This window comes from Hibiscus syriacus, unplaced genomic scaffold, assembly GCF_006381635.1.
Source record: "Hibiscus syriacus cultivar Baekdansim isolate YM2019G1 unplaced genomic scaffold, ASM638163v2 tig00111105_pilon, whole genome shotgun sequence".
NCBI classification, from domain to species: domain Eukaryota; kingdom Viridiplantae; phylum Streptophyta; class Magnoliopsida; order Malvales; family Malvaceae; genus Hibiscus; species Hibiscus syriacus.
Genome location: NW_024062987.1, coordinates 5,514,814 through 5,584,125, shown reverse-complemented (window position 1 = coordinate 5,584,125; position 69,312 = coordinate 5,514,814). Strand labels below are relative to the sequence as shown.

General features: G+C 34.3%; 4 protein-coding genes across 6 annotated transcripts; 1 reads left to right on the top strand and 3 right to left on the bottom strand.

The window, feature by feature from the left end:
- Positions 1–31,983: 31,983 nt before the first annotated feature.
- On the bottom strand, positions 31,984–53,137 carry LOC120154003 (acyl-CoA-binding domain-containing protein 4-like). 2 transcript variants are annotated; one of them, XM_039165862.1, is made up of 20 exons: positions 53,131–53,137; positions 43,470–43,475; positions 38,175–38,358; positions 37,790–37,860; positions 37,210–37,273; positions 37,035–37,106; positions 36,565–36,759; positions 36,395–36,472; positions 36,027–36,137; positions 35,807–35,873; positions 35,669–35,730; positions 35,111–35,250; positions 34,345–34,471; positions 34,148–34,262; positions 33,817–33,905; positions 33,339–33,422; positions 33,078–33,266; positions 32,647–32,802; positions 32,473–32,532; positions 31,984–32,306 (listed from the first exon to the last, which is right to left on the bottom strand). In XM_039165862.1, exons 3-20 carry the CDS (start codon positions 38,337–38,339, stop codon positions 32,121–32,123), a joined length of 2,031 nt encoding a protein of 676 aa, XP_039021793.1. In that variant the 5' UTR covers positions 38,340–38,358; positions 43,470–43,475; positions 53,131–53,137; the 3' UTR covers positions 31,984–32,120. The 2 variants fall into 2 exon arrangements, with proteins under 2 accessions (XP_039021793.1, XP_039021792.1); XM_039165861.1 differs by lacking the exons at positions 43,470–43,475; positions 53,131–53,137 and having other exon boundaries at positions 38,175–38,376.
- On the bottom strand, positions 38,717–43,444 carry LOC120154002. The gene is made up of 3 exons (XM_039165860.1): positions 43,330–43,444; positions 41,471–42,319; positions 38,717–41,288 (listed from the first exon to the last, which is right to left on the bottom strand). The coding sequence occupies exons 2-3, from the start codon at positions 42,317–42,319 to the stop codon at positions 39,195–39,197; spliced, it is 2,943 nt and encodes a 980-aa protein (XP_039021791.1). The 5' UTR covers positions 43,330–43,444; the 3' UTR covers positions 38,717–39,194.
- LOC120154004 (cullin-1-like) lies at positions 44,942–49,796 on the top strand. Of its 2 annotated transcripts, none has more exons than XM_039165863.1 (9): positions 44,942–45,014; positions 46,879–47,050; positions 47,166–47,265; positions 47,504–47,692; positions 47,804–47,851; positions 47,921–48,124; positions 48,223–48,299; positions 48,791–48,880; positions 49,504–49,796. In XM_039165863.1, the coding sequence occupies exons 2-7, from the start codon at positions 46,920–46,922 to the stop codon at positions 48,292–48,294; spliced, it is 744 nt and encodes a 247-aa protein (XP_039021794.1). In that variant the 5' UTR covers positions 44,942–45,014; positions 46,879–46,919; the 3' UTR covers positions 48,295–48,299; positions 48,791–48,880; positions 49,504–49,796. The 2 variants fall into 2 exon arrangements, with proteins under 2 accessions (XP_039021794.1, XP_039021795.1); XM_039165864.1 differs by having other exon boundaries at positions 44,966–45,014; positions 46,871–47,050.
- Positions 53,138–57,768: 4,631 nt separating the features above from the next.
- On the bottom strand, positions 57,769–61,548 carry LOC120153657 (probable linoleate 9S-lipoxygenase 5). The gene is made up of 8 exons (XM_039165566.1): positions 61,249–61,548; positions 60,565–60,857; positions 60,246–60,486; positions 59,827–60,168; positions 59,594–59,679; positions 59,108–59,520; positions 58,753–59,016; positions 57,769–58,677 (listed from the first exon to the last, which is right to left on the bottom strand). Exons 1-8 carry the CDS (start codon positions 61,454–61,456, stop codon positions 57,924–57,926), a joined length of 2,601 nt encoding a protein of 866 aa, XP_039021497.1. The 5' UTR covers positions 61,457–61,548; the 3' UTR covers positions 57,769–57,923.
- Positions 61,549–69,312: the final 7,764 nt, after the last annotated feature.

The window sequence follows — 69,312 nt, the reverse complement described above, 5'->3', positions numbered from 1 at the left end:
TTATGGAGTAGAAGTGAGTTTAAGTATGTATATGAAAGTTAGGAATATTAAAGGAGGTGAAAGATGAAGAATTAAGCGGAAAGAGAGTGAATTTGTGCTTAAAATGTAAATTCTGGGTTGTGTGCATCGATGCATCTTCAATGTGCGTCGATGCACTCTCAAATAAATGAACATCGAATACAATCAGTGCATCGATGCATAAGGAGTGCATTGATGCACCTGCTTAAAATACAAACATCGAATAGGATTTATGCACCGATGCATGAATAGTACATCGATGTTCCTGTCAAGGGATGCATCGATGCATGGTGTAGTGCATCGATGCATGCCTTTATTAAAAGATAAAAATAGCTTTCTTATTAGCCTAAAGATTGATAGTTTAGAATATATCAATTAGTATACTGATATGTATCAATGTATTAATATGTAGATTTAGAACGTGATCTCGTTCCGGAACAATTGAAGGATTAGAATCGAGTCAAGCAAGGCTAAGGTGAGTACATATTAGAAGTATGGTACAAGGGAATAAGACTTGTGATAAGTCTAATTCCTATATTGATTTTCATAGCACAATAGTTATGAACATGCATACATGATAATTATTATGATAAATGCATAAAGTATATATGTTCATATGATTTGATAAATGATATATGTGAAAAGACCTAAATGCACATGTGATATGATAAGTGATATGAGCTATGTTATCACAAGAGAAATGACATGAACACATGAAACATAAGAATAACTCCCATGGTATACGATATGAGAGCTATATGTATAGTTGGCATGCCAAGAGTCGAGGGTTCTACGTGGTCCTTCGGGACGTATATGTATCATTTGGAACATTTACAGTGTCTTTTGAGACAGATCTAATCCACTAAAATATGTATATGGTTCTTAAGGAGTGGTCCTTCGGGACAAATACAATCATAGGTCCTTCGAGACAAATTTTATAGCCCCTAGTGGGACCCATACGAGCTGTGGTGACAGCATAGTGCACAACCTCAATGTACTCGAATACCTTGAGTTCTCAAAAATGTACATGGGCCTATAAAAGTTTATCAAAGGTAATTACATTGTTATAGTTATATGTTATCATATTATTATTGTTTACATTGAATTGTATATGACAGGATTGAATGGATAGATTGCATGTTCATATTCATACTGAATGCATTATTGTTATATTTATATGTCTCAATAAGTCTATGACTTAGCGTGTAAGTGATTTACACGTAGGTACCAAGAATCAGGAAGAGTGGAAATAGGGTTGCAAGAACAGCAGCACTGCTAGAAGATCAAATCATAAGTAACAGATAAAGTATGTCTTTTGTCATGTATATGGTTGGCATGTAAGAAAAGTGTCTGTTACAAATGCTCTGATCAGTTTTGTCTTGTTTTGGTTAACTTGTGTAAAGTAACAATGTTATTTTAAGAAAGTTTTAAATTTCCTTGATTTTTCGTCAATAGTCGAAGTTTGAAAAGTCAATGTGACACATCGAACTCGTATCCGGGTCATGTACGGGTTGAGGGTGTTACAGATACACCTTGAACAATTTTTGGGATTTTACCCTTGATGCATCGGTACACATTGAATGTGCATCAATGCTCATAGCCCATAAATGTTATTTTAGCACGAAAATCTCTTCATAATCTTCTCAACACTTTATATTTCCCCTCTTTTTATATCCTTAACTTGCATACACCAACTTAAACTAATTAATACCCATTCAATACCTCTTAAACTTAAAAATCCAATCCTGCACATAGATTTCAAGAATCTCCCTCAATTTCCAACATGTTCTAAATTTAATTCTAACACTTCGTATGTCTTAATTAAGTCGATGACAAGTCAAATTCAACATCCGATTCCAAATATGAACCCTATTTCAAGATTTCATTCAAGAACTCCTAATCTTTAATTCTTCCTACACCCTTCATCTTGTTGTTTTAAAGTAAATTAAGCTTTTCTTAAGCTTAATTATCATCTAAGGATCAAAACCAGACTTAAATTTCAACTAACAATCAACTTATGAGAAATCTCACCTTTGCAATGAGTCTTCACGTTGGGAGAAAAGAAGAGAAAAAGAGAACTCTGTAAGCTTATGTATTTCTCTCTTCACTCCACGTGGAAACATATATAACCATAACAATTAAATTATTTCCCTTGTCAATGACTATTTTGTCATTCTATTCCTCATTCTTTCCAATTTGATCCTACACTACATTTTTCATATGTCCTTAATTGTTAAATTATTATACTTTAATCACCAAATTTTGAAACTTTGCAATTTAATCACTAACCCGGTATTGAGGATGTTACAAAATGCAAGCGCCTGAAAAGTTTAGTGACCATATTGCAAATGTACTAACGGCAGTGTAACAGCGTCAAACGACTGATCACGTTGGGACCATATTGCAAACAGACAAAATGTTGGAGGACTGCATTACAAATTTTAAAAGTTGAGAGACCTAAATGAAAGCTTTAGAAAAGTTCAGGGACTATTACTATACTTTACCCTAAAATCAATGTCAATTTTTAGATGAGATAAATTAGTTGATGATTTTTTAAAGAGAAAATAACTTCAGTGACCAAAAATGCCTTATAATATACGATTTTAACCAATTTTTTTGGATTTGTGAAAATAACCAACAAATTTTCAACTCGATCTCAAATTTGCAACGCGAACTCCAATTTCGCAACACAGGTTCCAAATTCGCAACTCAGTATTGAAATTCGCAACTTAAATTTCTTTTCCGACGCTAATTTCGAACTCACAATTCGCTACGCTAATCCCGAATTCACGACGCTAATCCCGAATTCGCGACGCGAATTTCTAATTCTCAACACTAATGCTGCTACGTACAGAGATTTCAAAAGTTATCCAAAAGCGATAAAGCAAAACATGGCAAAATAAAAATCATCAAAATTAGTTCTCTTAATATTTTTAAATTTAAAATAATAAAATTATATTTTAACCCTTTTTACTTACTGTTGGATTAAAGAGGAAAATCATATATATATTTTTAGCATAAAAGCATTACTCTGGCTCATGCTAGTTTATAGGAAAGAAAATGATGTCGGGTCTAAACCGGTTGTTAAGTGATATATTTATTGAGATAAAATAAAAATCATCAAAACTAGCATGAGCTAGAGTAATGCTTTTATGCTAAATATATATATATATGGTTTTCCTCTTTAATCTAACAGTAAGCAAAAAAGGTTAAAATATAATTTTATTATTTTAAATTTAAAAATATTAAGAGAATTAATTTTGATGATTTTTATTTTATCATGTTTTGCTTTATCGCTTTTGGATAATTTCTGAAATCTTTGTACGTAGCAGGATTCGTGTTGTGAATTAGAAATTCGCGTCGCGAATTGTGAATTCGGAATTAGCGTCGCGAATTTGGAATTAGCGCCATGAATAGGGAATTAGCGTCGCGAATTACAAATTCGCATTGCGGAAAAGAAATTCGAGTTGCGAATCTGGGAAATTTGCGTTGCGAAATTGGAGTTCGCATTGCGAATTTGTTGGTTATTTTCGCAAATCCAAAAAAAGTTGATTAAAATCGTATATTATAAGGCATTTTCGGTCACTGAAGTTATTTTCTCTTTTTTAAAAATTATTTATTAAAACATTAAATACAATAGATAATATAATTTATTATAAAAACTTAATATTATTATTTTAAAATAATATAATAATTTATTTATTATTACTAAAATATTATTTTTATAGTTTTATTAATAAAATATTAAGTTTATGAAATAAAAATATTATAAATTATATTCATTATTTATTAAAATAATAGTATTATATTTTAGAAAATATTAATTAATATATTTTACTATATTTATTAAAATATTATAGGATTATTATATTAATATTAAATACATAAATAATATTATTCGTTATTAATAATTTAATAATATTTTTTTTATTAAATTAATAAATGATATAAATTTTACAAAATAATTTATTATATATTATTAAAATTAAAAATATAATATCTTATATTATTATAATATAATTTTGAATATTATTATAATATAAAAAATATAATATTATAATATTAAAAATATTATATTATATTATTAAAAATATAAATAAATATATTTTAAATATTTTAATAATTAATATTTTGAATAAAATGATATGAAAATATTATATTAAAATCAAATTCATAAAATAAAATTATTTTGAGTATTTATTTTTGAAGTGAAAAATTCAGAAAATGACTTACGAAAAATCATACCATAATTTATTTTTCAGAAAATGCAAAGGAAATTTTGTTTACCATAAAAAAATGTTTTACGTTTACTAACAAGTTTTTCTCCAATTAAACACTCGAAATAAGGAAAACGTTTTTTGAAAAATGTTTTATGTGAAACAAACACTCTTAGTTACAAATTTTTGTTTTGGGGGAGAACATAAGAAGTTCCTTTACTTTTGAAAAAAATTAAGGTGATACTCGTATTATTTTTTCTTATTGTAGTTCTTTAACTCATAAAACAAACTTAAGATAGCCTTTTGACCAACAATTTTTGTTGTTTGACCGTTACGGTACTGGCGTGGCAATTCAGTGTGTTGATGTGGCAGTCTACATACCATGTTTGAGCTACCAATTTTGCACATCTGTCATGTTATTCGTCACGTTATCAACCACCGTGAATTGTCACGTCAACACCGTGGACCACCACATCAGCAGCGTAACGGTCAACAATAAAAAAACGTTGGACAAAGGATCATATTAGGTTTATTTTCTAAGTTTGAGGGTCACATTAAGGGAAAATAATGCAATGGTCAAATTGATTTTTTTAAAGTATATGGACCTTTAATGCCTTTTTACCTTAAAAATTAATTTAATTGATTTTCTAAAACTGTTAATAGTATTGAATTTTTTAATAATAATTAATTAAAGGGTAAAGTATAGTAATGGTCACTGAACATTTCTAAAGCTTGCATTTAGGTCCCCCAACTTTTAAAACTTGCAATACAGTCCCCCAACATTTATTCCGTTTGCAATATGGTCCCCCAACTTAAACCACCGTTACAAATTAGGGTAAATTATATAAAAGGTTATTGAACTTTTCAGACACTTGAATTTAGGTCTCCCAACTTTTAAAACTTGCAAAACAGTCCTCAATTTCATTCTAAACCTCAATTTCCAAAGTAATTCAATTTCATTCTAAACCCTAAATTCCAAAATAATTCAATTATGTCATATTTATTATTATTTAATTTCATCTTATTTCATGTGATACGTTTTTTTTATATAAATATAATAGTATAATTCTTATCTGTTGAAGAAATTTTTTAATTAAAAAAAGTAGTTAGGATATAGAAGAGGTTAAAAATAATTCGAATTTTAAATTTATAAAATGTTATTTTGACGTATAAATAAAAGTGTAAACTACTAGGTTGACAACTTAACTATCTAGCCCTTTTTAATTTTTTCATCGATCTTTTAAATTTATCAATCATACAACATAATTATTTAACTGTTTCAACTAAGCCACTAGTCGTTACCAATTGATACAAATGATGAAGTGGCAGTTAAAAGGAATTGACATTATTATACATTCAGTCTTTATCATTTATATAATCAATTTGGTCCTAAATTAAATAGAATTTGATAAATTAATCATTTAATTAGGATCTGACATGTGTTAGCACATGATCATGATACGTGTCATTGGTGACACATGTCACCACCTAATTATTTATATATGCTATCAATTTGGTCCTAAATTAAATAAAATTTAATAAATTAATCATTTAACCAGGATCTGACATGTGTTAACACATGATCATGATATATGTTATTGGTGACACATGTCACCACCTAATTAGAAGAAAATTAAGTCACAAAGAAGTAAAATTTGGGTCTTGGGCAAACTCAAACCTGAGTCACGCAAATGAAAGATACAGGGTGGAGCCACTAAGCTAACACCATCGTTTGTGTTAATAGATATACAATAATACATATACTAATAGTATGACCAATGCCAGAAAAAAAAGAATATAATGGAAAATGGAAATAATGAGATTTGAACTTCGGCAAAAAATTTGAAAGCAATAAATGATGGGAAAATATTATGTTTTTTTACAATAAAAAATATTATATTTGATAAATTGTTTGATAGATTTAATATATTTTTTAAATATTAGTTGATACAATATTTTAAAAGAATAAATTTAAGATTTATATATTTTTAAACTAAATTTAATAATTATATTTTTCATATTTATAATTCATGATTATATATATAATCTTAAGTTGAGTATTTCTAATATAATTAATAATTTTAATTTCTTATTAAAAATAAAATATTCAAAAAATATAAATGATTCATACATTAATATATGAATATATTTTTTATTTATACATCTAAATATAAATATACATTTATATAAATATATTTTTATTCGTATATTGAAATATTTTGATTAAAATATAAACATATTTTAAATACTAGTTTATACAAGAAAAATAAAATATATCAAAAATATAAATGATTCATACATTTAAATATAAATTGAATCATTTATATTTTCTATACATCTATATTTAATAAGAAAATAAAATTATTAGGGGACTGTTTTGTATGTTTTAAAAGTTGGGGACCTAAATTCAAGTGCCTGAAAAGTTCAATGACCGTTTATATAATTTACCCTAATTTTCTAACAGTGATTTAAGTTGGGGGACCATATTGCAAACGGAATAAATGTTGGGGGACTGTATTGCAAGTTTTAAAAGTTGGGGGACCTAAATGCAAGCTTCAGAAATGTTCAGTGACCATTATTATACTTTACCCTTAATTAAATCAAATAAATTTCAATTAATTTTTGAATTAATCAAAAATGGCATACGCTTTTTAGTTAGACTAATTTGTGTTTAATATAAGTGTTTTTTTCATTTATATTTAAATTTGATTATATTTTAAAAGTTTAATAGATCTATACTCATACATAGTCTATCCTTTCCTCTCCATTTCTTTTTTTCTTCTTTATAATTTATGTCAATTTCTATAGATCAAATCAACTTTTTTTTTTGATTTTGTTTAGAAGGTGGCGACACCGATTTTAATATTGATTGTCTACTGTTTGTTGTCTTTTCTCTTTGTTTTATAATTTTTTTAATAAGAATAATTATGTATTTGTGACATGTTTTATCTATGCCTTTATGTTATGTTTATCTCTGTCATTTGGTATTTTTCGATCGTTTGGTCGTCATTTTCAGTTTATCTTTTTTCTTAGTGTTGGATTTGATATCGCTGTGATTGATCAAGATGACACTTATTTGTTAGCATGCTAATATTCCCTGCTTTGGACCCTAAGATTGATTTGGATACTCATTTTGCGCTCGTGGATAGTTTTCTCACGTTGCTTAACTCTGATTTGCGATTTGACGGTGATCTTTAATTAGTTTTATCCCCTTTTATGGTTCGTTTGCCAATACAGTCTGATTTATTCATATCTTTATTTTGTTTAAGCATTGGTTGAGTTTTTTTTTTAACCTTTTTCTTTTATAGTGTTGTGTCATATACGTAGCTAGTTTTTGTATCAATAGTTATAGTAAAATGTCTAAATTATAATTTAGTTTACGTTTATGGTTATGATTGTAAATCTTTATTATAATTATAGTTATTTTCTATTTTTAATAAAACTAGCGACTTTATATAAAAAAAAGTTTAATTGATCCAATATAATTAAAAAATAATTAAATCTTGATTCTTAACGGATGTAAACTTAAAATAATACAATACAATACAATACAATACAATACAATACAATACAATACAATACAATACAATACAATACAATACAATACAATACAATACAATACAATACAATACAATACAATACAATACAATACAATACAATACAATACAATACAATACAATACAATACAATACAATACAATACAATACAATACAATACAATACAATACAATACAATACAATACAATACAATACAATACAATACAATACAATACAATACAATACAATACAATACAATACAATACAATACATACAATACAATACAATACAATACAATACAATACAATACAATACAATACAATACAATACAATACAATACAATACAATACAATACAATACAATACAATACAATACAATACAATACAATACAATACAATACAATACAATACAATACAATACAATACAATACAATACAATACAATACAATACAATACAATACAATACAATACAATACAATACAATACAATACAATACAATACAATACAATACAATACAATACAATACAATACAATACAATACAATACAATACAATACAATACAATACAATACAATACAATACAATACAATACAATACAATACAATACAATACAATACAATACAATACAATACAATACAATACAATACAATACAATACAATACAATACAATACAATACAATACAATACAATACAATACAATACAATACAATACAATACAATATAATATATTTTCGATTACTTTAATTATTTAGTTTGATTAACCAATAATCAAACTTTAGAAAACTCAATAAATCCACGTCTAATTATCCGATGAAATAATCAAATTAAAATTTGATTCGAGCTGTTAAATTTTTAAACCGAACAAATAACACTCTTAAACTTTATTCTAGGACAAAAAACATCTTTATAATATTGAAGCTTCTTGGTCGGTGAGGCGACCGCCATGGCTGGAAATGGAACGGTGGTGCTTTGGGGGTTTCGATTTGGAGAAGATCTGAAGAAGAAAATGAGAATATAAAACCTTTAGAGTTTAGTGATCAAAACAGAAGAAAAACATAATTGGGTGATGAATAATTTACCCTATTTATAAAAGTAGGAATAAACCCATTCAGCTGTCAGCATTAAACAGAGTGAGTTGGACAACTTGTTGTGCCGGGTAGTTCTGCGGTGCGGCGCCTAAAAAACGGCTAATATACGGCGTGACCGGTTAAACAAGTGACCGGTTAAAATTTAGACCGGTTATGTTATATTATTTAACCGGAAATATTATAAAGTACAATAACATATTAGGTAGCGCTTATATAATGTAATATGTAGCGCTTATATAATGTAATATGTAGCGCTTATATTGACCTATTTTATAAGTAAACCGATATATTTATACCGATAACATTGCAAATTTACCTATTACATTATAATATGTTGAAAGTGTCCATACCTTTTTATAAAAAGGATCGATACTTTTTTTAAAGTTATGTAATTTATGTTTCAATTTTTTAATAGTGTTTCATGTTTTCCACCTACAATATTAATTTAATAATTTCATTTGCACAAAAAATTATTTGATTGATTTTTATAAAATAATATTTCGAATTTAAATTTAACAATATTAACCAAAGATAATAATAAATATGTAATATATATGTTTATTGTTTTTAATTTAATGATAATATATACCGTAACATAAAAAATAAATCATTAGATACATATAATTACTAAATTGATATCTTAAAACTCACTCAAAAGATAACCTTAAATTAATGTTTTCCACAATGAAATAAGTATGGACACTTTTATAAAAAGGATAGATACTTTACAATATCAGCACTACCTATTACATTATATAAACACTACCTATTACATTATATAAGCGCTACCTATTACATCATATTTTTACCTATTATATTGAAAGTGTCCATACTTTTTATAAAAAGGATCGATACTTTTTTTAAAGTTATGTAATTTATGTTTCAATTTTTTTTAATAGTGTTTCATGTTTTCCACCTACAATATTAATTTAATAATTTCATTTGCACAAAAAATTATTTGATTGTTTTGATATTTTATAAAATAATATTTAGAATTTAAATTTAACAATATTAACCAAAGATAATAATAAATATGTAATATATATGTTTATTGTTTTTAATTTAATAATAATATATATCGTAACGTAAAAAATAAATCATTAGACGCCTATAATTACTAAATTGATATCTTAAAGCTCACTCAAAAGATAACCTTAAATTAATGTTTTCCACAGTGAAATAAGTATGGACACTTTTATAAAAAGGATAGATACTTTACAATATAAGCACTACCTATTACATTATATAAACGCTACCTATTACATTATATAAGCGCTATCTATTACATCATATTTTTACCTATTATATTGAAAGAGTCCATACTTTTTATAAAAAGGATCGATACTTTTTTTAAAGTTATGTAATTTATGTTTCAATTTTTTTTAATAGTGTTTCATGTTTTCCACCTACAATATTAATTTAATAATTTCATTTACACAAAAAATTATTTGATTGTTTTGATATTTTATAAAATATTATTTAGATTTTAAATTTAACAATATTAACCAAAGATAATAATAAATATGTAATATATATGTTTATTATTTTTAATTTAATAATAATATATACCGTAACGTAAAAAATAAATCATTAGACGCCTATAATTACTAAATTAATATCTTAAAACTCACTCAAAAGATAACCTTAAATTAATGTTTTCCACAGTGAAAAAAGTATGGACACTTTTATAAAAAGGATAGATACTTTACAATATAAGCACTACCTATTACATTATATAAACGCTACCTATTACATTATATAAGCGCTACCTATTACATCATATTTTTACCTATTATATTGAAAGTGTCCATACATTTTATAAAAAGGATCGATACTTTTTTTAAAGTTATGTAATTTATGTTTCAATTTTTTTAATAGTGTTTCATGTTTTCCACCTACAATATTAATTTAATAATTTCAATTACAAAAAAAATTATTTGATTGTTTTGATATTTTATAAAATAATATTAATTTGGGTCTATACTTGTTACATTGTTAATTTACCTATTACATTATAATTATTGGTTTTGATGTTTTTTGGGTCGATACTTGTAGTTATTGTACATACCTAAATATGTACTGCGAATTTAATGTTGTACCCACCCTTTAACTACCAATACCAATACCACATCCTATTGAAAGCAACACGACTGAAACATGTTCAAAATGAACCTTTGCTTACATCTCCATCAACTCCTGGACCACTGAACTTGCACAACAAAATTTTTGCCATGGATAATACTGATGTAGACAATGTTAAGCCAACCGAGGAATGCCATGAAGTACATAATGTTGATGAATCTGATAGATTGGTTGGTCAGCTCTTCTGTTCACGTGATCAAGCTTGGTACTTTTACAAGGGATTCGCACGGGAACATGGGTTTAGTGCACGTAAGGGAACAACACGACTTGACGTGGAAGGGAATGTGAAGACACACGAATTTTGTTGTTCCAAAGAAGGGTTTCGAGTATCAAAAGTCAATATTGTTGATCGTTAACGTGCTCATACGCCAGTCACAAGAACAGGATGTAAGGCTAGAGTCGTAGTTACAGCAACAAATACAAACGATCAGTGGGTTATAAGTAAGTCTGATCAGAAACATAATCATGCATTGTGCACACCTGCTATGACACCATTTATGCGTTCTAATAGAGCTGTAAGTAAGGCTGATATCGATGAGGCAACAACATTGAAAGAGGTCGGTGTTGGCACGTCACAAGTAATGAACTATTTAACGCAGCAGGCAGGGGGCTATCATAATGTTGGATTTACACATAAAGACATCTACAATGCACTTCAAAGATGTAAAGCAAAGGAAATCGTCGATGGGGATGTGAATGCGCTTATTGCCTACTTTGATTATAAGAAACATGATGATCCCGGGTTTTTTATGACATACTCGGTAGACGAATCGGGGGCATTGTATAATCTTATTTGGTCAGATTCTACATCGAGATCGGATTACACATGCTTCGGTGATGTAATTGCGTTCGACACAACGTACAAAGATAATTTGTATGGTCGACCAATTATGCCTATTGTTGGTGTCAATCATCACCATAACACAATTGTGTTTGCCACTGCCATAATCGCTGACGAGACATCTCAATCTTTCGAGTGGGTGCTACAGAATTTTTTAGAAGCCATGATGAATAAATCACCTATTTCAGTTGTCACCGATGGGGATAGGGCAATGCAGAGGGCTATCAAATCTGTTATCCCTTATGCTAAGCACAGATTATGTTCTTGGCATCTTTCTCGCAATGCACAAGCTAACATTGGTGACCCAAAGTTTACAGCAGCATTCTCAAAATGCATGGCTTCCTGGTGGACAACCAAGGAATTTGATATTCAATGGCGTTCGGTTGTTTCAGAATTCAACGTCCAAAAGCATCCATGGGTGATTGAGAAGGGAAATATACGACACTTATGGGCACAAACATATCTAACCGGTCATTTCTTTGCCAATATTCGCTCAACATAAAGGTGCGAGTCTATGAATGCTTCACTAGCTATTGCACTGAAACACAAGAAGACATATTTAGATGTTGTTCGTGCAATTGAAGATGGAATTAGTAGAATGCGTATGAACGAGTTGAAAGCGGATTACTTAAGTTCCCATACGAAGCCCTTCCAGATCACAAAACTGGTCGACCTTGAAAGCCATGCCACTGCGATTTTTACCCGCGAATCTTTTCGTGTGTTCCAAGATGAACTTATACGGGAGACATTGTACCGGATTGAGGCAGAGATTAAGTCCTTATCAGATGAATGTCAACATTATATTTTGTCAAAGTACACAGAAAAAAATAGGAAATTTGAAATTAGTTTTGATTCTCGTACGAAAACTCTAATTTGCTCCTGCAAAAAATTCGAGACCGTTGGACTTCCGTGTCGTCATCAACTTCACATTTTGAAGCACTTGGACTACACATATTTGCCCGGGACTTTGATTCAAAGTAGGTGGACTAATGATGCGAAGGCTTCTGCACCCAGTTATGTTGATTTGAATGTGTCTCCAGAAGTGATGCAAATGGCAAGGTTCGCTGCTCTACGTTCAACGTCAAGTAGGTTATGCTACATTGCATCAAAGACAGACGAGTATTTCAAAACTGCAAGAGATGAGATGAAAAAACTAATAGAAGAATTAGAAAACTCGTTTGGTTTGAATGATTCAGTCAACCAGAGCATTGTTGTAAACAACGTTCGTGACCCTCAACGAAAACAACGCAAGCGAAAAGAAGTGTCGAAGAACAAGGTCGAGAAGAAAATTAGGCGATGTGGGTACTGCAACGGTGAGGGACATAACAAACTAACATGTCCTCAAGTCAAGCTCAGTTTGAGTACAAGCACACAGCCTACATCAACTGATTTTTTCGAAGACGGAATGGAATGACAACGATCTCCATATATCGTAAGTATCAACATGACTCCTATTGTGTATAAGAAACATGTACATATAAATATTTTAAATGAAGGAAGAAAAACCGCGTTACTTAAAATTAGCGACACAATATTAAAAAATGTCGATATAGGTTGTAGACCTATTCGCTCATAAAGCCGGTATATTTATACCGATTATATTACAAAATTATCTATTACATTATAATTCTGGGTTCCGATGTGTAAATGTCGACACTTTTTGACAAGGTATCGACACATTTTTCTTCCATTCTGGACATAAAGTACCGACACAATATTAAAAAGTGTCGACATAGGTTGTAGACCTATTCGCTAATAAAACCGGTATACTTATACCGGTTATATTACAAAATTATCTAGTACATTATAATTCTGGACATAAAGTACCGACACAAAATTAAAAAGTGTCGATATAGGTTGTAGACATATTCGCTCATAAAACCGGTATATTTATACCGGTTATATTACAAAATTATCTATTACATTATAATTCTGGGTTCCGATGTGTAAATGTTGACACTTTTTGACAAGGTATCGACACATTTTTCTTCCATTCTGGACATAAAGTACCGACACAATATTAACAAGTGTCGACATAGGTTGTAGACCTATTCGCTAATAAAACCGGTATACTTATACCGGTTATATTACAAAATTATCTAGTACATTATAATTCTGGACATAAAGTACCGACACAAAATTAAAAAGTGTCGATATAGGTTGTAGACCTATTCGCTCATAAAATCGGTATATTTATACAGGTTATATTACAAAATTATCTATTACATTATAATTCTGGGTTCCGATGTGTAAATGTCGACACTTTTTGACAAGGTATCGACACATTTTTCTTCTATTCTGGACACAATATTAAAAAGTGTGAAAACTTTGTTGTGGATATCATGGAAAATAATGATATAGTAATGTGTTTTGATACATTTGCAAGCAGATGTAAAATACATTAATAACTAGTATTGATATTTCAACAATCCTCAAATGTATATGTATACAGAGAAGCAAATATGGAATAATTAATGAAAATATACACACAATATAATCACACCAAAATATACATACACAAGAATGTTCAAATAATGTACCGACAAACGAAATTAATCTGATGAAAAAGGGTTATTTCTAACGAAGTCCGGAACATTAGAGGCCTTCAACAAATTTTCCAAATACTCTCGTATGTTTCCGCCTTTTTCTGAGGACATACATAAATAATTTCAATTATCAAACTAATGAGGTGCAATTTTACTAACAATAAACTAAATTCGCATAAGCATGAATAAATTTGTGACATACCTAGAGCATTGTCGTTCGAATGGGAAGCAGCGTCAAAGGTATGTGGACATATGTAATTGTATTTCTATATAAACACATAAGTTGTTAAAATAATCAATGTCTGAACACCTGTTCAACTGGAAAAACATATTGCATAAATGCAACTTACCGGATTATAAATCATTTTTTCCGCTGAATCATCGACCAAAAGTGTATTTAGCTCGTTAAAATCTGGACACACGTTCCAAACATCATTGAGATCTTTACAGTAGGTAACAGTATCGTATGTTTTGCATTTTGCTTGATCCTGTTCACAAACAGTCGAACATAAATATGTAGGAATCATAGACAACGAAAAGTCAGCAAACTGTAATGACATTCATCTTACCCACACGAATAGAAAATGCTCAGAAAATAAAGGTAGTTTCTCAAGTACACGGTCGACGTTATGCCTGAGATTGTAATCAAGTTTGAATGTTAACATTCAAATATATATTAACGATTTTGACTACAGTAATTCAATTGCTCCAAACATGTTCTAACCTCAGCTTTGAAGACCAAAGGGCAACAACAAAATTGTCGACACAAAATTGCATAAATTCAAATAATCTTGTTCTGAGGACAACATCTACAACATGAAGAAAATGAGATTAAAGTTCTACGCTTATATGTTAAAATAATGGATACAAAAGAATATAATTAAAACATGCAGGCCGTCTTGGGATGTAGGCAAGGACACCATTGAGATCAAAAATTAAAAGTTTTCTTGAAGGCGGCGTTGCAGACACGATATACTTGTTTGGATCATCATCGTCATCTTCATCGTCAGCTTCATCTTCATTGACCGCTTGGTTGTCCACATCTGTTAAAAGAAAATAAAATACAGTTCAGAACGTGTAAATGTTTAGAAACATAAATAATGAATTACCTAACTCATTTGATGTCGTTGACGTAATTCGTCATGCAACATGGAGACTTCATGTTGCAATGATGAACTATCGGATCACATTCCACTCACAAGGGAATCAATATGCTCCCGAAAATTGACCATGTATTCCATCACGGTCTTAATTGTGACATCCTCTGCAACTGGAGCTTCTTCCATCATTGCGTCTCCACTTGGTTGCTCTTCTTCATGGACAACGGGGTCTATTTCCTCCCTCTCTTGATCTAATCCGACCTCCTTGACACGCTTCCAACCGAGTTTTTCAACAAAATCATATCCCGCTTTTTTAATAAATACCATGTCAATCTTGCGGGTTAATCGAACAGGGGCGTCATGCGAAAAATCAACTTTCTTCTTCTTCAACAGATGGGTGATGACACATCCATATGGTAGTGTAGTTGAAATTGTTGCTCCCTTTGTGACCATATATACAATTGTATTAAATATGAGTTTTGCAATGTTTGGAGCCGTTTTGGATTTGGATTTATACTTTGCTATCCACCAATAATCGCTGTCTCGAAGCGTTGAATGTTTTCCCCCACTAGGCCGGATATACCATGTGAGCATTTTGTGAAACACTCTCGACTCTACATCGAGGTGAATTGGGCTATTTCTAGCAACCCGTTTAATTGTAGACCAATCTACACCATTTTCATCTGAATCCCCTTTATTCGCTACACCTAAACCCTCCATAATAGTTTCTGGAGATATATATATATATCCTTCCCCATGACATGTGTATTAATTCCTATTATATTAGTCTTATTAGGCTCGTGCTGTAAGGAAGAATTGTTGTAGAAGACTCTAACTAGGTTGGGATAATATCTTGGTTCTACACCAAGGAATTCAAGCCAACCCTAAGATGTAAATGTGGATTTAAAACTAAATGCATATTTATCATCAAACAAGAAACCCAGGTCAATGACACGTTCGGGACGAATCTTCCTTACTTTAAAACTCGTCTGCCATCTTTGTTTCTCCATATCGGATCTAAAGTTCAGAGTTTCGAATGACCTGATTTCTTCAGAAGAATCGTTTGTTTCAGAAGGAGGTTTTGGTTGAGAAGAACTGGGTTGAGAAGAGCTTTGAGAAAGACCGCGCTTCTGACGCTGACGTTTTGGAGCCATTTTGGTTGGATGCTATTACAATGGAACACAAACACATTCAGGAAAAAAACTCCAATATAGAAATCAATCAAACCCATAAAATATAGATAAATTTACATGAATATCTGATCGTCACTGTTTTGATAACGCTAGTATTCTTCGGAGAGGAAGAGTTATCTTCTGCCTGCTTGCCTTTATGTTTAGGGTTTTTCGATTTTAGAGTACTATATATAATGAACGGTGGAAAAACACTTGATATTTAAATTAGTATCGACAAAACATTAAACAATGTCGATACATTATTTAGACCTATTCTCTCATAAAACCGGTATACTTGTACCGGTTAGATTGAAAAATTACCTAATACATTATACTTATGGGTTTAGATGTTTATGGGATTGACACTTTTTATATATGGATCAACACTTTATGGTTGCACCCTGTTTGCCATTCAATCTGGACCAAAAATATCAACACAAACTACAAAAGTGTCGACATATTATTTAGACCTATTCTCTCATAAAACCGGTATACTTGTACCGGTTAGATTGAAAACATTACCTATTACATTATACTTATGGGTTTTGATGTTTATGGGATCGACACTTTTTATATATGGATCGACACTTTATTGTTTCACCCTGTTTGCCATTCATTCTGGACCAAAAATATCGACACAAACTAAAAAAGTGTCGAAACATTATTTAGACCTATTCTCTCATAAAATCGGTATACTTGTACCGATTAGATTGAAAAATTACCTATTACATTATACTTATGGGTTTCGATGTTTATCGGATTGACACTTTTTATATATGGATCGAAACTTTATTGTTGCACTCTGTTTGCCATTCATTCTGGACCAAAAATATCGACACAAACTACAAAAGTGTCGATACATTATTTAGACCTATTCTCTCATAAAACCGGTATATTTGTACCGGTTAGATTGAAAAATTACCTATTACATTATATTTCTGGGTTTTGATGTTTATCGGATCGACACTTTTTATATATGGATCGACACTTTATTGTTGCACCCTGTTTGCCATTCATTCTGGACCAAAAATATCGACACAAACTACAAAAGTGTCGATACATTATTTAGACCTATTCTCTCATAAAACCAGTATACTTGTACCGATTATATTGAAAAATTACCTATTACATTATACTTTTGGGTTTCGATGTTTATGGGATCGACGCTCTTTATATATGGATCGACACTTTATGGTTGCACCCTGTTTGCCATATTGTAAATTTGCCTTTTACTTTAAAGTGAATTTTGTAGTTATTGTACATACCCTCAATATATATGGAATAGCCATTCATTCTCACACATGATGACAATTATGATGACATTTGGTATAATATAGACAACAATCTCCATATATCGTAAGTATCAACATGTCCCTTAATGTGTATAAGAAACATGTACAACAACATACTGCTAACTTTTCTCATCTCATTCATAATTATATTCACATACAAAATTATAAATCGTGTACAAAATTATAAATCTTATACAAAATTAACCCTATATTTACATCATTGCATCCTTTTGTTATTCTTATGTATCATGGCAGCTTTTGTTATCTCCTGTCTTCGTTGATTTTGATTGTGGCTTACGAGATCGTTTAATATTCGCGATCGATCCCACTCTCCAACAACCTATATTCAAATTGTCAGAACGTTAAGTATTGTAAACTACAGCATTCAATCTACGACTTTTAACAATTTTACCACAAACGAATTTTTCTTTCCACTTACAAAATCACCAGTTGCCCCTGTAGAACCGATCGATTCCATCCACATCATCACATACATGCCGCAATCATGTCTCATTTCTTCTCCTCTGCCTCCACTGCCTCCTCTACATCCTTGCCAATAACCTTCAAAATTAAATTACAATATTAAGACATTGATTATATTCTTAATATTATTTAATTACATTTATTACCCTTTCTTGCTTCTTCGCTCTATCCAACTTCAACTTCACCATCACTCTAACCACCTCTTCCTTCCCCCATACACGGATGCGTGCCACTCCGGTTCTTTCATAAGCCGACACTGCCTCATAGCCCGACCAAAAATCGAACAGTGCAACCTGCATTTATAATAAAATTTATATTTTTATATAAAAACACAAAAAAGTTCTTCAACTCATTTACCTCTAAGATTGCTATGCACCCTTTGAGGTATCTCTGGCTGCCCTTTTTAAATGTGATTATTAATTCAATCAATCTCGAATGGATATATTCAGCCCAATTGAATTCACCCTTCAAGCCTTCATCGCAAATGAGCTTCATATGTTCCTTGTTCGTTGACGTATGACCCGTTGGACAAAGAAAGATACCGACAAGGTATAATAAAACTCTGGCCTTCAGCTCATCCCCAACATAAGATCCACTTTTTATTTCCTCTTTAATTTCAGCATATGTCACCTTCTGCTTCAAACCATATTTGGAGGTAAGTGCTTTCTAGTCCTTACTCTTACAGACTTCTACAACACTTTTGCCTTCATTTTCTACCCCCAATACGGCTGCAGCACATGGGATCCCGAGAGGAAATGAAAAATCACCATACTTAGCAATACATTGTCTGACATCAAATTGCGCCATCAAGGATCGACACAATTCCCTCCGAATAGGTCGATCCCTTACTCCTACCAACGATCCAAAACCTATTTCTCCCAGCACATTCAACTGACCCTTCTCCTTAAGGTGTTTAATTAATGAATTCACCCTTTTAATGCTGCATATTGTCAACACTTCCTACATTTTTTAACAATATATAATGTTATAGTTCTTATATATTTTGTATCAACGTATTTACAAGTTTAATGAATACCTTATTTTCATGTGCTTTCCTCTGTTTTTTGTATTCTTTACTATCATTCCTTGACTGTGTAATGTAAGGTTCCTTTTCAGCATCGCTCATTGAATTCCATTTGGACCTCACATCTTTTGTCACCTAATATTAAACATAAACGTTTCTTAATCAATACATTAACACTAAATACTGCTCAATGTCAATTTCATTTTACATACCGAATCGCTCTGTGTGCCATCTTCCTTCATCCTTTTGCATTCGACCATATTGTCAACATTTAAAATTTGTAATCAATTTAAAGTTTATCGATACTTTAATCCAATTACCATTTCAACAATAATAACAAAAAGACATTGATACTTACTAGAAGTACATATATCCACCCTTTGGTTGCTTTCGAGTCTCGGCCTCAATTTCAAAGTCATCTGCGCCACCAACAATTTTCCAACCCATTGACTCCATTTTTCCTTCATATATCAGTTTACGCAAATCAAATCAAATACTTGTTACGTACACTTTATTCAATATACAAATATAGATAACTACTCTTGTGGTAAAATGGTTTTCTTCAAAAGAATTTGAATGGCCACTACAAAATGTGTCGGCACATTTATACAACCTATAATATCATTTTTTACCTATAATATTTAATAAAAGTATCGACATTTATATTTTACCTTGAATATCACTTTCTACCTGTAATCTTTCTCAAATGCTTCTTTACTCTAAAACCCCAAACAACACATAAAAACCCTATTTCCTATTACTGTAATAATTAAAGACTAGGGTTTCGACAACATACTTTTCGATTCGACTGCAGCAACAAACAAACAAACTTCGCTTTAGAAACGCCTTCTGATATGCAGCAACAATTACGCTTCGATTTCAAAAACTCGTCCGTTCTATCTATTTTCAGAGGATATTTAGATATGGCCTTTATATTTTCATCGGATATGTTATTTATATTTAATCGATACAAATACAAAAGTGTCGATACTTTTATGTCAGGTGTCGATACTTTCGAAAGGATATTTACCTATTTTTTTTGAAAGTGTCGATAATTTATTACACGTACTTACAAAAGTATCGACACTTTCAATATATCTGGTATCGTTTTACCGGTTTTATCATTTTGATACCGGTTTTATCATATTTTTACCTGTTATATCGTTGTGGATCGATATTTTTTTTTAAAGTATCGACACATTATAGGCGCTAAAACTGCTTCTCTTTTAAATTCACAAAGTGTCGATCCTTATATAAAGTATCGACACTTTCAATATATCCGGTAACGTTTTACCGGTTTTATCATTTTGATACCGGTTTTATCATATTTTTACCTGGTATATCGTTTTGGATCGATACATTTTTTAAAAGTATCGACACTTTATAGGATTTAAAACTGCTTCTCTTTTAAATTCACGAAGTGTCGATCCTTATATTAAAGTACCGACACTTTAAATGTATCCGGTAGCGTTTTACCGGTTTTATCATTTCAATACCGGTTTTGTCATAGTTTTACCTGTTATATCATTTTGGATCGACACATTTTTAATTTGGATCGACACGAACCGACAAGTTAAGTTTGCTGGTTGCACAATTTTTTAATATTTCTTCATGACTTAGACCTACTACATTATTATTAGTCAACATTTCCGGTAGCGCTAAACCGAATTTGTTAAATATCTTTTAATGTATCCGGTAACGCCGTATATTAACCCGCCTTTCCTGAGACAATCCCTGTTGTGCCATGTTAGCGGAAAATTGAAGTTTCATTGGTCAACGATAAAAACGTTAGTTAAAAAATCATATAATTTTTTTTATAGTTGAAAAATCACATTAATTGAAAAAAAAAAGAATGAGCATAGAACTTGAACTCAACGGGTTTTGATCAGACCCGATCTGATTGGGTCGGAGTTTTTTTAAAACAAATCAGATTCGGGTCGGGTTGGATTTTACCTTATATATTTAAGAATAATTACAATAATACGCCTCTATATATAATTTTTCAATTAAATCACCGTTTTTATTGAATAAAAATAATTTTTTATTTCGAGTCGGATCGAGTCGGGTTTCTAAATTATATATCGGGTCGAGTTCGAGTTGGGTGAAACCTTGTTTTGGTCGGGTCTCGGGTCAGGTCGGATGGACCAAAAACCCACCCATGCCCATCCCTACCTGTGGCGTTAGCTCTTTATCTCAATTGCCTGAATTGGGTCCAGGGGCATGTTAGTAACCATATGATGGTGGATCAGCCTTCGCATTGTGACTAATTTTGTTGTAACGATTTTTTTATTTAATTATTAATATTTGATTTATAATTAATTAATTAATGTAAATAAAATATTATCGAAGTGTAACAACCCGAATATTTACAAAATAATATTTAATTGAAATTGGAGGTTAATTGTGAAAATTGGTAAATTGTTGGTGACTAAATCAAAATTTATGAGAGTTTATAGGCCATTTTAGAAGTGAAGGAAATCCAAGGACCAAGCCTTGAATTTACCCTAAAACTGTCGGCAGCTTTGATTATAAGCGTACATTTGGTTCTGATTTTCAGAACCAAAATGCTCCCAATTTTCCTTTCCCATACGCAGTTTCCAACTCCGATTCCGACGCCGTCCAAATTCCGATCATCGTTTTAAAACCACCGTTGTGTTCATCATCGAGCGAGGAACAAACCCTTTAAATTAATTGAAGTGAAACGCGGCCAAACGTCGGGAATTTCCAGTCAAAGTAGCGACGGTTTTGTTAGCTCTATCGCCGAGGAAATCTTAAATTCACCGCTGATCGTTGCTCCGTTTACGACACCTCCCGCACCATCGTGTTCCTTGTGCCGTTCCGAGTTCACCGGTGTCAACCATGTCCGCCGTAGACGGCGGCGCGTGAGGAGGTGGTGCAGTCAAAGATTCGACCGATTTGAAATCGAGCTCTCCGCCGTTCAAAAATTTGAACCGATCGTTGTAAGTATCTTGAAATCGCTCAAAATAATTTTTAGAAAATTTTCCGGGATTTTTAGGGCCCCGGAGGACGCCTCACGCGCAACACGCGCCGCCGCAGGGCGAGTGGCTGCTGGAAACCGGTTTGACCGGTCTGAACCGACCCGACCATTGACCCGACCCGACCCGACCGTTGACCCGACCCGACCGTTGACCGTTGACCGTTGACTTTCTTTGACCAAAACTTAAAATGGCTTTGACTGAGCATTAAACGACCGTTAATCTTTTCTGAGTATACATATCCTGATAGTTTTCGACGTGCCGAATCCGTTTCCGTGGTCCGTTTTGTCAAATTCGAATCCGAAGGTCTCCAAATCTACGGTCAAAGTGGTTGACTTTGACTTTGACCAAGAATTTGAATTTTCGAAAAGTCATACTTTATGTTTTTCGACGCCCTGATTCCGATTCCGCAATCTGTTTGGCCAAATTCAGACTCGAAATACCTCAAATTGATAGTCAAACCCGAAAAATGCGTATATACTTAAGAAGTTTAGCTTTGAACAATTAAATAGGATTTGAGACTGATAAATATTATTGCTTGAAGGTACAAGAGACTCTCCGGATCGTTCGACAGCTCGACCCAGCTCTTCTAGATCAGTTAAACCACGTGTGCCAGTATTCACCCGTTCGAAAACTGTAGCAGAGCGTGGTGAAACCAGCAATCAGTAGATTTGTTATTTGAATCTATTGTCGAGGTGTGTTCCCTACTTATTATTGAACTGTTTTATTGGTTTTAATATGTGGTACACCGAATTCATTGGTTATTGTTTTATGGATGCACCAATTTAATGTGACAATTTATGGAATATGGCTGCTATCTAATTTTTGTTTTGAAATGGTATATGATTACCATGTTTTTGGATTTATGGAATTTATGTCACGGTGCAATTGAATTTTTGGAATTGAATTACGATGGAATAGCTCTGATTAAGCTAACTGGGCCTAATGTGACTCTTGAGGGCCCCAAGATGTTTCATTAGGTCGGCTTTCCTTTGTTGTGTGCTTAGGGTAAGCTATATGGACTTATTGACTTGGGCTTAAGGATACAAGCTTCAGAGCCTATCCTTAAGTCGGCTTTCTTTTTGCTTTGTGCATAAAGTAAGCTATATGGAAAATAATTTTGGGAACTACTGATGGTGTACCAGAAAAGGGTTTAAACTATGATTTTCAAAAAGTTAAACTCTTTTACGAATTTGTGAGATTACTGGACTATGATTTGTACCTATTGTGATTTTATGGAAATGTTGGGACACACTGAGCCTAGCTCACCTTTTGAAAATGTTTTCCCCCTTTCAGATACTGTTGGGTAGATACCTTGGTTCGAGCACTTGGAGGATCAACATATCTCTTGAAGTAAATCAGATTGTAATGTTTTTATCTGGCAAGTTGACTTTATTTTGGTGACATGGACCTTATTTTAAAATATCAGATTTTATAATGATAACACTTTTGCTAATACTGCTCGGTTTATTGTGAATTTGAATTTGAAGACATGTTTTAAATTAAATTATTATTTATTTGTACTATATTTACGAGTTGGATTTTGATAGTATAAATTGTTTATAATTTCATGTTATTTATAATGTGATTTTATATTGATGGAATAACGGTTGCGAAAAATGTCTTTAATAATTATAATGTGACCCACTAGACTTAGTCGAAACGCATAGGCCGGGTCTAGGGGGTTACATTTATTGGTATCAGAGCTTTTGGTTTTTAACCCTCGGACTGTATATGAGTCCACATTGAAAATATGGTTTTGAAATATTTTACAAAACGAGTTACTAAGGCCATGTCACAAAGTTATTAAGATTTTAACTATGTATGAGACTCCAAGTGCTTATCTAACCCTAAGTTTTATCTTCTATAGTAAACTTGAGATCCATCAAAATGAGTGCTAGACCTAGTCGTCGAACTAGCCGTGGACGAGGTCGAGTGGCTAGATTCGTAGATCCGATCGATGAGATACGGGTAGATCCCCCACCTCTGATAGGTGATCATGCTCCTACGACCCCAGCGGATCTGCCTCCTGCCGCTGGTATTGGTATGACTACACCGATAATAGGAGCGACCGATATTGAGTCAGAGTCTACCGGAGTTGCTTTGGATGAGAATTTTGGTAGACAATTTCTGCAGTTAATACAGGGAGCAGTCAGAGCTACTGGTGTTGTATCTGAGGTTCCTATTTCGCAGACTTTGATTGCCAATGGAGTTAGAACTTTTGGGGGACAGATAGGTGGAGCTCCTACTGAAGCTGAGGATTGGCTCCAGGATACAGAGAGACGCATGGATCAGTTGGGTTTGGACTCAACTAAGAGATATCAGGGTGATGTGGCGATGTTAGATGGCAATGCCTACACTTGGTGGGAGTCAGTGACCAGTAGTGTTCCTACCGATCGTTTGACCTGGAATTTCTTTAAGGTTCGCTTTCGGAGCCGTTTTCTGGGAGAGCGCTACTTAGCTCAGAGACGACAACAGTTTCAAGACCTGGTTCAGGGAGACATGACTGTTTCTGAATATGAGATCGAGTTCCTGAAGTTGCTGAAGTATGGATTCAGTATGGTACCTACGGAGAGAGATCGATGTCGTAAATTTGCCCTTGGACTGAGATACGAGCTGCGTAGGCAAGTTGTAACCCATCAGGATGAGATATTTGATGTGCTGGTGGGCAGAGCCAAAGATGCGGAAGAGGTGGAGGTTTTAGCTTCTGGTAGAGAGCGTGTTGATCAAGATCGATCTAAGAAATTTTCAGGCCCGATGGAGTCATCAGCACAGTCCGGAAAGAGGACTCGTACTTCAGCCCCTCAGAGAAGCAATACACGTTTCAGGCCTGCAGCATCCTCACCTTTAGCTGTCAGTCGAGGCGGTTCCTCGTCGTATTATAATGGGCCCCTTTGTGAGTATTGTGGTAAACAGCACTCAGGAGAGTGTCGTAAGAAGATGGGTCTTTGCTATCAGTGTGGATATAGTGGTCATTATCGGAGGGATTGTCCTCAGTTAGTTTCGTTTGAGCAGACCACTACCCAAACTCCTGTGCGTTCGCAGACTACAGTACAGACCCCAATTAGAGATCGTAGTCAAGGAAAGACTCGAGGATCAGCGTCCAGGACAGACAATAGAGCCCGACCTCAGCAAAATAGAGGGCCAACAGCTTCTGAGGCTAGACAGCCAGCTTTAGTTTATGCAACTAGATGTCGTGATGACAGAGATGAGCCTGAGGTTATTGCAGGTACATTTACTATTTATTCTACCCAATACTTTGCATTATTGGACAATGGCTCCACTCACTCCTATGTATCGAGCTCAGTATCTCGAAACCTTCAGATTCCGATCGAGAACACTGAAAATACTGTTACAGTTACAAGTCCAGTAGGACAAGCGGTATTAGTGAATAAAGTATTTCGGCGTTGTCCTCTCGAGGTTCAGGGGGAAATTTTTCTCGCTGATCTTATGGAACTTCCTTTAGGGGAGTTCGATCTAATTCTTGGAATGGATTGGTTGAATAAACACAAGGTAAAGCTGGATTGCGAATACAAGCGGGCTACTCTGAAGACTTCAGATGGTCGGACTGTTGTGTTAATTGGTGAACGGCGTGGTTATCTCTCCGATATAGTTTCAGCGATGGAAATTGATCATATGATCCGGAAGGGATATGAGACCTTCATTGCTTGTATTTTGAACACCAAAGGTGCATTGTCCACGATCGATGAGATTCGTACAGTTAGCGAGTTTCCTGATGTTTTTCCGGAGGAGTTGTCTGGGTTACCTCCTGATAGAGAGGTAGAGTTCGAGATTGAGACTTATCCAGGATCTTCACCTATTTCTAGGGCACCTTATCGTATGGCTCCAAAGGAACTTAAGGAGTTAAAAGTCCAATTGCAAGAATTATTCGATCGAGGATTTATCCAACATAGTACTTCACCATGGGGAGCTCCAGTTCTATTCGTGAAAAAGAAGGATGGGTCGCTAAGATTATGTATTGACTATCGGAAATTGAACAAGATGACGGTCAAGAATAAATACCCATTACCCAGGATTGATGACTTATTTGATCAATTGCGAGGAGCTACTGTATTCTCTAAGATTGATCTTCGTTCGGGGTATTATCAATTGAAAGTTAAAGGATCTGATGTTGCAAAAACGGCCATTCGCACTAGATATGGTCATTATGAATTTTTAGTGATGCCTTTTGGTTTGACGAACGCTCATGCAGCTTTTATGGATTTGATGAATCGGGTGTTCCGACCATATTTGGATCAATTTGTGGTGGTCTTTATTGACGATATTCTGATCTATTCTCGTACTGAGGCAGAGCATGACGAGCATTTGAAGATCGTTCTGCGGACTTTGAGAGAGCATCGTCTATATGCCAAACTAAGAAAGTGTGAGTTTTGGCTTCAAGAAGTGTCATTTCTGGGGCATATTATTTCTGCGCGAGGTGTTCAGGTTGATCCCAGCAAGATAGAGGCTATTATGAATTGGAAACGACCTAAGAACGTATCTGAAATCCGCAGTTTCTTGGGCTTGGCTGGTTATTATCGACATTTTGTTGAGGGCTTCTCGATCATTGCTTCTCCTTTGACAAAGTTGTTAAGGAAGAATGTGTTGTTTGACTGGGGCGAGGCACAACAGGAGAGCTTTGAGAAATTAAAGGCAGTTTTGACTCAAGCACCGGTGTTGATTCAACCAGAGTCCGGGAAGGATTTTACAGTGTATAGTAATGCTTCACATTCAGGACTTGGTTGTGTTTTAATGCAGGAAAGTAAGGTGGTGGCTTATGCATCTCGTCAGCTGCGGCCGCATGAGAGTAACTATCCTACTCATGATTTAGAGTTGGCAGTAGTAATTTTTGCCTTGAAGATTTGGAGACACTATCTTTATGGAGAGAAGTGTTACATTTTCACAGATCATAAGAGCTTAAAGTATCTTCTGACCCAGAAGGAACTTAATTTGAGACAGCGTCGCTGGTTAGAGCTCCTAAAGGATTATGATTGCGTGATTAATTACCACCCTGGTAAAGCTAACATTGTAGCAGATGCTTTGAGTCGAAAGACGGTATCAGAGTTGAGGTCTTTAATGGCCAAGATGAATTTATATGACGATGGCACTTTGTTAGCAGAATTGCAAGTTAAGCCGACCTTGGTTGATGAGATCAAAGCTAAGCAGCCCCTTGATAGCTCCTTGCTTTCCATCTTTGAGCAAGTAGAGCAGGGGACAAACACAGATTACCCAATTGATCAGGATGAAGTTTTATGCTCTAAAGGTAGATATTGTGTGCCTGATGATGATGAGTTGAGGCAGACTATCCTTACTGAGGCTCATAGTAGTCCATATGCTATGCACCCCGGAGGAGATAAGATGTACCGGAATTTGAGAGAGAGGTATTATTGGATTGGTATGAAGAAAGACATATCTGACTTTGTGGCTAGGTGTTTGACTTGTCAGCAAGTTAAGGCAGAACATCAACATCCATCAGGTTTGTTACAGCCTATCAAGATTCCTGAATGGAAGTGGGAGCGTATTACTATGGATTTTGTTACTGGCTTACCGATGACTCCTTCGAAAAAAGATTCAGTTTGGGTGATTGTTGATAGACTTACAAAGTCATCTCACTTCATTCCGGTGCGAGTAAATTATACTTTGGATAAGCTGGCAAGATTGTATATTTCAGGGATTGTCAGATTGCATGGTGTTCCATTGTCTATTATTTCTGATCGAGATCTGAGATTTACTTCGAGATTTTGGAAGGCGTTACATACGGCTTTGGGAACAAGATTAGATTATAGTACATCCTTTCATCCACAAACTGATGGTCAATCTGAGAGAGTAATTCAGATTCTGGAGGATATGTTGCGGGGTTGCGTAATCGATTTTCATGGTAGTTGGGAGAACTTTTTGCCGTTGGCTGAATTTGCTTACAATAACAGTTATCAGATCAGCATTTGTATGGCACCCTATGAAGCGCTCTATGGGCGTAAATGTCGCACTCCGATCTGTTGGACTGAGTTGCGTGATAGGAAAACGTTGGGACCTGAGTTAGTGCGAGAGACGGAGGACACAGTCAGATTAATCCGTGACCGTCTGAAAGAGGCATTTGATAGGCAGAAATCTTATGCAGATCAAAGAAGGAATGATATACAGTTTGAAGTGGGAGATCGGGTCTTTTTGAAAGTTTCACCCTGGAAGAAAGTATTGAGATTCGGGCGTAAGGGTAAATTGAGTCCAAGATTTATTGGACCATTTCGTATCTTGAAGAGGGTAGGACCTGTTGCATATCAGCTTGAGTTGCCTTCTGAGCTAAGTCGTATTCATGATGTCTTTCATGTATCAATGTTGAGGAGATACCGTCCAGATCCATGTCACATTATTCAGGTTGAAGAAGTAGAGTTGAGACCTGATTTGTCATATGAAGAGGAGCCCATTCAGATCTTGGAGAGAGATGAACGAGTTCTTCGGAATAGACGAATTCCAATGGTCAAAGTTCAGTGGAGTAATCGAGGCCCCTCAGAAGCTACATGGGATACATTGGAGTCAATGGAGGCTCAGTTTCCTCAACTATTCTCATAAGGTAAATTTCGAGGACGAAATTTCTTGTAGAGAGGGAGAATTGTAACAACCCGAATATTTACAAAATAATATTTAATTGAAATTGGAGGTTAATTGTGAAAATTGGTAAATTGTTGGTGACTAAATCAAAATTTATGAGAGTTTATAGGCCATTTTAGAAGTGAAGGAAATCCAAGGACCAAGCCTTGAATTTACCCTAAAACTGTCGGCAACTTTGATTATAAGCGTACATTTGGTTCTGATTTTCAGAACCAAAATGCTCTCAATTTTCCTTTCCCATACGCAGTTTCCAACTCCGATTCCGACGCCGTCCAAATTCCGATAATCGTTTTAAAACCACCGTTGTGTTCATCATCGAGCGAGGAACAAACCCTTCAAATTAATTGAAGCGAAACGCGACCAAACGTCGGGAATTTCCAGTCAAAGTAGCGACGGTTTTGTTAGCTCTATCGCCGAGGAAATCTTAAATTCACCTCTGATCGTTGCTCCGTTTACGACACCTCCCGCACCATCGTGTTCCTTGTGCCGTTCCGAGTTCACCGGTGTCAACCTTGTCCGCCGTAGACGACGGCGCGTGAGGAGGTGGTGCAGTCAAAGATTCGGCCGATTTGAAATCGAGCTCTCCGCCGTTCAAAAATTTGAACCGATCGTTGTAAGTATCTTGAAATCGCTCAAAATAATTTTTAGAAATTTTTCCGGGATTTTTAGGGCCCCGGAGGACGCCTCACGCGCCACACGCGCCGCCGCAGGGCGAGTGGCTGCTGGAAACCGGTTTAACCGGTTTTCAACCGGTTCTGACCGGTTTCAATCGGTTCGAACCGGTTTGACCGGTCTGAAATGGTTTGAGCGGTCTGACCCGACCCGACCGTTGACCCGACCCGACCCGACCGTTGACCCGTTGATCGTTGACTTTCTTTGACCAAAACTTAAAATGGCTTTGAACGAGCATTAAACGACCGTTAATCTTTTCCGAGTATACCTATCCTGATAGTTTTCGACGTGCCGAATCCGTTTCCGTGGTCCGTTTTGTCAAATTCGAATCCGAAGGTCTCCAAATCTACGGTCAAAGTGGTTGACTTTGACTTTGACCAAGAATTTGAATTTTCGAAAAGTCATACTTTATGTTTTTCGACGCCCTGATTCCGATTCCGCAATCCGTTTGGCCAAATTCAGACTCGAAATACCTCAAATTGATAGTTAAACCCGAAAAATGCGTATATACTTAAGAAGTTTAGCTTTGAACAATTAAATAGGATTTGAGACTGATAAATATTATTGTTTGAAGGTACAAGAGACTCTCCGGATCGTTCGACAGCTCGACCCAGCTCTTCTAGATCAGTTAAACCACGTGTGCCAGTATTCACCCGTTCGAAAACTGTAGCAGAGCGTGGTGAAACCAGCAATCAGTAGATTTGTTATTTGAATCTATTGTCGAGGTGTGTTCCCTACTTATTATTGAACTGTTTTATTGGTTTTAATATGTGGTACACCGAATTCATTGGTTATTGTTTTATGGATGCACCAATTTAATGTGACAATTTATGGAATATGGCTGCTATCTAATTTTTGTTTTGAAATGGTATATGATTACCATGTTTTTGGATTTATGGAATTTATGTCACGGTGCAATTGAATTTTTGGAATTGAATTACGATGGAATAGCTCTGATCAAGCTAACTGGGCCTAATGTGACTCTTGAGGGCCCCAAGATGTTTCATTAGGTCGGCTTTCCTTTGATGTGTGCTTAGGGTAAGCTATATGGACTTATTGACTTGGGCTTAAGGATACAAGCTTCAGAGCCTATCCTTAAGTCGGCTTTCTTTTTGCTATGTGCATAAAGTAAGCTATATGGAAAATAATTTTGGGAACTACTGATGGTGTACCAGAAAAGGGTTTAAACTATGATTTTCAAAAAGTTAAACTCTTTTACGAATTTGTGAGATTACTGGACTATGATTTGTACCTATTGTGATTTTATGGAAATGTTGGGACACACTGAGCCTAGCTCACCTTTTGAAAATGTTTTCCCCCTTTCAGATACTGTTGGGTAGATACCTTGGTTCGAGCACTTGAAGGATCAACATATCTCTTGAAGTAAATCAGATTGTAATGTTTTTATCTGGCAAGTTGACTTTATTTTGGTGACATGAACCTTATTTTAAAATATCGAATTTTATAATGATAACACTTTTGCTAATACTGCTCGGTTTATTGTGAATTTGAATTTGAAGACATGTTTTAAATTAAATTATTATTTATTTGTACTATATTTACGAGTTGGATTTTGATAGTATAAATTGTTTATAATTTCATGTTATTTATAATGTGATTTTATATTGATGAAATAACGGTTGCGAAAAATGTCTTTAATAATTATAATGTGATCCACTAAACTTAGTCGAAACGCATAGGCCAGGTCTAGGGGTTACACGAAGTGTTATTTTCTCAATCAATCTAATTTATTCTACGTAATCAAACTTTTATTCTTATTTAGAAGATTTAATAATTCATTTCATCAGACCAATTGACTTATTAATATTTTATTACTATAAATTTACTGAATATTATATTTCCAACTTTAATATGTTTGATTTAACGTTGTTGAGGTATAAAAAACTTCAAAATTTCAAATTCGATCGGTGGATTTTTGGGGTATTATGTGTGATTAATTTATATTTGGATATATTTTCATCATTTGATTCTATTTTGTAATCGTCGATTCAAATTCTAATTATTAGATTATACCACCGTTACGATTTGAATAAAACGAAACAATTTTTGTAAAAAATATATTTACAAAATTTAACCACTAAATGACTACAGAGAGAGTGATACTCTTGATTTATATATAAATCCACTGATATAAAAGAAGGATATTTCATCAACGGGAGTTCTCTTTGGATCAATCATAACAGCCGTTTGTAAATAATATAAACTAAAACTCTCATCTATGTGATAATTCATTTAGATAATTTTATTCTCGTCATTGAACGAGCCAGCGGGTTAAGTATGTAAAAGAAATTATATATATTTGACTCAAAATTTCAATTCACTGGAAATAAACCTAGAAAATCACTATTTAATTAAGCTTACCATGAATTTAGATATTGTCAGCATTTTCTGGAGGGTTACCTGCAATCCAACCCCATACACCACCGGAGCCTTGTCTCCGCTTTGCGTTCAAGGCAGCTTGTTCCGATGCGGCTTTTTGCCGTTGTAGGAGATCAAGTTCCTTTCTGAGTGTTTCCATCGACAGTAGTTTCTGCCGATGTTCTGCGATATCAACCTGTTGAATCGAGAATATTAGAAAAACGGTTACGGGCTTTTTGCCCCACAGCAAAATTTCAAAATTTACTATGCTGAAATCAGAGTTTGAATGCCCATTCAATACGGGAGAAACCCGATAAAATTACAAGATAAGCAAAAAGAATGTTCTCTTGGTTTTAATATACCTCTAATTTGAAACATCTCGACTGCTCAGCAGCAAGTTGACCACGTATAGATTGGAGCTCCTGAGATGTCAAGTTGTCAACAGGATACAGTGAGAAAAATGTCTGAGCTAACATACTACAATGTTTCGAGCTTTATAACCGAATCAGTCAAACTACCATGACCAAAGAAATTACCTTGTGCAAATCTGTGTTTTGCGTTTTGGATTCGGCAAGTTCTTGCTTTAACTGGAGAGACTGTAACTTCTCCTTACTGAGTAACGCTTCTAGTTCTTTCTTCTCTGCCTTGAGTGTTGCTATTATGCTCTCTGTAGTCTCGTCGCCTTCAATTTTCTACACATACATTTAAAACTTAGCAGAAGAAATGAATTGACAACATAATGGATAAGACAATCCAAACACCTTCAAGCTTCAGTACTTCTTAATTTTCCAATTAGAAATGTTCAAAAAGTTATTGCCAAAGTATATATAAACTAACTATTTGCTATAAATTTGCAACTCAAGACTAGATAGCGAAGGTTTTAAGGTTCTCTGCCAATGTTAGGGAGTATGCCAAATCGAACATAAGTGTGACTGAATATTGAATGCACCATCAACATAGTACACACCTGATGCCCCACGTCAACATTATCCATAACAATTTCTCGTATCTTTCCTTCGTGGCCAACTTCAAACTCAGACTCCAAATCTCTGGTAGGATTTGTTGCATTAGGGATTGCAGAAACACTATCAGGAACAGGAGTCACCATCATCTTTGATTGCAAGGTTGACTTGTGACTTGGCTTGAGAACATTAACCTGGTAGCAACACATAAAAGATCAAATAAAACCAAAATATCCAAGTCATAAAGAGGCTAAAATTTTCTCTACCTCATTGTTGTAATACCCATTATATCCTCCAAAAGATACAAGTATGTCTTCACCATTGAAGGAGCCCACAACCAGACTCAAGCCCTACAATAAATTAGATTTAAAATTTGAATCACAGCTGTGGAAGTTATGTGCTATTCGTAGATGGTGACATAGCACAGCTATAAGACCTTTTTTCTAACACATGAGCATTACATACCTATTTTATGAGTTAAGTTCAGAAACCAATGAAAGATTGTGAAGTTCATTTATGAGAAATGATAACTACAGAGGAAAGCACATCATCATATGTACAAAGTATACTTGATTATATGCATCTTTCTAACATTCCTTGTTGTTCCACATGGAGAAGTTTAATCTCCATTGAAGCATTTCTGACACAATTGAAGCAGTCTACATTTGAACAATCAAGCCAAATAGAGATTTGTCACATGCCATAGCATTTTACAGGTAATAGTATTGGCAAACTGTAAGATACCTCACTAGCAAGAGGAACACATTCTTCAACTGATGCCACAACTGACCAAGCAAGGGTTGACATGTTGAGGACAACAGTCTCCGATGCCCCTGCGAAAAAAAGGAATAGGATAAAAAATGAAGCTTAGGTAGCAATAAAAAACAGCAAACCACACCCCCTCCCAACATCCAAAAAAAAAACGATAAACAGATTCTACAAGAATTTTCCTATGTTCATATCAGATGCACGCACTCGACAGTTGTAATAATGCTAAAACTACGTATAAACCCGGAAAATCTATGTCCAAAGAACAGGAATAATCTTGTATTTGAGTTTGAAGTAAGAGATTTACCACTTCTATTGTCTCCACCGCCAACAATAAACCAGTTCTCCCCAACAGTCACACCTGCATGACCAGCCCTAGGAGTTGGTATCTCACCTTGTTGAGTGGGTCTTGACCATTCCATCTACAAATCCAAATGCATAAAAGATATAAATACTAATTCCTAAGACAAGAACATGCAAAAATACAATGTGTAGTTATCTTACAGCTTGCAAATCAAAGACATGCAAGTCACTGAAGCAAGTAGCATGTGAACTCCCACCAAAAATAAGAAGGTAACGCTCTGCATGTACAGCTGCAGCATGATCAGCTCGTGGTAATGGAGGAACCCCCCTGCATGATAATGAAGATAAAAAATTAAGAGTTTGCAAGGACCATAAATTTCAAAAGGAACTCTTCCAATCTGTATACAACGGATTGCTCAAAATAGAAGTGCAATATATCGATTATATCATGCCATCTAGTATTAGACAGGTTAGATTTCACACTAATTCAGTGGAAACTAAGCTTGAACCTACTGCTACAATATATAAATTCAAGTTATTACCTGGATTAATAATAAAAAAAAGGTTATTAACTGGAATGATGCACATTAACATTTTTTGGTAATGTAAATATTGAAGCTATTACCTGGAATGAAGTTAATATAATTATGAATTCCATTTTGATCATGAGCTAATCTAATGAACTAGAATGAATTCAAACATCAGATTCTTGGCTAGTAAGATAGGCAAACCTATCTCAAGTCAACAATAACAATGGATCAGGGCACTTGTGCTTCGCAAAATTACCCTTTTTCAAAGCTAACTCTTGAGATTTTGAAGGCATCAAATATGGTTTCGATTACAATCTCTATGTTAAAAGGCTTCAGAAGGAGTTCTAGCACATCTTTAAGTTTAACACAAGAATTCAGTTATCCAATAACATGTATGAAGGATAGTGCTGGAATAAAACTGACAAAAATAATCTTACACGGCATCAATTTTATCCCAGGTCATTGTTTCTAGGTTAAGTATATGTAGATCATTCAGGAGTGTTCGCTTTGCGTCCTGCCCACCAAATATCACTAAGGTATTTCCAACAAGAGTCACAGATTGACCTCCGCGAGAGACCTACAAGACACTCAAATTAGGGGGGGGGGAACTCGTAATATATTGGAAAAGAAAATTAAAAAATAATAATAAAAGCAGCTACCAAGCACTCACGCAATTGACCTTTTTCCTTCACAAATTTTATTTTCAGCCTTCATTCATGTATACGAATATGTTTATTAGATTTCAGGAAAACATTACCCAAGGATCAACATTACCATGCATTCAGTTTTCAGTTTCTTAAATACCATATTCAGTTAAGCAAGAAAGGTTGAACCCATCAGTGGCCATTCAGAGACATAAAAAATTTAACGCTGGTTAATTCTTAGTGAAGAGCACAACAAACCATGAACCTGCTAAAATTTCTAAATTTAGAGCTGAAACTATATGAGTTGATGGAGGGAAAGAGATGTAACTGAGAGGAAGATCAGATAAATACCGGTGCATTTCCGTAAGTATTCAACATTGACCATGTACCAGTTTGCAGATCAAATGCCTTCACTGCCATAAGAATACAGAACAACAAAATAAGACATCCTAAATTTATAAAATTCTGATTAGAGGCAGAATCAAGTACGCTGGATAGTTTCAGAAGGGTCTTTAGTATGGCCAGCAATTGAAAGAAGCTTGTTCTCCCAAGGTATCTAAAGGGAAAAAATAGAAGGAATAGAAAGAAAATTAGCATGAATACAAGAGTTTTCAGCAAACATATTTTAATAAATGTGCATTTTTTTATTTGAGAATTTTGCTTTAGAGAAATCAAGGTTAAACAAAACGAAACTGAGTTCTTTACAAACCAATGAATGACCAGCACATGGGGCTATATTTACTGGATACGATAATTCCACCGACTTAGGTTCAATCATAGCATCAATCTTTGACCAAGTCCAATTTCTCAAATCCAGAACCTGCATCAATCCTCACATTAGGGATAAAGATAATGTGGAGTCAGACTGACGCATAAGTATACAAACAAGAATTCAAGCTTATAAGAGTACAAAATTATGTTAGAATTTGCCAGCAGTGACCAAGAAAGTGACTAAAATTTCATAATATTTCACTTCAGGCCCAAGTCCATAAGTAATCTGAATTGTATAAGAATATTAAAAATATAATTCATGGCATAAAGCACTTGTATTGCATGTTTAGTAAATGATTTACTTACATGAAGGTCACCTAGATAACGTCCATTGTGGTTTCCACCATATATATACATCTTATCCTGAACAACTGCAGCTCCATGCTTAAAAAAAAGAGTAAACATTCTTTAGATGAGGAAAATTGCAAGAATAAAAAAGATCGTATTTGGCTTTTAAATGATAGACATGCCAATACCTGATAGCGAGCTTTGGGACGTTGACCACTTATTGGAGGTAAAATCCATTTATCATAGACAACAATCGAACCAAGGCCTTCTGATACAACATCTTTGTCCCGAGTTTCCACCAGACTTCCATTTTCAGCAGAAATAGTCTTGGTCTCAGAAAAAGAATTTCTGTTCTCGATGATAGGCTCAACATTCGAATTATGCTATGAACATGCAACCAAGTTAAGAAAGTAAAAGTGAGTTCAGAGAACAACCAACCTACCAAAACAACCATAGTGCAATTTGGCTTATCTCATTCAAATTTTATGTATAAAAGAACAATTATGTGGATCAACTTCTTCAAAGTTGAGAAAAAGTAATGATATAGAGTTACATATCGTTGAGATGAAAAAGTCACCCAATCAAAACTTTGAAATAACATAACACGAGAAATGACAAAATTACACAACCAAAACAGTGAAAAGAACAGCTCACTCACATTCATTTGTACATCTATAACAGGCTCCGAAACAGAGTTAGATGCCCTTGAATACCATCCTGGTTCTTCTTCCTGAACAAGAATCAAGAACAGGGAAAAATGTAGAAAAATAATTATATCAAACTAGATTGATTCATATACTGATATACATAGGAAAAATCCAGAAAAGTTCTACCTCCAATATTTTCACAAAGAGACGCATGGCTTCTGTTGGAACCATGTTTCCTAGCTGCTGCCAGCTGTATAAATAATAGAAAGCTTTGTGAGAATGAAAATTATAAAAAACGAAGAAAAAAGAAAACAGTATGGATCACAATGAATTGACATATAAAAGTAGCTCTCAAGCATCTAAATCACTGTGTTACACATGCATATATGTAAGACAGAAAATTAGACCAATCCAAATCAGATAAAATAGACTAACATAGAAGGAATTCATTATTTTCAAATAGAACAATATAAACTACGCAGAATAGTGATGCAACATCACCATGTACTGAAGCAACTAGAAAACATTCAAATAGGCACTCATATTTGACCTATGTCCATTAATATCTCCCCTAGTCAACATATTATCATTTATCATTCAAATCAGTTTTAAGAAAATAGATCAAAACACTAGCACACTATGCATAACCATATCAAACTACTCGACCATAGCCAAGGTAAACATAAACATGTATATGAAATCAACCCCAATAACAAGAAGCACAACAAAATTGAAACTACAAACGGCAGAAAATAAGCTTGCGGACCTTTTCCATTTGCTTTGTTCGAGGGGACTCCATGAACTAGGCTTTGGAACATTGCAAGGACCCACAGTAGCCTGTAAATGACACAATTACCATAACAATGCATGGAATTAGTAACGTTAAAAAATGAGCTTCTTATCTCAACCAATTAATGAACAAACACTTATTTGATTATTCGAGAGATCAAAATCCAAATTGCCTTCAACTCAGAGCGTAAAACTAGATCTACCATAATTACACTTAAAATACTCCAAAAGTGAAGATACAAATCATATACAAAAGCAAGTTAATATACGGAATCCTTGGATGAAATCAAATCGATTTAGCATTGAGAAGGCTGGATCCAACGAAAAGGGTAGACAAAGAGAAATGAGAAAGGTGAAATCACCTGCTGGTATAAGGCGTAGAGGATCAAAGCCACATCGTTGGAGAACCCGGAGCCGATGTCTTTGTTGTTGGAATCGAGAGATCCATCGAAGCCGGCGAAAGAAGCCGCCGCGTAGAATCGTTCGGGGTATGCTTGGCCAGAGTTTGCCCCCTCCATAGTTGCCATTTCCCCCTTTTTCTTTGATCTGAGATTTATATACATATAATAACATTTATGTGAAGTTTAAAAACCCGAAAAAATAACCTTTTTTTCACATTATTAAAATATACATTATCATGGTTTTAAAGGAAGCGTTTGGCTGTTGGCGCCGTAGGAAAACTATATATTAACATGGTTTGATTCGTACATTTCATCTCCTATTTTTGCTTAAAAAAGTATAAAATCGTGAATTAATTTTTCCAAAAACAAAGTTTTAAAATAATGTACCATAAAAATTATAATTTAATTCTGATTTTTAAAAAAAAAAATTCATTCATATCAAGTAGTTAAAGAATCTCACACATGACTTATCTAGTATAACTGAATTTATGACTAACTAAAGATGAACAATTCAGACAGCTTTCATAAATCCATGAGTGGAAGAACCGAACAAGGATAAAAATACCACGAAAAAGCTACATTCACAAGCTGTTAAACGAACCTTCCATTCCATGATTTAAATGGGCAGTAAAAGATACAAAAATGAACAAAAGTTTCGGGAAATCTTCCCCTACGCGCGTGCATTGAATAGGGTTTCCCTCCTCCTCGACTCTCATCCGCTGCTATTCGAAGGTCCAGAAATGGCCTCTATTGATGATAAACCAAAAGCTGATGTTTCATTTTTCTGAAGGTAGACAGAAAAATGAAGGCATATGCACCACTGCTCAGCCCTTGCTTTATCATAGATGTCGAAGGCATCCATCAGAGATGGACCAGCCAAATATCGGTCTGATGGACCGGAAAAACATCGGCAAATGGATACATCAGTTTGTCACCGATAAGAACTTCATGATGTTGCGAAACCCCAAAGATCGTAAAATATTAGTCAGCCACTTGAGGAGGTTGGCTCCTGATAACTTTAGAACAAATAAATGCACCATCTTGGTCTTTTTCTTCCTTGGCATCTGCAGTTTTAACAACAACGTCTGCAAGCTTTGATACTTTTCTACTGCGTACCCTTCGGGAAGGACTTGAAAATTGGATTGCTGGTGCTTGAACGTCTCTCACTTTTTGCGTCTTCTTTAAGTTGAAGAACCCACTCTCGAGAGCTTCCAACACTCTAGTGGTCAATGGCCTGCTTCTTTTGCTTTGCCTCCGGGGATTCACACTTTCTTGCTGCTCTTCCACGCAATCATTAGTAGTGGTTTTCAGATCAGCATAATTATTCAAAACGATGAATTGGCTGCCATCAGCTTCAGTGCTTCCTGGTCCACCTTTCCGATCATCCAGTGGAAACAGGGGAGGGTCTGAACTTATTGATGACGGGAACGGAAGCTTCTCATTATGCCCTTGAGAAGTCTCTGTGGATTCTGGATTGCCTTCAGCAGAAGAATTAAGAAACAATACTTTCTCTTGAAAATGACTCGCATGGAGGACATCATTGTTGCCTTCTTGAGAATTTAGGGCATGACATACCCCCATTTGTTCATTGATGCCAGCAGAAGACTTCTCGAAAACATGTCTTTCCTCGGTCTTAGTACTAGCATTTAATCTCTGTCTCTTCATGGGAGAAATTAGATCAATTGGTGTGCTAGAGATATTCTCCACAAGATCACTTCCTTCCGACTTAGCACAAGCAAGTAATGTTTTTTGTTTCATTGGAGAAGCTAAATTAATAGACAGAGCAGCTAAATTCTCGGTCAGGCAGCTTGCCACTTTGTTAATACTCGTTAGTTTCTTTCGTTCTTCAGGAGTCAAACTAACAGAAGGACTCGATTTAGATCTTCGACTGAAATGGTGTTTTATTATCCTCTTTGACCTAGCATCTTCTGATGTGTCGGTCTTCTTGTCTTGGTGAGTCGCCAAATTCTGGTCTACAGTACATGAGTTCCTCGGATCTTGATTTGAAATGTCCTTTTCATCTTTACCTTCACTTTTCGTAACATTATCAGCAGCAATTGACTCACCACTAGGTTTTGCATCAGTGGCAACTGAACAACGACTTGATAGTCTGTCTGCAATTTTGGAAGAAATTTCAAACTTAACCGGTAAACATCTGAGTTCTCTTACGTGGGATGATTTTCCTCCGTGTAGCAAACTGGTATCCACAACGGTAAATTTCATGTGGTGTTCAGTAGAGCTAGCCATTATACCCTCACATTGGTGAGCCTCTGTAACACACTTATCACCTTTTGACAGCATATGATTAGCATTTACCAGCTCTAAATCTCGAGCATTCTTGTTAATTGGTTTCGAAGTAAACATCAATTCAATTGGTGAATATCTCAGTTCTCTCATCTTGGATGCTTTTCCTCCATGGATCAAACTGGAATCAACGACTGTGAACTTCATATGGTTAGAATTGTAAATGGAGACTCGGGGCTTGAGATAACAAGGCTTATGATAGGCAGGATCATCTTTATCCAATGACTCCCCAGGAATCCCTGCATTTTCTTCATTGCAACTCTTCATACAATCTCCTTCAGAATCAAGCTCGATAAGTGTTGGTTCAGATGCAACTTTGCTCAAAACATCACTAACAGAATCAAAGTAGTGATTTCCTTTAACAAGTTTCCTTCTCGAGAACTTCTTCACTCCCGGCATAAGGAAAACTAGATAATGTTTGGAACCAGCAGAGCATCGATTCTTAGGCTGCTCAGAGTGCCACCCTCGTGCAAGCAAACGTGGCCAAACAGCTTCCCAAAAAATATCATTGCAACGACCTTTGCTCAATCGAAAGCCCCCAGTTAAAAATCTGATGATGTCACTAGATGTAAGAAATGAGCAAGCCTTCCCAAATGGTATTTCAGGGGAAACTTGAGTTGCCTTCAGAGGCTCTATGGCCAGGCCTGTAAGATCTGTCTTCCCCTTCCCGATACCTACAGCTTCTACAAGAGCAGATAATCCAACACTAGTCTTCAAATGGCAGACATAATTTTCAAGCGAAGTTTTCCCATCCAAAAATGACTTAGATACCTGCCACAGTAAACGATTAGCCCGAGAATCTTATATTCCTAGTCGAACATATTGAAAAACTAACATATAAAACCAATGTCCAACATCAATAAACAGCAAAACAAGTTATAAGTGTAAGATTATTTTGTAATTCCCTTGTGAGCTTCTTTCTAAATGAAATCTGAGTGATAAACAAGGTTTACCTCCTGCAAATTATTTTGTAATTCATCTGGGACATGGGCAAGTAAACGAGATAACAATTCCTGTTGCCTCCAGCCAGTAAAGATTTTCCGCCCATATACAATTTTTTGGCGACTTCTCTTTTGGCTATCTGACCATCTGTAATATCCATCAGACCTATAAAATGCCCCATAATAAAATGACAATATATCCCCCATGTCCTTGTTCTCGATGAATGGCTTTATCTGCCCAAAATTCTTCCCGAATATATATAAAGCAAGAAGAAAACCATCCACTTCTGCATTGGTCCAGGAATCACCTACCACACCAGGAACTAGATGAGAGTTTTTAACTTCAAACGGTCGAAATAGGCTGGTTTTGTTCGACATTCCACACTCAAGGTTGTCTGCATTCGATTCCTTTTCGTTTACCAACCTAGCATCAGAGACATAAAGAGTTGGATCGGAATTTCTCTTCCTTTTGGAACTCTGTCCCTTTATGCACTTCAGAAATTTGACAGACTCATCCACCTTAGTTCCATCATTGGGCTTACATGAACCTCCTTTGCCTTCCTCCTCGTAATCGATATCTTCTTCGTCATGTGTCCACGTGACAGGAAGAGGTAAGCCTAATAGAAAGGAATGAGCAAGACAAGGAATGCCATCTGAGTCAAAAGGGTCCATCAAAAGCGAAAGATGCTCAGTTCCTTTTACCATTGGAGGAATTTCCACCTGGTATTTGTTGCCAACTCTCGGACTCAATTGTGGATCACCGAATATATCACTTAAATCAGGAGAATCTAGGGGAAGCAACAGCTCAGGAGGTGTTTCTTCAATGAGGATGCAGTTAGGATCCAACATAACATTTTCCATCTGCGGAAAGAATACTGGTAAGAAATTTAAAACATTAGAGTCGAACGTGGATACTTAGATCAGTACTCGGGTTTCATATGAAAGAATGACTGTCTAAGAAAGTGAAATAAATCGAAGCATTGAAGGATGGTTCTTCAAAAGTGCCAAGAGACACAATATTTGAGAAATAGTTCAAACAAAGGGATGCATAGTTGATGAATCGTTTTGTTCTCCGCCAAATGAAGAAAACGGAGATTACTAGGGATTCAAGCAGATTAAAGATTCAATCTTTAACCAGAAGAAAGAGAAACAACTAATCAAAACCCCATTAATGCTCCCTCCATTCGTATATCTCAACACGAACACGTATTAACCAGACACAAACAAAATGCAGATATAGGAAACATAAGCAGAAACCTAAAGAAACCCACTTTAGAGAAACACATAAAAAGTGTTGAAAACATCAAGACACTGCAGCTTACAACAGGATCACCATCCCCAGATCTTTTTTGCACATACAATTCACCATTCAAAGCTAATCTAAACAACATTTGAGAGTTGAAATCCGAAACAGGAAACCATCCAAAACAAGAAGTCGTGCAAAAGAAAACATTTGACATAGGGGAAAAGGGGAAAACACAATAAAAAACGATAACATCGAGAGTAAATACAAGTAACCCAACAATCATAAGCAAATTTCCGATATAATCCTATAGGAAGAAAATAACAAGAACAAAGCAAAAAAAAAAAAGAGAACCGAAATTTAAATGATACACTTAATCTTCCCCTGGGAAAGAACAAAAAGCTTTGAAACGTGAAAGAAGGAACCTGGGCAAATGGGTAGCTATGTTTTGCATTGATTCATAGCTATTTTGAATCAAAACATTTATGTATACCGAAAAATAAAACGAACATAAACAGGAAAAACTACACAAAAGAAACAAGCGGTTGGTCTATGAGTTTTGAAACTAATATCTCCCATAAAATAAATTAAAAATATGTGAAGGAGATTGAAGAGTTTAAGACAATACCTGGGTTGAAGAGGTATTAAGGCTTTGTTTTGTTTCACATGCAGTGGTGAAAAAGAAGAAATCCAAGTGTATTTGTATGTATAGTGTGTGTTGGTGGTATATAAAGCGAGAGAGAGGGTGGAGGAGTTAAAAGAAAAGTATTCTTTGTGCTTACAAAAGCTTTTACTATAAGTTAAATTAATTAAATAAATTGTGTTTTAAGAAAAATAAATAAATAATGTATTATATTTTAGGGTTTTTATAATAAAAGTGGGTTAATCAGGTTATTTTATAAGCCATGGTGATTATTCTAGCTAGCATTTCAAAGGATTGAGATTTAGGAATTTGAATTTGTATGTTCGAATTCTACCGCCTTCACTCTCGGTGAGCAATATATAAATTTCTATGTAAATTTCAATTGACTGATCTTGCTCTAAGAGAGCTACCACTGACTTAAATATTTTTGTACCAAAAATAATAATAATGTTTATTCTAAGGCTTTATAAAAATAATGTTAATGAAAAACTAAATTTGTTAAAAGTATTTTATTCAACGTAAATCCCAATAGAGCTAACTGGATTACAAATTTTTCCTTTATTCAATATATTTCATATGAATTATTTCATCATTATATATGTTCTATGAGTTGAACCAACTGTATCATAGAGATAAAGTAAGTTTTAATCCCTGGATTCAAAATTTTTTTTAATTGGTCCTTGATTTTTTTCTATGTTAATCTTTAAATTTATCAATTCTCACTTTAATCATTTTTTATAATGTGACCGTATGAGATTATGCCACATAATTGAAAGATCAAAATTTAAATCCAAGAATTAATATGGATTAAAAATTATTCAAAAATCAAATTAACAAAAAATATCAATTTTAAAAATTAAATATCACTTTATCCCTAAATTATATAATGTCTAAGTTTATTGGTTTAATATCAACCCTAATGAATTAAATATATTAATATTATGAAAAATTCTTTCAATTAGAAGGTGATATGTATTACATGATGATATGTGTCACAATTTGATTAAAACATTAAATTTATTAAATTAAAATAAATTAGGACTAAATTGATAAAATCTATAAATGATGATAATCAAATGTTTAATTTCAAAGCGATCACATTGACTAAATTTTTAGTTTAATGGTCTAAATAAAATCCATCCCATAGTTAAGTGACTAATCATCTAGCTTACCCATTTTATAACTGAAACTGTAACCGAATTGTTTTTTTTTAATTTTAATAATAATAAATATGTGACATCTATTTTCATAATTCGTTTTAATTAATTTAATAAATTGTTTTAAAATATAAGATTAGCTATAGATATATTAATATTAATTTTTTATTAAACTATTTATGAATTATTTTAAATATTAATTCAATAAAAAATTTAAAATATTTTTAAAACAATAATAAATAATATTATAAAATAAAAATACTTTTATATAATCTTCAAATAAAAATAAAAAATTCAAGATTGATGCATAAATAGTAAAAGTTTACACAATTTGTTTATTTATATATATATACACTTGAAGTGTTTTATTCTGATATGACAGTATTAGTATAAAATATAAAATATAATAATTATAATTACTAGTTTTACTAAAGAAAACCATTTGTGTGAGAAAAAGCTGGCATTTTCCTTTGTACCAGCAAAATGTCTCTCGACAAAAACTGAAAAATTCAGGTAATTTTTTATGAATCATTTTCTAGTGATCTTTTCACGTCTTAATTGTTCGATGCTTGAAATTAAATAAGGGTTTTTGCTGGGTTTTTTCACCTTTTTTTGCTTATTTATAGAAGAGCATAGTGTATTTTCCATATTTCCATTTTAAGATTCCACACCTCTGTCCATGTATTTTGACGTGAATCTTTTTTATGTTGCTTAATTTTTTAAATGTTAGAGTTTTTGGGGGTATTTCCAGTTTTTTGTTAGTATAAGAGGTTGGTGAAGATATTTTGTAATTATATTCATTCATTATTTGTTTTTTTCCCTTGACTTATTGTTGGTATTTTTTAGACGGTTACTTTGCTGTTCACAAATTAAGTGTTTTATAAGATGTGGGAAGTGAAATCTTTTTGATCGAAATCGTATGCCTTGAATTTATGGGCTATTCATTCTTTTGTTCTTGTGGTTGCTCAAAAGTTCAGAAGAGCATAGTGTATTTTCTATATTGCTTTTCAAGAATTGAACTCTTTAATTCTTGAATCCTTGACATAAATCTTTTGTGTTTCTTGCTTGAACTTTTTTATTGTGATTTTTTTTGTTCTTTGGAAGTGATGGAATTTTGATCTTATGCTATGAAATTTATGGGTTGATTCACTTGTTTGTTATTATGTGATTCCTCAGAACTTTTTTTCTCTATAGTTACGACTTTAGCTAAAATAGTGGAAAAGGAAAGAAATTCAGTTTACATTTTCAAGCTTTTGGGTTGTTCTGGTATTTTCAGACGTCAGTAACCACATCTAAAGTTGATTGACATTTATTTTTCTTGTAAATAAGATTTGCATTATTGAGATTCATGTGTTACCTTTTGTTGTTGCGTATGTTATTGTTTCAATGAATACAAAGTAAGAAGTAGGATCCGTGTTCATTGATTTTCTTTTTTTTTTTTATAGAAGTTGGAGGTCTCATTAAAAACTCTCTTCGTATTCGTTCACATACTAAAGGTATGTTAACGAACATCGGAAGGAAGAAAAGAGTACCTCAAATTTTATTGATAAAATGCCCGATACAAAAGACACCACGGAATATCCTCTCATGGTGATGTACACCATTACAACAAACACCTTAACCTCATATGACCTCATCCAAAGCCACAGTCTAATCGCCTTACTTCTAATTACACCACCAGCAGTAGGAATAAAACAGCGCAACAGAACATAATACAAATTAAAAGCAACACCTACAACCATATAGACTAAAACAACCACAATTGAAGAGACAAGATCTAACGAGACTCGTCTTCTTCAGGAGCCCAAGAGTTTGGTTTGAATGAAGGTTCTATCTCATGCATCGGGACCTTGAAGAAGTTGTCACCAACCTTCAATTCCACCATCGCATCAATTCTCGCATCAGCCTTTGTGAGGACTTGAATTTTTGCCCGATCAAAGGATGATGGAGATTGACAACTTTCGTTGATAGCTAGTAATAAACCCCACTTATCAGCAATGTTCTTGAAAGTATCTCAATTCCATGCGTGAAAAGGAACACCCTCGCAAACTAACTATACTCGACGACACTCCATTACCAAACTATTTGACCAAGCTTCGACTATGGAGAACAACTTTGCGAGAATCTTTGATTTATCGTTCTTCACGCTTCTCAATGAAGCATTGTCTTCGAAAATCATTAAAATCGCATTACCAACAGCTCTCATTAAGGTGAAGCCAGTGAGGCCCTTCGCTTGCATTTGTCTGGCGAGATGACCAATTATCATGTTCATTGATTTTCAATATTGGTTGCTTGCGTAATTGCGAATTATACAAAATTTGTTGAAACTTCCACTTCCTTTGCTATCGGTTTGTGTAATTTGGCATTGGTTGTGCAGATATTTGTGAAGTTAAGAGTTAAGGCGCAAAGAACGAAAACATGATTCTGAAGTACATACCACTAGATGAAGGGATGACGATAATGGATGAGGAAATCGAGAAGGCAAAGAAGATTCTTAAAGGGAACCCCAAAACAAAGTTCTCTGGAGAAGAATACCAGAGGTTCTATGAGTATCCTTTGTTTTATATAGGGATTTACTTCAGTTAAATTAGCCTTCTTCAATATCATCCTTCACAACTTAGGATAGTGTTCAGACAAAATTGCCATCCTTGACAATTTCTGTAGATGTGTTTATTTCATGTGCACTTACCATAGCACTATCGAGAAAACAATGCAGCTTTACGAGAAATTCCGAAACAGCTTGGAAGAGAGCATCTTTTCAATGGTGATACAGTTATTTCAACTTCTTGTATTATGTTGTTTTTTCTTTAGTTTGTTTAGTTGCATTCTGAAGTCAATTGTATTAGCTTTCTCTGGGCTTGCTTTTGTAATGCTTGTATTCCCCAATACATTCTTCTTTCTAAACAGTTAGGGAAGGTGTAGAACTGCTATATCAATGTAACGGAACTGTTGACAGATGTTGCATTGAGTGTGTATTTATGCCCTTTCTGTTTTGCTCCCAGGTACTGCCAAATTTAATCAATAAACAAGGTGAAAATTTGTTGAGAGAATTCGTAGTCATGTGGTCTAATTATAAGCTGATGGCAAGATGGTTATGTAGATTCTTTGAATACCTTGATCGCTTCTTTATCCCTCAACATATTGAGCTCGAGTCACTAAATGACATCTCTTTTAGTTGTTTCAGGGAAATAGTAGGTAACAATGTTTATTCTTGAGACGCTTTGAGCTGAATTATAGGTACTTTCTTGATGAATTTTTTTTGGAGTACTTATATATATATTTTGGGTCTATATAAATCTCAGGTCTTCAAGAAGTTATACAGTAGATTCATTGAGGCCACATTAACTTTGGTAATTTCCGTGTGCTTGCATACACAAAATCTTAGTTTGGAATTTGGTTCAGTTCATCTTTACATGCAGATCAATCAGGAGCGAGAGGGATTACAGATCAACTGTTTCTTGCTGAAGAATGTCTTGGATATCTTTGTGGAAATTAGTGACGACAGAGGGGTTAACTATTATGAAGATTTTGAGCAGCTCTTTCTTACAGAAATCTCTGGTTACTATTCTCGAGTGGCATCAGAGTGGCTTTTGCATGACTCATCGGCTGAATATGTTCAGAAGGTGTTTCCCCCCCCACCCCCAATTAAGTGCCTTTTTCTTATATTCATTTAAATGCCACTTACAATATTAACCATTGCATGGTCTCTTAAAGTTTCTAGGTTTTCTGGTGCTTGAATAGGGAGAAGCAAAGAGCTCATCAGTACTACATCCTGACACAGAAGCTAAGATAGTGCAGGTATAGTCAATGACTCTAAACTAAAGAATTCTGTTTTCTGCTTTTGATTTGTTGAATGTTTATATCTGGTTGTGCTCCCAATAAAATAATGATTGATTAATGTAAGGCAGTTGCACTGGAGCTTATGGCTGTGTTCTTGGTATCAAAATGAACTGCATGCTTGAGCTTGTTTAACAATGGTATCAACACAAAGCCATTCTCTGTCTTCTGAGTTTCAATCTTTAGTAATTTGGAATGCACCCATTCTCCTTTTCGGTAATCTTATTATTGTGTTTTTTACTTGTCATGGAAGTTGGTAAGTATTTATGACAACTGAAATTATTTGAAAATTACTTGATTAAGTTGGGGCTATCTGTTTCATAACTGGTCTTCATAAGCTAGATCTGTTATTTTGAAATTCAATTTCACAGATAATAGATTCTGTCACTTATATATAGCATTAGATATATTCCAAGAAACATCAATAATTCTATCTTCTACGGTTTCTGCAGGTTGTCAGATATCATTTGCTGGATCAGATTGCCAATAAACTGATGGAGAAAAAGCAAGCTGAGAATTCTGGCCTAATGACGGATTATCAGGTGTCAATAAATCTCCGAAATGAGTAAATTTATCAGTGTTGCATATGTCTGTCCTATTATAGTGGTATTATAATGCATGTAGGTGTGCATATTTGCTCCAAACCTGATAGTGATCTTTGGCAAGGTAATCTCCAGATCATATGGTGGGCTTGGAACTGGAAGTTTTAGGTCCTTGAGGGTATAATCATATGATTTTATGAAGTTTATGTGTTCTTGTCTTTGACCTGCTTTTGATTGCAATATTGCTTGGTTTCAAGGAGATCCAAGCCAATCGGATGACTTAAAGTCCGATGATGCATGTTTACATTTAGTTTGCAAGATTGCTACATTCCGTTTTTACTCTGTTGGTGGTGCTGTCCATGGAATTCATTCTCACTGCACCAATGTGGTGGTGCCCTATTAAAGGCCAAAATACCGGTGGTACTTCAGGGACCAATGTGGTTCTGGCCCCAAACAAGGCTCAGGTGTGGTGAGAACTGAATTATCACCAGACTGAATATGCCATGAACTTGGACATTGCTTTGCTGAATTATCATCAAGTCAGAGAACCACGGACCCTCTGGTTGCCTGATTTTCTGCACCGATGATTCTTCTGATTCATGGCATATATGGATTTCTTGCAGGAAATATTGTTGAAATGTGCTGGCATGTCCCTTCAAGAGGGAATTTCATCAACATCACCCGAAGAATGGCTCTCGAAGCTAATGGCAAGCTCAGCACGTATATGTTAAATCCGCATTGGAAGAATTATTAACAGATGTTTGTACAAAACTTTGGAAAAATATAGTGTTACTGATAGTCGACCTATGCTTCAACTTCTTTTTCTTTTCTGTTTTCCAAAAAGCAAAATTAAGCTTCTGCTGTTCATTAGTCAATTGGTTGAATGAAATTGAGATGTTTGTATTATGTTTTCACCGACTACAGATTCTTCCGGAAAACATTCAATGCTCTCTGCTGCTTCACTCTTTTAGGGTTTTTTTTGGGGGTGTAAACCAGAAACCAATGTAGACCCTTTTTAATCATAATCTATGTGTGCATTGATGAGAATGTTAAGTCAAGTTGTTGGTCGTCTCATTAATTCACAGAGGGGCAAGGTTTTTCCGAACTAGTCTAGGTTTTTTCCAATTTGGCGCTTAAACTAGTACTCATAGTATAATCATTAAGAGGAGATAAACTGGTGTTGTAAAATTTCTGGTAAATCGAGAAGGGACTAATTTCCCGGAGTTCAAAATTGACAAAAAGAAAGTATTTAAATAAATTAAAAAAAGAGAAGGGACTAATTTGCTCAGCTTCAAAATTGATAGACCTAAAATGTAATCAAAACCAAGAAAAGTTGCGGGCCAAGGCACCTCCTAGTTTGGGTTTTTTTGGCCCAATACGACACTCGTCATAATTATTTGGCCCAACAAGACACCTCATAAATTAATTTGGGATCTACGACATTTTCTACAATACAGGAGAACTCATCACCTCGAGGAGACGAGTTCTATTATTTTTTCCCCCAGATTATTATGTGAATTTTATTTTTAGAAAAAAAAATACAGTGCATAGGAACTCCTCATCTTGAGGTGACGAGTTATGTTTAGGTTCCCCCAAAATTGTTAGATTATGTTGAGAATTACAACAAAGTATGAACATTAGATTAGACCTTAGAAATTCACATTAAAAAGAAAAAAAACAACAAACTTAATACATTAATATAATGACGTAAATAACACTAACCTTACGAACACCATAAACATTAAATAAAATCATTAACATAGGAGTAATGATTAAGAAGTTTTCATCTTCGTAATCAGTAGACTCGTCAGAAGTAATATTAAGTTCTTCGATTCTCCATTGTTTTTGCTATTGTCGTTTACGTACAAATTGGAACCATGCTTCTGGGTCTCCATCATCCATGTTTGTTTCTTGGTTATTTGTCTGAGTTGGTGAGATATTCGAGCTGGAAGCAACATCCTCAATAGTATGAGCAAGGTCGAGATCATCGAACTCTACAAATAAATCGACATTAGATAACGAGTGATAGAAATATGTCTCAATAATGCCAGTAAGGTCTACATCATTGCTTAGATGAAACCTCGTGCATGATACTGGAAATTTATAATATAAGGAAAATACTTTTCTACTGCTTCCAAGTAGAACTCTTGTTTCTATACTGAATTTCAGCTCGTGTAGTTGAATTTTTTTGGGAAATACATGGTTTTAGATTTGCAATCGTAAAAAACAGTTGCACAAATAGTTTACATGTTTGAAAAAAAACTTAAGCTTTGAAAGTGAAAGATTGACGGTTTTTCCTTCAATATTAAAGTAAAATGGCTTTCAACTCACACATATAAATAATTGTTAAAGATGATTAAATGAGCACTGAAAAATTGGTGAAATGAGTCATTATTGTTGCAATAAATGACATTTGAAAAGTAGCTAAAACAGTGCATTAATTGAGCACTAGAAAGTAGATGAAACAGTGAATAATTTGGCCTGGTTGAAATACACGTTTTTATGATTTGAAGTGATAATTCAACAATGAAATGTTTTCTTATTTGAGTTTGTATTTCACTGAACAATAGCTGGAAGGGTGCATTATTTTGCCTGAGTTAAAAACATATCGTTTTTATGATTTGAAGTGATAATTCAACATTGAAATGTTTTCTGATTTGAGTTCGTATTTCACTGAACAATAGCTGGAAGGGTGCATTATTTTGTTTGAGTTAAAAACACATTTTCTGATTTGAGTTGATATATCACTGAAAAGTTGATGAAGATGATAATGCACCACTATTTCACCCATTTTTTAAAAAAGTTTCTTGAATTCTACAATAAATGACCAACAAAATAAGCCAACAATTGCATTATTGTTGTAATAAATGACCTCTGAAAAGTAGCTGAAATAGTGCATTAATTGAGCACTGGAAAATAGTTGAAACAATGAATAATTTGGCCTGGTTGAAATACATGTTTTTATGATTTGAAGTGATAATTCAACACTGAAATGTTTTCTAATTTGAGTTCGTATTTCACTAAACAATAGCTGGAAGGGTGCATTATTTTGACTGGATTAAAAACACTTTTTTTATTTGAGTTGACATATCATTGAAAAGTTGCTAAAGATGATAATGCACCACTATTTAACCCATTTTTTGAAAAGTTGATTGAATTCTGCAGTAAATGACCAACAAAATAAGTCAACAATTGCATTATTACTGCAATAAATGACCTCTAAAAAGTAGTTGACAAAGTGCATTAATTGAGCACTAGAAAGTAGCTAAAACAGTGCCCACTGAGATGACATTTCACTGGCCAAGCAATGAATTGTAGTTAAGGATGGGTAATATTTGTTTTAAATTGGCTCACTTCAAATGAATCTTCACAAGACTTGTTATTTTTACAATTGCATTGAACAAGAAAAAACCAATCTCTCTTTGAAGCTATGACAAACCAGTTTTTCACAGTCGTTCACTCAAATGGCCAAGTTGTTGAAACTGAAGATGGTGTTCAGTTCATGCCATAGAATCCCATGAACATGATGTTCCCTGTGGATGTATCTCATGGGCAAATGAAGATGAAAATTGAAAAAAAATTAGAGCTTCTATTTTAAGTTTAAGATATCGACACATCATTTCAGAGACTTCGCTCAAATATGAAGCAATCCTGGTTGATGATGATGATGATGTATCTGTTATGGTTGGCCTTCATAAATCTTTCAATAATCAAATAATTGAGATTATTGTCCGAACTACAGATGTTTCTACTTCCTCAACTGTTGCACCAGTGACTGCAAAAGCTAGACCGTCAAAAGATGTAGATAACCTCGTCGGGTGATTCAGTGAAATCCTTGCTAATTTTAACGAAAATGATGAAACTTATGTTCCACTTATGATGGAAGATGACACACCAATAATCTATGAATATGATATCGTCGAGGCTGCTTCAGAGGGACAAGCCTTTGATATAGATGGTGGTATCTGGGAGGCAACAATTTCTCATGGCCAAACAATGCAGAATACTTCGCCAGTTTGGGCACATCCACCAACATCCATGCAACCAGAAAGTTTGCAACCCCAGATGCCTTAATATCATAATGTAGTTGCAATGTATGAGATAAACTATGATGCCATGAGGAATCCTAAGGTTCCTGATATGCCAATATATATGCAGCCCGCTAGGAGAACTCGAATGAAGGATAATCGGAGTTTGGAATTAGGTCACAGTTTGGGAGTAAGAAGGATGCACAACTAGCTGTGAAGGAGTTTTGTATCAAAGCTCATATGGAATTCACTGTTGTGGAGTCTGACCATAAGGCATATTTTGTCAGATGTATTAACAACAACGTCGACTATAAGTGGAGAATGCATGTCTCATACCTACAGCAAAAGATGTTGTGGGAAGTCACAAGGTTCCACAACCAACACAGTTACACGTTCAGCTCCTTGACACAAGACTATAAACACTTAGACTCCAATGTCATATGTGCATACATGAAGCTACTGATGGAGAAAAATCCAAGGATCCATGTATCAATGATTGTGGCATCAATACATGATACATTTGGTTATATTCCATCTTATTACAAGTCCTGGATGGCCAAACACAAAACTATGACACTACTGTACGGTGATTATGGTCAATTGTACAATGAGCTGCCACATCAGTTGCACGCAATGAAATATTTCATCCCAAGAACCATTGTTCGCTCCTACATTTATCCTACAACCACATTTGATAGACAAGTTATCCCTGGGAAGAGAGTTTTTTTAGGCTTGTTCTGGGCTTTCAAGTCACAAATTAAAGGCTTTCGTTAATGCAAACAGATGGTTCAAGTGGGTAGTACTTTTTTATACAACTTCTACAAATATGTTCCTATGATAGCTGTTGCACAAGATGGCGACAAAAATGTCTTTCCATTGCCTTCGCCATTGTTAAAATAGAGTCCGAGGAAATGTGAAATTTCTTTTTGTCAAATTTGCGCTCCCATGTTGTCACCCAAGATAGGGTTTATATGATCTTAGATTGTTCACATAGGTTGTTAGCCATAATTGGCAGACCGAGAAATAGGTGGTCACATCCGCATACATTTCATGCGTATTGCATACGTCATATTACTTCAAATGCTATGACGAGGTTCAATAATAAGAAGATAAAGAAAGAGATTATCAGCATGAGTAACTTATTCAGTTTTAGCCTTCATTACTACAACCAAGCTTCCGTGCAAGACTGAAAATTTTGAGAAAGTATAAAGAAGAGGTGTATAACTTTGCAGTTGAGATACCTCCAAAAAAATGGGCACAAGCATATGACGATCAAGGTCGAAATTATAGTCATATGACAACCAATCTTGTCTAGTGTATCAATTCAGTGCTAAAAGGGACTAGACATCTTCCGGTGTCAAGTATTGTTCGGGAGACATACTTCATATTGTGTAAAGTTTGGGCAGATAAAAGTGCCCATGTAGAGGCAATGCTCAACAAAGGTAGAAATTGGGCTTCAGATCTGGAGAAAGCAATGACCAAAAATCAAACTCATGCAACATCAATGTATGTTCGTAATTTCACCAGGCTGGAATATGATTATATTGTCTAAACACTTGTTCGACCACATGAGGGTGAGACTTCTGCCACCTATACTATTAATTTGAATAAAATATAATATGATTATGGTCGATTTCAAGCCTTCAGATACCATGCGCTTAAGCGGTTGTTGTATGTATATATGTGAATGTAGACCTATACATTTACGTTGATGGTTGTTATAACTTTGCATACTATGCATAACATCTACAGTTGTGAGTTTAAGTATCTCCCGAATGAGGCATTTTGACACTTACTATCTTTATAGAATGGTTTCCCAATTCACAACTATGAAGGAAGTTGAGGGGTCGTTCTGAATATAGTCGAATTCTTACTTATATGGATGACCCTTAAAGACAGCAAGGTCTACCGAAGCTCTGTGGCCATTGCAGAGGTGAAGGCCACAATAAGAAGCACTATCCACATCTCCTAAGATATCGAGCAGGCTGATAAATCATTTGTAATCGTATTCTCATATTGTACTGATTTTACAAATATCAATGATAATTTTTCAGTTTTTTATTTTTCATATATAATTGCAAACAATAAAATTTAACTAAAGTCAAATTCAAACATTTATTTAAAATATTTTTTTAACAAAATAAACATATTTTCCTCTCAATTTTTACATTATTTTTCTTATTATCATTCATTTCGATTAGTCGTTTGCTACGTCGGCTTGCTAAATCTTCATTCTTCTTCTTCTTATCTTTCTTATTCTCCTTCTCCTCTTCCATTTTCAACTCCTTATGTTGATCAAGAATATATTTTATTGATCTTTTCACCCACTCATCATCTAAAGACGAGCTTGAATCTGAATCATCAATATCAGAGTAATCAAACCAAAGATGATCTTCCGAAAAATGCTTGGATTATTCTTCCCACAAGTACATATTTTTGTTCTCCTATAACTCTATCAACTAATCCAACTCCTATTTATAGTTAAGATTTGAGAAAATGAATGTTGAAACTCGTCACCTCGAGGTGACTAGTTCTAATGGCTCTTCTTCAAATCTAAACGGCTATAAATTTTAAATCGAGGTGACGAGTTCCATAGAAAACATTAAATTATTTGGCCCAAAATATAAAAATTATATCTCATGGAACTCGTCACCCGAGTTCTCCCTGCACTATAGAAAATACCGTAGATCCCAAATTAATTTCTTAGGTGCCCTATTGGGTCAAATAATTACGGAGGGTGCCCTATTGGACAAAAAAACTCCTAGTTTTCGATGAAGTACTGGACTCTGGTAATTACAATGGATAAAATTGATGTTTTTTTAGCCAATTATCGTGGGCCCCAAAATTATTTAGGGAAAAAAAGGGGTGTCAAAAAATTATTTTGAGATCTGCAATATTTTCTACAATGCAAAGCGAACTCGTCGAGGTGACAAGTTCTATAAAATATTATTTTTTATTTCGAGCTTAATATTTTAATATTTCTTCTGACGAATTTCATTAAAAAATTATTTTTTTAAAATTTTTAATATAAATTTATTTTCAAAAAAAATTGAAACTCGTCGAGGTGATGAATTCCTTTTGGTGTAATAATTTTTTAGCTACATTACCCATCTAAACATATCAAATTTTGGTATTGGGTAAACAACATGTGTAATATATAAACTATCATTTTTGTTTTCTTTTGGTACCTAAATTTTTATTTGTTTCAAAATTATACCTAAAATTTATTTTTTTATTTCATTTTGATACCTCGCTGTTAAAAGTTTAACATAACAAGTATGACATTTTTATGGGTAAATTACATTATCGCTCAACTATCTTCTCACTCCTATTTTAGTCATTGGAGTTTAATTTTTTTAATTTGGCACATCATATTTTTATTATTAATTCATTAATATATAATTAAAATAAAAAAATTAAATTTAATAATTTTCAAATTGCTCCTAATTTAATCACTCTAACTTTTAAATTTAATTTTAACAGAGATGTACCAAAATGAAATAAAAAGTAAACTTTAGATATAATTTTGAAACAAATAAAAATTTAGATACCAAAAGAAAACAAAATTGATAATTTATATATTAAACATGTAGTTTACCCAATACTAAGATTGATATGTTTACATGAATATTATAGTGAAATATGATGACATTTCAAAGCTCAAAAAATTATTACACTAAAGAAACTCGTCACTTCGAAGTGATGAGTTTCAATTTTTTTTTAAAAAATTAAATTAAAATTTTAAAAAATAATAGTTATAATTTTTAATAAAATTTATTATTTCGAGGTAATGAATTTAATAAAAAATATTAAAATATTAAGTCTGAAATAAAAAAATAATATCTCGTTAAACTCGTGATGAATTCGCACTCCAAGGCCAAAAAACAAAACCCTAAAGTTGAAGGAAGTTGCCGAGCTTTGTTGCTGGAAATTTCATGTATAAACAACTTTATGACTTTGAATTTCTTCTCAAATACTTGTGAATTGAGCTGCAAGATTTCCACATTGGCAAGCAAACAAAAATTGCTCTGATTTCTTGGTTTAGCATCCGAAATTCCCAGGTGAAAATTTATCTTTTTCCTGCTTTCATTTCCAGCTCAGTTCTCAGTTGTTTTATCTTCCGGATAAGATGTTTGCATGTTTGAAAACTTGAGAAAAAAGGGACTTGGAGGGGCTTTATTAGAAGAAATCGTTGCCTTGTGCGATGGCAGATCCAATCCAATCCAATCCGTCATTTCTCCGAAGAAGTGCTCCTGAGAGCAAGGAACAACTACGATTCTACTCGGATCATTGCACAAGATAATGACTGTATATTATACAGAGGCTCTTTAAAGGAACGTCCAATATTCGTGAAGAATTATGTTATTCCCGTTTCCAATCTGTGCGAACATTTTGCTTACAAAGACATCGTCATCGGATCACAAACAAGAATGTTTTGAAGGTCATTGCCCATAGGATGCTGCTTGGGTATAGTTTACGAATTCTCAGGCCAAGGAATCCTCTCTACAACAAATGTTGAATCAGGAAATGCGGTTCGAGAAATGGATGCTGATGAGCAGCAGCGTGTTGCAATTTTCCAGTAATGTTGTGGATCCGAGAATATCAATCTAGTCGGCGCAGTTGCGGGTCTTGGCCACACTTTTCTTCAGATGCACCTGCAATGATGGAGAAAAGAGGCTGGCAATGATCGAGGTGGCTAAAGAACTCTACCGGATTCTTCAATCTTGTTAGCTTATCCCCTTGAGGTTTATCAAAGAACACTTAATTAATCAAAGTTTGAAGACAACATATCTATAAAAAATTTATTTTTTGTAGTAATAACAAACATTTATTTGAAGCATGCTGTTTTGGTCTATTACAAATAGGAATTCAGATTTCAAGGTTAATAATGTAGTGTGTGTGTACATGTGAGTTTGTAAAAAAAAAAAAACACACACACACAAGCCAACATTAATTTGTTTACAAACGGTATAGTTAAATAAAATAACTCCGTTGAAGAAATTTGAAGACAAGCATCAGATTGAGACGCTGTTTGGAATTCCCTTGCCTGTAAGTCCACCTTCACTTGTTGGATACAACAATGTGTATGGCATATTGACGGGACCGACCCGGTTCTTCAATTGCTTGTCGTTGTTCATCTCTACGATCCGTTCCTCTATCCTCGAAAGCCGTTCTCCGAATTCATGGAACTCTGCAATCGGTGTTTCGTCCGATGTCCATTCTTTGCTGTCTCTTTGCCCCAGATAAACCTCATCCGATGAATGCCTTGATAGGATTTCTATCAAGGAGATTCCAAGGAATGTCTGCAGTTGAGCAGTTATTGTTTTCAAGAACACCTTGTCGGGGTTTGACTCAAGTTCCTCGTACTCCTGAGTTCCTTCTTCGGGCATGAACCGACGGCTTATACTTGGTCGATTCGGGAGGTAGCCTGCATAAGGATATTGTCCGAAGTTAATCGCAGCATGGAGAGCCGAAGCTATCCATATGATAGTGGTGCAAGAATCGATCAGCTCTTTTCGAGTCTGCATTTTAGACCACCATGGTTCGTCTTTCTTGTCACCATGCCCCTCCTCTCGGAGTTCTTTCCACCAGGCTTGAAGCTCGGGGTCTTGTCGAACCATTTCATCAGTCTTGTAGTAGAAAGAACAATAATCTGTCACCCATTTTTTGATTGCGAACCAAATCTCCAGTCCATCAACGGCATACGGATAGTCTTTTATCAGAAGGCGAAGACCATTTGGTGAACTGTCATCATCGACTGCAACTCCTCTGAATAGGGAAGAAGAAAACATGTTATTTTCATAGTCAAAAAGCTCTATAGATTCGTATTCGAGCTAAATGTACCTCTTCTTGAGTTCCATAGGAAGTGCCTGGTCAACGAAATTCCAACTTTTATAAATTAGTGATGACATTTCCATTGCATATTTTGCAGGGAAAACTGTCAATTCCAGGATTCCACCTCCATTGATCAAAATCTGCCTAGCGAATGCATTGATGTTCATCGTGTCACGGAAGTGAGGATGGAGAAGCTTATGAATTGGATGAACTACACTCAGCTGTCGATTCGTCGCTATCACGAATGGCTCCATTGTCGCATGAGTGTTCAACCTGTAAACAAATAAAAAACACCATATACGTAAGCCCTTCTCGTCAAATCAAAGCTTAACCGATATATAACCGCTAATTTATATATCCATACCAATGGCTTATGATTTGATGAACACCAGAATCATTTACAGCAACGTAAGCTTTAGCCAACTGCCATATTGAGCCTTCAACTCCATGTTCTGCAGGTGTGTAAACCTTGCTAACAGTACCGAGTTGATCCCCGCTCAGATGTGGCAAACTCAATTCAATTGCCAGTGGCTTCAAAGTCCCATCGTTATGTAGAAGCAAGATGGTTCGAGATGCGTAAGTCTTGGTGGTCGTAGAATTTATCCTCCGCAGATACGGCATAAGTGAATCATGATGATCCAATATGAATAACCTGTTGGCTCTCAGTGCCTCTTCTATGGTGAGTCCCTCTAGGTTGTGCTCAATGTGTTCCTTGGTTATGGCACTGTTTTGGTTGCTGTAAACTTCAGGATTTAGCTTGCTTGTTGGAGGAAATTCCTGAAATCGAAAAAATATGTAAATAAATTTTGAGATTTTAATAGATTTGAAAGTTTGGTGCTTAAAAGCTTACTTCAAGAAGACGAATTATAACAGGGTTAACTCCAGCAAGCATTTCCCTGGCAAATTCTTCATCAGTTCTCCATGCAGTCTTACTGTCTACTCAAATTCATTACAGATATCAAAGTAAGTGATAATGGAGATCAAGTAGTAAGTCTTAAGAGCGAACGTTTAAAGATGGCAAAGGAGCAGGGATGGACCGAACCGATTTTTGATATTTAACTCTGAAATTAGCAATATGCAAACCTTGGATCACTTGAGGCACAGGAAATTTCAAAAGTTGTTCCCCATCAGTCCGGAAAACTTCTTTGAGAATCTCCAAGGGGAGGTTGTTGACGATATTATCAAGCAAAGGTCCTGAAGGAAGCTTAACTCCGCCATAGTAGAACTTAAGAACATCCTCGAATGAGTCGAATTCGTTTTGAGTTTTATTGGTTAGATCTTGAAGCTCGGGTATAATGAATTGAACTATAGATTTCAGTGCATAAGCGAGAAAATCCGACATCTTCAAGTGTCCGAATCGTTCGTCCCTGGGGACATATATGTTTAAGCTCATCAAAAGTGGTATCCTACTCTCAGTCCTGGGATCTGTTCAATTATTGCAGCAACCTTGTCACACAATCAATACACTATCTGTATATATATATAAAGTAACGGATCCTCGCCTGTTTTAGATGGGGGTCTGCCTGTTCTTCCTCTGCGAGGATACGGGTACTCGGTGGATCCGCCGAGAACCGGGCGGGCGTATTCGTGGCCCTTGTCGGGGTCGCCGAGATCATTGTAGTAAGCATAGTCATAGACACGATCCCATTCTTGAAGCTCTCCTTGGCCATTGCCTCTCAAGGCCTTCATCTCTTCTTCTCTGTATTTACGTAATGGTTCCGGCATCTCTTGCGGAAGATACGTCTAAAGAAAAAGTAAAATCAAGCATTTTAAGCTATGGTTTCAGCAAAGAAATACACTGAGATTCCTCGGAGAAGATACCTTGTTAGTGAAGAAAACTCTAGGTTTTTGATATCTCTCGTCGGGATAAACCCAAGAATTACAGACAAAGTGAATCCGACCATGGCCTGGAACATGTTCCAGAGTAACAGTTTTGAGATAGAATTCACTGTGGTGATGGTTTTTAATCAGAACAGCTCCGGGTTTCCCGATTTCTTCATCGAAATCGAAGTTAACACTGAATTTAGATTCCCCGCAGGCCACGACGGAAGATTCTGAAGAGTTCCAGTCCTCCAAATATGCTGGCTTCCCCAGTTTTCCTTGCATTCCATTGGCTACAAAAACAGGGGGGAAAAATAAAACACTAACAATATATATCAAAATTTGTAAAAACTATTTAAATTATAAAAAAATCGATTTTGATATTTGTGTGAGCCTTACTTTTGGACAGCATATTTTCTATAATCAAATCATTAGATAAATCCCTTAAATTATGGTATTAAAAAGACAGAATTCTTAGCCTTACTGATAAAAATACATTTGATAAAAGAATGTAATCATGTATGCATGCATGTAATATATGAAAGTGTGAAGAAAACCAAAAACTATAAATTATTAGTAATGGCAGCCTTTTGTTTTGTCTTTAAGAGACATAAAAAAATGACAAACATGCTCAACAAAATATATATATATATATATACATATTTGTTTTTAAAGAAAACTCACTAGCATCGCCACTTTCAGTACTGATGAGCTGAAACGAAACTCTTTTCCCCAGCAACTCATGAAAGCCATCAAGAAAAGATGCATGGAAATCATTGAAATCCAGAACATTTTTCTTCATCAGAACCACAGTGGCCTTCATCTTCCCCGGCCTCATCTCCTCGTTGCCTTTGTCGTCGCCGGCGACGGCGTGGATTAAATGGCTGAGCATCTCGATTAATGAACAGAATAATAAAAGCAAGAAAGGGATACTAAGACGATGGTGGTGGTAAAAGGATATGTTCTAAAACTTTAGTTTAATTAATCAGATAAATGTGAGGATCTGGGATGATGGGGTTGGGTGTTTGGAAGAGAATTTATAGAGAAAAAGGGAAAGGGCCACGTGGGATCCACTGGGAAGCTTCATTGATGAAGGGAAATTTCTGATAAATTTCCCTTTTAAACTAAGCCTTTTTCAATTAAATAATAATAATCAAAGCACTTTTGTCTTTTTTAAGCTGATCTTATACGATATTCCCTCTTTCAAATCAACTCACCAATGAAGCCATGTGCTTTCTTACCCAATACAAAAATCCAAGCGAAGCCTTTTTTTTAATTAATTATCGTATAATATTATATTTCTTATATTGAGATGACTATCCAGCTCAGTTAGTATAGCACAAGGTTTTTAATTTTGAGGCCGTGGGATCGGGTCTCACAGAGGGTATTTCATAATTCGGAGGTCTTCTACGGAAGCTGCTCTCAACTTAATGTTGAGGGCAGCCTACTATCTTACCTCCTCCTTACCCCATTAAATATGGAAACAAGGGACAACCATTATATTACTTATATTCTTTTTAATTATATAAATAAGATAATATTAACATTTAAACATATTCAAGCTTACACGAACTAAATGATTTGAGATAAAAAAAATTATTATTATTCTTTGGTATTTGAGTTCCGAGTATTATAGACATAGAAATATGAGTAATCAATGTTAGAAGGTTGAGAGCTCTGTTTTGAAAATCGGACCGGATCGGCCGGTTCAACCGGGAACATTTGCTTAGTCCTATTTAATCTAAACTGGTTGAACCGCTATTAGTCGGTCAGAACCGCTGAACCATTCGAACCGGACCGGTTGAAAACCGGAAAAAACCGGAGAAAACCGAGATTTTTGTTTTTTTTAAAAAAATTAAACCAAACAACGTCGTTTGTTAAACGAGCCAAGTCGAACTCGAGTATTGCTGAGCTCGACTCGAACTTGAAAACTTTAAAAGTAAGCTCAACTCAACTCAAACTCACAAGCTAAAAATTATCAAGTTCAACTCAAACTCGAAATATAATATTGAAACTTGAACTCAAAAAGGCTTGAACTCAAAAAAAAATTAGAAGCTCGATTGAAGCCTAAAATTCGAGCTTGATTGAAGTGAAAGAATAGTTCACTCAATGCTCACCAAAAGACTTCATGATTTTGAATGCCAAATTACCTCTATTATTTATAGAAGTTAGTTGTGATGCTCTTCTATGTTTCTTAGCAATGTGAGATTGTTTTGTTCTCATATTTTTACTCTTTAGACTTTTGGGATGCTCTTCTATATTTCTTAGCCATGTGAGATTGTTTTAAAATAAAATTAAACCAAACAATATCATTTTGTTAAGATTTTTTTAACCCCAAATTTATTTTTTAATTATAGTTATATAATTATATTTATTATTTAATATGTTTTACCTTAAATATTATGTTGTAATTAATTTGAATCATTTTGTTTCACTTGATTTTATGTTTTTTTAACTTATATATGTTATGACTTGCTTTGAATATGACTTGTGATATAAAAATTATTTTTTATTAAATAATTTTGGTATTTTTATTTAATTTTTTAAATAATTATGACGTCGTCTGGTTCTTCCGACCGGTTGGACCGATTCGACCGGTTGAACCAGTAAATCGATAGTATAACCGGTTCGTTAATCGGTCCGGTTCTGAAAACTATGGTGGAGAGTTTACGTTATATTATTATTATTTTGTTGGATCTGTGAATTGCCAAACGACGACGATGATGTCAACTAAAATTATCTAAGTAGTTTAACCATAATAAGAGGACAAGTTGTAAATTACGATTGGTAAGAAACTAAGACCGAACAAGGAACAGAACCCCTCTAGGGTTAACATCATAAGTCCATGTCAGTATCGTATGCTGCTCGACCATTTCTTTTATTATTCATGCACGTGACATATTATTACATGCAATCGTTTTTTTAATATATTATATGCAATTAATTCAAATTACCAAAATATTTTCTTTCTAATAAATATATAGAAAAGTTGTAATTTTGTTGTCGTTAAGATTACAGAAAATTAAAGAATAATTGACTTAAACTGTGGAAAGGAAAATGCAGAAGAAACAAAGGACGTGATTCACTTTTTCAACATGAATTTGATTCCTTCAAGAAACATGTATTCCTTTCTCACTATGAAAAGGTGTATATAATGAAATATCTTTTTTAATATTATATAAAAAAATCATTTTAAGCACCTATGATGAAAAAAATTCAGGTGATTACAAGTGATAATATATGTTTTGAAGATTCTCAACCATTTTAAAATGAACGTTAAAATATATTGCAGTCGTAAGTACTCGAATTTAAGATCTCTAAGAATAATAATTATCCCTTTAACCACTTAAATCATTTGATTCATACACATATAAAATTTAAATATTGTCATCTACGTGTGCATGAAATAATAACGTAATTATATTATAATATATATTAATTATTGATCACATCATTATTGTAATAAAATTATAAAATAAATAAATTTTAAAACTTCAATAATAAAATATAAATGCATTCAAAGTTTACTTTTTATAAATACAGTTTGTTTTATAATATATTCCTTTCGTTCTACTAAAGATATTTTTTTAAATTATCTCAATTAAAATGTCTTATAAGAAAAATTAACAAATAACGACGCTTGTATTTCCTCCTTTACTCTTATATTTCTTATTTTTTATATCTATTTAAATTAATTAATTAAATCTATCAGTTACATTTTAAAAATATTTTTATCATTTCTATTAATCAAACATATTTCGATGTATAAAATTTCATCATCTTCTACACTATCATAATTTGGTTCGTTCTTTATTATTACTATTTTGTAATTCCGAATATGTACTGTTTGTTTCCTTAGTGCTTAGCAGCCTTTGAATTATTAGAATAAAGCGACGCGAAAAGAATAATATTTTGCCTTTTGAAACCATGGGCGACTTATATATGCATACATGTATAAACAACTATTAAGAACACAAATCATTAATTGATCAAATATTATCAACATTAGTAAATTAAATATAAATAATACTTCAAATTTATTTATTTTCCACTGAAATAAATGTATTTATAGTTGGTAGTAGAGAGTAGAGATTAGCCCTTTATAATTTTAATGTAGATGTTTGTATTTTTGTTACATAGTAATTTAGAGATTATATGAGTTTATTTAAATATGTAATATCTTATAATTTAATTAGTTTGAGATTAGAATAAATGAATTATTAATAAACATATTATTTTTATATATGGTATCTTTAGATAAAAATGTAAGATCAAATAGGTTGAAACAAACGTCAAATAATATTTTTTACATTAATATAGATAATATCAAAGTCGACTTTTAAATTACTAGAAATGTGATAATAATGATTGTAAATTTTTAAGAATAATCTAGAGGTGATTATAAGATAATATTTATTCAGTAATTTATTGATAATATGTATATTTTACAGACATAACTACTTAAATCTATAATTTTTAAAGAGAATAATTTTCCTTTTTATTATTAATATCACGGGATGAATTTAATGATTGTAATTTTTTATTGTACATTAGTTAGATGTAAATTAGTTTTATGATATATGTTCCCATACTATCTTTTAACTTTTTGAAAATCTTATTTTATTTCCTATTTTATGAAGAAAACTGTAAGACGCAATATACTAAAAGTAGATAGTATGTTGGTGCAGATGATGACATAACGTGTGAATGATTTATGTGATTGTGGCGTTTTTATCGAAATATCACCTCTATCATCAATAATTACATGTCAGGCATCCTTATCTTTAATATTATCGATCTAGCATACTTTTTGACACGGTGGTAATAAAAGATGGATCGTCATCCGCGCCTTTGAGGGGTTATGTTCGAGTTGGTGCCTCGTAAGAAAAGGCGTTGATCGTTATCCACGCCTTCACGGGATTTCTGACACATACGAAATGAACCGCGCCTTTCCTTCAATATCCCAATCGTCCTCTTCCCACATTTATGGGAGCCCATCTCCCCCTCTGTAGATGCTCGATTTGTCCGGGCGTTATTTAATTTTAATTGGGTTTTACTATTATCGTTATTAGGGTTATTAGCATAAGTTTGATATTTGTTAGTTATTAACATGAAAATATATGACATAAAATTGCAATAAAAAATAATAATAATTTATAACATGGACTAAGTATATTTATTTTTACTATTACAGGGCCTACACCAGAGTTACAACTAAAACGTGCCAGACCAAACAGGCCCAAGTATAAGAGAACCCTAAAACCCGTTAGGGTTTCCAGCTTCTGGTTCCAGCCGCCGCTCACCCTGGACTGTTGGATCTGCTCCTAATCCAACGGTCCAGATTAAAGGACCATTAGGGTTTTTGCCCTATGCCCAGCGCCGCCTTCCACGTTCAGAATGAGCCTCTGTCGACCGTTCGTCTCCACCAGTCAGCTTCCACCGACTGCGCAGACTCACAGAGTCCTCCCTGAAGCCCGTGACCAGCTCGCACCCGTGACCTGCAAGCACACCAAACAAGAGACAGAGCACAAAGACAAAAACAAAACAAAACGCAAGAAAAGAGGGTCTTTTTATCAACAGTTATCATCAAAAGGGGGAGTGATCAGCAAAGGAAGAGGAAACGAACTAAAAAGCAAACTACCAGCCATCAACAACGGAAAAAAACCGGAATAGAGACCAAGCAACCATCCAAGAAGAAAACATAAAAATTAGAACGACCCGTACCTTTCTTGTCTGTAAAGACCCTCGTCGCCCTCATTAGGAGGCAGTGTCTCGTCGAATCGAAGGTAAACCCTTCACCCTTCGTTGGTTTCTGGTTGGTTTAAGTGTGCATATGCGTTTTGGGTCTGGAGTTGGAAGCTGAAGGGGTAGATTGGGGTTAGGCCATCGTTCTTGGGTTAGGTTCTAGGTAGGTTTCTGGTCAAGGTTGCTCATCGGAGTCCTCCGGGGAAGTAAGAGGTCACGGTGGCCGTAGTGTTGTGAGGTTACTAGAGGGTGAAGCCGGTTGGGTTTTCAAGTTTAGTTTGGGTTTAGGTCGCCGGTTTAGGTTGGTATTTGAAGGGGTTGTCATCGGAGGTAGTTTAGTGGACGTCTTGGCTCCTCATCAGAGCCATTAGACGGCGGTGGCCATGGCGTTGGCTATGCTTCGTCTGGGGTTTGAAGGTTGAAGAAGGAGAGATTGAGAGGAAATCAGAGAAGAGCGGCGGGTATGTTTGGAGGATGAGGGGTTGAAGTGATTTAGGGTTTCAGATTTTACCCTAATAACCTATATAACAGAACGCCAGAACGACGTCGTTTCATTTAGGTCCAAAATGATAGCGTTTTGATAGCTGAGGGGAAAACTGTGCGTTTTAGGAAAAGGGGTTAATGTCTGGCGTGGCCATCCCAACCTTGTTTCATTTCGATTTGGTCCCTATACTGAACTTTATTATCTTTTGATTTTGTTGCATGATTTTCAACGTTTTTCATGATAGTCCAAATTCATGTTGGGGCCATTTTTGTGTTGTTTTTACATTGGATGCATAGTTTTAGAAACTTGCATTTTGATCCTATGTAGTATTTTGGTTGTATCATGTTTGGACTGCCCAGAAATGAAAATGTTATGAAAAGAGCCTGTCTTTTGTGTTCTTTACATTTTAGCCCCTTTGTTTAATATTTTATCCATGTTCGTAAGTTTAATTTATATTTATTTTAAATGTATGCATGTATAGTATTCCGAGTATGTTGTTAGTACACTTTTGTTTAGTTGTTTTTTTTAATAAAAAAAGCATGTTAATCTCGTGTGCATAACTCGATCTAATCACATAATCGAAATTAAGGGTAATGCCCTTTTAATATAAAATTATCAGAATGGCTTTTCTTAACTTACAGGAAAGTTGTTTTGACGATTTTAAATTAAAATGGTATCCCGTCAGTAACGCCTAATTAAATTTGGATATATCATTGTAAAATTTGGGAGCGAAAGAAAAGGAAATATTCGACTATTTAAACTTTTCGAGAAAAGGTTGTTAGAACTGAACTAAAGATCTGGTCTCGATATTTTTAAATAATCGAATATTCTTTATCTTTCTAATGACTTGGTAATTTTAAATTAAATCTATTTTGTTGCTTTGAATGTTGCAAATTTGCATGTTTGTTGTTTAAAGGGATCATTAATCAAATTAAATTTGAACTTGTGAAATTCGTTGCAAAGAAATTAATTAATCAACTAGGTACCGATTTAGGGCATTGTGGGGGTGCTAATCCTTCCCCACGCGTAACCGACTCCCGAACTTGGATTTTGGTAACGTAGACCGTAAATTTGTCGTTTTAATTAAAATTAATTTTTTATTTAAAATGACAATGTTTTTGGGTGCCCAATCACACCCTAATCAAAGATTAGTGGCGACTCCTCGAACTTTATATTTTTATCGTAAAGGAATTTCCAATTTTTAGAAACGAGAGGTTTTCTAAAATCGCACTGTTTTTAATTAAAAATCCAATTGAAAAGATAATAATTAAAAATGACGCGGTTTTCAAAAGTCCCGCCCCGGTTACAAAAATCGTTTCGACAGCTTGGCGACTCCGCTGGGGACTTTTTAGAGAGTCAGGCCTATAGTCGATTAATTAATTGTCTTTGCAAACGAAAGTTATAAGTTTGCTTTGATTTGGTTCTTGATCCCTTATTTGTTTGAATTGTTTTGTGTGCATCTTAATTTGTAATTTGGGTTAATGAGTAAATAGTTGTACTAATGTGTGATCTACATGTTTTCAGTTTTCTAACTTTCACTTTAGTCTATTGTTTCTCTTGGATCGAGGTAAAGGATTATGAGTTTCCCCACTGTTGCTGTAAACCTTTAATATTTATAGCACTCTAACTGTGCTCTGTCCCGTTAGGTAGGGGTGAAAGCTACGCTTACGTGAGAAAAATTACTTTTCTCCGCATGGGCTTTAGCTAGTAACCTCTGGGGTACATGCCTTATGTTTACGAGTGAAACATTGAGTTTCCTCGCATGGACATAGGGAAATGTATCCTCTCGAAATTGAACTTGATCCGTTTTAAGCCTATAATGGGCGAGGATCGAGGGTCTGGCAAGCCCAAGGGGGCACCATCAAAGGACAATTCGAGGACCCTTTTAGAAATACTAAAACTCTGCCCATCTTATGTTGAATCTCTGTCCGCAGACACAAAGGGGAAACTCATTCTAACTTTTCCCTCGAATTTATTTTTTGTAAAAAGTATGCGAACTAGAGATCATGTGGTTAGGTTTATTTTTCGAACAGGCATGTGAATTAGATACCATGCGGTTAGGATTTTTTATGAGTAACAAAGCATGTGGGTAAATATCATGTTGGGTAGGATCTACTAAAGCATGATTCGGTAGATGCCATGTCGGGTAGATACCATGTGAATAAGGTTTAGGATGTATATATTTTCTATCGTCATGTTGTTTGTTTATTCTTTGACTATTCATTGTATATACTAACACAGTTTTATTTTTGTTTGTGTTTTATGTTTTATTTATTATTGCTGCATTGCATCATCATTCATGAAGAAAGGTGTTGATTCACAAGGTGGTCATAAAAGTAGAAGGCGGTCATAAAATGGACAAGAGCTTTCATAACAAGGAAATGGATAACGCGGAAGTGAGGTCATGGTCCGAAGAAACTCAGAGGAAGAAAGGCGACAGTTTGACTGAAGATTACATATCAGTACTACCAGAGGTTGCTCCAGTCAGTCTAAAGCAAAGCGATTTGCAAGAGTTACGC

What these genes read in the sequence shown, in the direction of transcription:
- LOC120153657 (XM_039165566.1), bottom strand. Translation starts at nt 61,456, where the DNA reads ATGCTCAGCCATTTAATCCACGCCGTCGCCGGCGACGACAAAGGCAAC. An exon ending in CAGACCCCCATCTAAAACAG is followed by an intron (nt 60,169 to 60,245) that starts GCGAGGATCCGT and finishes ATAATTGAACAG; the next exon opens with ATCCCAGGACTGAGAGTAGG. An exon ending in TTATAATTCGTCTTCTTGAA is followed by an intron (nt 59,521 to 59,593) that starts GTAAGCTTTTAA and finishes TTTCGATTTCAG; the next exon opens with GAATTTCCTCCAACAAGCAA.
- LOC120154003 (XM_039165861.1), bottom strand. Translation starts at nt 38,375, where the DNA reads ATGTATATAAATCTCAGATCAAAGAAAAAGGGGGAAATGGCAACTATG. An exon ending in GTCCCAAAGCTCGCTATCAG is followed by an intron (nt 36,473 to 36,564) that starts GTATTGGCATGT and finishes CTTTTTTTTAAG; the next exon opens with CATGGAGCTGCAGTTGTTCA. An exon ending in CCCTTCTGAAACTATCCAGC is followed by an intron (nt 35,731 to 35,806) that starts GTACTTGATTCT and finishes TTCTTATGGCAG; the next exon opens with TGAAGGCATTTGATCTGCAA.
- LOC120154004 (XM_039165863.1), top strand. Translation starts at nt 46,920, where the DNA reads ATGATTCTGAAGTACATACCACTAGATGAAGGGATGACGATAATGGAT. An exon ending in AAGAGAGCATCTTTTCAATG is followed by an intron (nt 47,266 to 47,503) that starts GTGATACAGTTA and finishes TTTTGCTCCCAG; the next exon opens with GTACTGCCAAATTTAATCAA. An exon ending in TTGAGGCCACATTAACTTTG is followed by an intron (nt 47,852 to 47,920) that starts GTAATTTCCGTG and finishes CTTTACATGCAG; the next exon opens with ATCAATCAGGAGCGAGAGGG.
- LOC120154002 (XM_039165860.1), bottom strand. Translation starts at nt 42,319, where the DNA reads ATGGAAAATGTTATGTTGGATCCTAACTGCATCCTCATTGAAGAAACA. An exon ending in TACAAAATAATTTGCAGGAG is followed by an intron (nt 41,289 to 41,470) that starts GTAAACCTTGTT and finishes TTACTGTGGCAG; the next exon opens with GTATCTAAGTCATTTTTGGA.